This window comes from Strigops habroptila, chromosome 9 (assembly GCF_004027225.2).
Source record: "Strigops habroptila isolate Jane chromosome 9, bStrHab1.2.pri, whole genome shotgun sequence".
NCBI lineage: Eukaryota > Metazoa > Chordata > Aves > Psittaciformes > Psittacidae > Strigops > Strigops habroptila.
The window spans coordinates 14296049-14360890 of record NC_044285.2 but is presented as its reverse complement, the minus strand read 5'-3'; the positions used below and the strand labels follow the sequence as shown (position 1 = coordinate 14360890).

General features: G+C 41.2%; 2 protein-coding genes and 3 long non-coding RNA genes across 8 annotated transcripts; 4 read left to right on the top strand and 1 right to left on the bottom strand.

Moving 5' to 3' along the window:
* The first annotated feature begins 20967 nt into the window (after window positions 1-20967).
* MNS1 (meiosis specific nuclear structural 1) lies at window positions 20968-38142 on the top strand. 3 transcript variants are annotated; one of them, XM_030496864.1, is made up of 10 exons: window positions 20968-21420; window positions 25616-25747; window positions 25951-26078; window positions 27032-27134; window positions 27972-28201; window positions 28932-29148; window positions 29228-29335; window positions 35010-35267; window positions 36154-36279; window positions 37858-38142. In XM_030496864.1, the coding sequence occupies exons 2-10, from the start codon at window positions 25655-25657 to the stop codon at window positions 37954-37956; spliced, it is 1362 nt and encodes a 453-aa protein (XP_030352724.1). In that variant the 5' UTR covers window positions 20968-21420; window positions 25616-25654; the 3' UTR covers window positions 37957-38142. The 3 variants fall into 3 exon arrangements, with proteins under 3 accessions (XP_030352724.1, XP_030352723.1, XP_030352722.1); XM_030496863.1 differs by lacking the exon at window positions 20968-21420 and adding an exon at window positions 25481-25534; XM_030496862.1 differs by lacking the exon at window positions 20968-21420 and having other exon boundaries at window positions 25481-25747.
* Window positions 38143-39026: 884 nt separating this feature from the next.
* Window positions 39027-63846, bottom strand: TEX9 (testis expressed 9). The gene is made up of 12 exons (XM_030496866.1): window positions 63423-63846; window positions 63243-63334; window positions 62271-62334; window positions 60673-60743; window positions 57221-57269; window positions 56131-56216; window positions 54432-54607; window positions 50953-51035; window positions 48408-48581; window positions 44018-44152; window positions 43396-43530; window positions 39027-39509 (listed from the first exon to the last, which is right to left on the bottom strand). Exons 1-12 carry the CDS (start codon window positions 63465-63467, stop codon window positions 39432-39434), a joined length of 1188 nt encoding a protein of 395 aa, XP_030352726.1. The 5' UTR covers window positions 63468-63846; the 3' UTR covers window positions 39027-39431.
* LOC115612542 lies at window positions 39506-42759 on the top strand. Its single transcript, XR_003993066.1, has 3 exons — window positions 39506-39892; window positions 41167-42121; window positions 42238-42759. It is a non-coding gene; the product is annotated as an uncharacterized LOC115612542 (long non-coding RNA).
* Window positions 47710-49173, top strand: LOC115612544. Its single transcript, XR_003993069.1, has 3 exons — window positions 47710-47966; window positions 48741-48899; window positions 49098-49173. It is a non-coding gene; the product is annotated as an uncharacterized LOC115612544 (long non-coding RNA).
* On the top strand, window positions 49861-55291 carry LOC115612543. 2 transcript variants are annotated; one of them, XR_003993068.1, is made up of 5 exons: window positions 49861-49954; window positions 51713-51811; window positions 52937-53087; window positions 54368-54482; window positions 55257-55291. It is a non-coding gene; the product is annotated as an uncharacterized LOC115612543 (long non-coding RNA). The 2 variants fall into 2 exon arrangements; XR_003993067.1 differs by lacking the exons at window positions 51713-51811; window positions 55257-55291 and having other exon boundaries at window positions 54368-54451.
* Window positions 63847-64842: the final 996 nt, after the last annotated feature.

The following is a 64842-nucleotide window of genomic DNA, read 5'->3' as shown; positions in this document are numbered from 1 at the left end:
TCACTGCAGCTAGGGCAGCTTGGTGTGCAGTAGCTATATTGATGACTGAGTTTGTAACCACTACAAGAAGGTATTGGCAAAATTGAAAATAGGAGTGATTGGACTACCTTCAGACTTTAAAAACCTCTTTGCAGAAGAGCAGACACAACAACTGTAAAGTATTCTGGTGCTCCTAAAATTGCATTCAAGAGTCTTCTTGTCAATGACACATGATAGGTTTATTAAGTATGCTATAGAATACTGTTTGAGAAAGTTGGTTTTATCTGCTACAGTTTTTCTCCTTAATTTTGGCTGTATGTATGCTACTGCAGCCTCAAAACATCTGGGTACAGCAATTTTTTTTCTTTTCTGCACCTGCGAGTGTAAGTACACACATAAACAAAAATGAAATTAAATCTTTCACAGAGCCAAAGAGAAAGGAAAAACCAACCAGCCATGAAGCTCAGGGGAGCAGTATGACAAGTGCTGAGCTGTAAACAAGCTTGAGAGGGATTTAATTCTTATGACAAGCGCCAGTGGTAGCATCTCACATGGACTCAGCATATGCACACATTTCAGAAGAGGAATCACAGAGGACTTAATGCAAATATAAAAAAGCTCAGAGCACATCAGCCTATACTGTTCCAAAAATAGCCTTATAAATCAGAATGAGCTAGGGTGGTAATTATCCTGATTTTTCAGAATTTTGCCACTTGTAAAAGGGTTTCTGGTTTATACTTATACTAAAATTCGACTTTATAACATATAAACTGAAAACTCTTTGGGGCAGGGATTGTGTCTCATATTTGTATGACAAGCACAAGAAGACCGCATTGGGTGATGTTTTCAGGGTGATAGTACAATATAAAGGCTGAGTAATAGCTGCTGTACTCAGTTTTAAACAAGCTTATTTTAGGTCTGAAGCTTTTTTGTTGTTGCTGTTTGTTAAGGAAAGAGAACTGAGATGTAATTTGGTATCCAAATTAAATTTTAAAAGCCTCTAATGCACACTTATTCCCTAATTACAGTCAGGTCCTTTCTCTTTCAAGATGCTCATAACTGCCTCATTTCTCTAGGAACGTTCTGAAAAGTACCAACTGCAAACCATACCCTGCAGCCTCTATTTAAGCAGATTTCTCCATGGCAGTTGATGGGTTAGTGCTGCAAGATGTGGCCAGTTTTCATATAACCTTCAGGCAGCTTTGAGATGAGTAGCATGCTCCCGGAGCTCCAACCACTACAAAGGTTTGACTCATTTAAGAAGCCAGAGCAGTACTTTGTTCACATTAGGTCTTCAATCCAGCAGCTTTCTTTTCTGCTTTCCTCAGGCTGCAATGAATGAATTTAAAGGTTAAATTTATTAGCAAAGGTTTAATAATCCCTGGAGGTATGGTTCTGGCTTGTCTGCAGGCTTAGCCAAATGCTGTTGTGTTGGGTTGTAGTTAGCTAAAAAACTGTTTTAAACTGGAGTTGAGATTTCATTGCAAAAGGAGGCAGTCTCTAGAAAAGGAGTATCTCTTGGACCCAATCTTTCTTGCTCATTTAAATGAGACAATTGGAAGGACATGTTATTTTACCAAAGTTCTACTATGTTTTAAACATGTTGAATTTTAAAAACAGTTTTCCAATACTTATATTTCTGGATTTAAATATGAGATTTTTGCATGTGTGCCCTTCATTTGTATGATGTAAATACTCAATTTCTTAGCTGTTTTCTGGATGTGTGCTTTGGACATCACCTGCACTGCAAATGGACCAGCATTTTCAGCTGGCATGAATAACCTTCAAAATAACAATTAACAGGCTTGGGTTTATGAGTGGAGTAGTTTTCCGCCTTTGGCGTGGAAAGCTAAAGCTTCTGTATCCCTCTCTCACAAACACAGTAACATCTTCTGTTTTAAAATTATTTCTTTTTAATTCTGATTTTTACTTCTATAATTTTTCTTTTAAGGACAAGTAGGCATAAAAGGAGCTAATTTTGTTTTCAGGTAAGTAATCTAATGGTTTTCAAAACTGTAAGTAAGCATTATTGTCTTCTGTAATTACTGATTTTAAATTACCTGGGTAGATCAATGTATGGGAGAAGAGCAGAAAAGATATGAATGCTTTTTTTACCAGGTGACTAGAAAGAAAAATTCTAGCTAATTCTTTATTACCAGAGCAGATAGAAACTCCCAGTCTGAACTCTCCACTATCTGTAGACGTTATGGGAATCATGTCTAAATACAGGTTCAAATACTGAAGTAAGTTGAACAAGCATTAAAATCCAAGCATCTCTGAATCTTGAAAGCCAAATCCCAATGTAGTTTGGATCCTGTAATGTTAATTTTCTTTTTGAATGTCGAGCGTAGTGCTGCATATTACAGAAAACCACATTTTATTTACCCAAAATTCTGGGACTTTAAAGAGCTCTTGTGTGAAGGTGAGACAACATGTTTCCCTCTCAAAATAATCTTTTACACAGATCATGGGCTAGTATCTGATTTAACAAAACAAGTTATAGTGATTCCATTTACACTGCAGCCCTTTGAAAGAAGCATTGTACCCCTGTCAGCAACTTGTTCTTTGCTTGTGGCAAAATATAATAAATTTAACTTTTCTGAAGAGCTTGTAGAAGAAATGATACATAATACTTTCAGACCTAAGGGGTCTTGCATTCAAGTCGACTGAACTGTTACTTTGCATACTTTATGGATTCCCGATTTTTAAATATCTTCAATCTTCCCATGAAGAGGCGGCCTGGGTTTATGCTACATATCTCATAGTAATTTTTAGAATTATAATGGATTCTCATGTTCTACTTGTCTTGCACAAGTAGATTGAAATAGAGGAGGGTTGTTTTATTGGTTATGGGCTCATCCATAAGCCCCAATGTCTTCCTGCAATAGCAGTTGGAAGGGTGGCACTAGGAGGACACCAGATACTGTGGGTGGCAGTAGAACTGCTCATTTTTATTGTCCTAGGATTATGATCTGTTGAAGAGTAAAAATTAATATAGACAATAGTCAAGACTGTGGTAGGCTGCTGTGCCTGTGGGGTTTCTATTAGTTTGGATATTTTTGTATAGGTAGTGATGCCTAGGTGTACGCTTTATGATTCTTTATGTCACCATTGCCCTTCTTGTTGGGGAGGGCAAGAAAGTCCCTACTCACACTAAGGTTTGATTAAAGACTAGTTATGTGAACACAGATACATAATAGCTAAGTCCTTAGGCCAATCAAAAGGCAACTGTATACCACGCTATACTATTCTTATAATGTCCCTATAATATAGGAACAGGCTGGTGGTTTTTAAGCTTCTATGCAGAATGTTTTGCTTAATTTTGTAACTTGATTAAACCAAAGTTATCTGTCTCTTTCAAAGGTAAAAGGCTGGATTTAGAAGAAGGGTAATGAGGTAACAAACAGTTAACTGTTGTTCTAGGCTTCTGTGTGCTTTGTGCCTGCCAAGCTCCCTCTGGCACCTCTCCACTTCCACTTCTGGAGCAGCTTGGGCAGCCAGTGGAAGAAGCAATTTCAAGCCCATCCTACCGCAGATGTCATAGTTTTGGTTCTAATAATCATAGTGAAAAGACTGCTGCTTTCATAGTAATGAGGAGAATTTCTATAAATAAGGCAAATAACTTTTTTAAGGAGAGTCTCCCTTTTTTCATAATTAACAGAAATTAAGTTGGTTGAATGTCGTTGTGTGCTCTGTTACTGAACCTAGCTCACTCCTCCAGTGCTGTAAATAAAAGCAAGTGAAAAGCAAGCTACAAGTTCACACAGCTTCTTCAAATAGCTTACAATTTAAATCTTGCTTGTGCTGCTCTTAAGACTGAGACAGTACTGTTAGCTCTCTGGTTGCATACATTGGTCTGAACATTCAGAAAGTTAAAAATACGTTTACTAGATTTCAAGTAGTAAAAGACAGAAATTCATTCTGCATGATGAAGACAGCATTCACCAGAACACAAAATTGTCCTAAAAACATTGGCTGAGTTTAAACCTTGCTCCATTAATTTCAACCCTCTGCGGATGCCTAGGCCGAATATAAGTAACCTGCAAGATTTGTTAAAGGCTTTACTCTTCTAATTCCCGCTGGGGTATTTTTATGTTGACAGTTGTTAAAATTCTCAAACTGGAGCTTCACATCGGTATTCTCTTCCTCACAGACACCTGTAATGGGATTCATCTGTTTTCTTTGTTATTCCCTCTGCTCATTTAAATGTAACATGCGTTTCTCTTCACACCACTGGCTTAACTTTTATATAAATTACTAAAATACACAGATAGACACACACATTTGTCCCAGAAGAACAGAGAAGTGTATTTTGGGGTTGGATTTAAAGCTGGCCAAAGATAAATACAGTACTATAATCCTCTTGCCTTTCTTTAAAACAGAAGAAGATTTTTATTATGCGCCCAGTAAGGTGTGGCCTTTTGAAGCTCCTCCTGAGATTTCCATCTTCCTTATCCCTCATCACTGAGAAACATTCCAGGAATGGAGGAACTAATTCCATTTATACTTTTAGTGTCTTACTACCAGTTACAGGCCCCTCTTCTGCTCCTGCAGTCCATCTCTTCTGATTTGTATCAGCTGGAATCATGGCTTTGCTATTTTTTTTTTTCCAGGGAGGGGTTAGTGAGATATCGGGTGGGGTGGGTATTGCATTCCTTCAGGGATTGATCATTTCCAGGGTCTTTGTTCTGCAAATGATGTTAACGGCATGCAATAATGGGTGTTTTAACCTGATGTCTGATTGAGATTCCTATTGAACCTATCTTGTCTGCCTTGATTCACCTACAGTGCAGGCAATTCAGGATGCCAGCCTTGTATTTGCACTTGAGTTAACTCAAAAATAGCTTGGGTACAATGGCTGGTAAAGCTGAGGGAGGGTGGCTGAACAGTCTGAGACAGAGCTGTTAAACCATACAAAGTTTGCTGCTGCCACAACTATGCTCCTTGGGACACCTTACTCGGCCAATTTGGTGAGTCTCCACTGTACTGTGGTCCCAACAGGGATCTTTGCAGAATAGATCTAGCACACCAATTAAAAGTATGATATCAGCTGAGATGTAATCATTATGAATCTAATCTGCAGAAGACACATGCTGCAGTGCTGGTCAAATTAAATTCTAGTAGGAAGTCAGGCTTGTATGTATCTTATTTAATTCCCTTCCTCAGTGAGCAGGGAGCAAAAGAATAACTTAATATAGATGAGTCATTGTTATTTATCGCTCTGCAAATATTCTTTCCATACCAGCAGTGTTGCCCATGTAGCTGGAAGAAAGGCCTTCTGATGTGATGACTCTGGGTATCATATTTGCTTTTACAGCCTGTATATGAGGGTGGCAGGCTGTCATCAGTCTAAGGTGGCTTTTGGGGGTAAAGTGATACTTCAGCACTTAAATGAAGCTGTGGTCCTTGTAGCTGTTGACCAGGATGGGGGTTAGACTTTAGTAATTGGTCTAATGATCTTGTGAGGAAAAGCACTAATGCAAATAAAAGACGTAAAATACTTAATTTGAACAAAATCAGTTCTAGTCTGTCCTGCCTTTGGATTTCAGCTACTTGGGGAACTAGAAATAACATGCTGCTATTTTAACTGTGCAACTTTGGCCTTTTAACTCCAACCCTTGCTGTCATTTTTCACTTCTACTGCTGCACACAGAAGCCCAACCCAGATTTATAATTTTGGTATATATGGCATAAATATGGTTGGGGTTTTTTGTTACCTAGCTAACAAAAAAAAAAAAAAAAAATCCTGCAAAATTTTGCAGTGGGAGGTTGGAGAAATTAAAGTATTTAATGGATTAAAGTCAGAAATTTGGAGAATAAGTAACTTTCTAAAATTAGCCTTAAGTGAAAATCAGATTAAGCAAAGCATATACAGCACTCTTAGAGCTAGGAACAAAGTATTTCCTTAATTTCATTCCAGTGTTTTCATTTACAGGCCTTTCCTGAGCAAGTGATTGAAGTGTAATACTCAACATACACAGGGAGAAGCATCAGTCAGATAGAACAGTATTTTGGAACAGTACAGAGCAATTCAGTGTTACCATACCATAAAAAAAAGCCCCTACAACATACTTTGTATGAAGAATAAAGGTATGTTTTGACTCTTGTTGGTATTTTCAGTGGTATAAAAATCCTGTTTCCATATTTGAATAGGAAGATTTTTGATATCTCATACAAAGCCTTTTCCTGTCGTACCTTAAAAGCAAAGAGAGTGTACAGTTTCTAATAATAAAAATCTTTGCTCTAAGAAACATGCTAGTATAAAGATGTTACCTGTGCATCAAGCGTAAAGAATAATGTTGTCTTGTTATAGTGTGTCAAAATATTCTTTAATGAGGAAAGGTATATAAAATGTACAAAGCAGGATGAACCAGCTATTAATACCTTCATTACTGTCTGTCAAAAAATGACAGTCCTATCAGCAAATGAATGAGCTAGAAGGAGTAAATGGACAGCTTATAGAAATTGCTTTCACAGTGATCTCTGAACACAGAAGATGCAGTTTTAAGCCATCACATTTCAATGCAGTCGTTTTGGCAATAACAACATATGGATGTCTTAGGTGTCAAAAACCTTCTACTCTTTATATTCCACAGTTAGGCTTTGGAATATTTTTTAGTTTTAAATACCTTTTGTGAAATGCCAGTGCATTCTACCTTTTAAAAATTATTTAGCCACTAGCATTATTCTCAACTGTAGAATTCAACCTACTAATTACACTTCTAACAAGCATAGTTGTTGGGGTTTTGGCCTTTCAGAATTAACAGACCTCTTTGTCTTGCTCAAGGCATACCAGAGCATAATACTATGAACAAAATGATGACCTGACCATTGGATCCACGACATGCTGCTGGGGCATATTATTTTCGAGGCTCATTCCAATAATAAATTACAGTTTTAATGATGGTTCTGCTAACATATGGCAAATAGAAAACACTTTTCATGGATTAAGCAATATAGCTTCCATTAAACCTCTGCAAAGTCTAAAGACCAGTAAATTGTTAACCACCTAAGCATTCATTTGTTGTACTTTCTGTTGAATTATTTAACACCATCCTCCTTCCTGCTTTAAGGTATAATCTGCATTAGAAATACTATTACTAATCAGGTTACAAAGTCTTAAATCATATATAGTGTTCCTGCTATTTCAAAAGGGTACGTGATGTTTACCTGAGAAGCCGTGAAAGGCGGCTATATTGCTCATAAATTAATTGATGAATATTTATATACCAGATGGTTTTCCAAGTGCTAGCCAAAACTGATGGTGTTTAAACCAGAGCAATTGACAAAGATTGGAGTAAGAAACTCGTGAAAACATCTATGGAGGTGTAGTACATTCTTTACTTCTAACAGCCAAATTATTTATGGATTTGGAAGTACAGCTTGCCTACTGCTGATACATTCTTGAGCTTCACATTCTTGATCATGCATCTGATCCTGTAGTTAGCCTGTGCTTTTAAGAGAATGCTTACTGCTGTACATAGCACAAGATTAGCAAATGCTGAAAGTATGATGACTCCAGTAACATGAATATCTATCCACAGCATCCTTTGGAACTAAGAGTCTGACTCGGTGTCTCATTTTGCTGTGCACACTTTGAAAGGCAAAATCTTTGTTTACTGATTAAGCATTAAAGTCTGAGACATGGGGGAGGAGGGAGCAGGGGAAAAGTGATGGTTTGTTTTAAAAGGTGCATTCCAGCCTTTACTTAGTTTATGCCTATTTTATACAGTTTAAATTAGATAAATTTCAGTACATTTGTTGTGATGTATTTGTCCAAGCAATCTGTCAGTGATCTAGTAGCATTTGCCTACAGATTGAATTTTGGTGCCATCATCTGTTGACAGTCTATAATTGCAACCTGGGCAGGTTGAGATCCTAAAACATCTAAGATTACATTTTTAGTATTGCTTGTTTCACATATAACTTCAATTCTTGCACTCACAGAAGAACCTTTATATATATAGATGCTGATTTAAAGAAAAAAAAAATAAAGGGAGCCCCCCACCCCGAGAAAAAAGTCTATGTAGTGGAGCAGCCATTGGGCTGGATGTCTTCTGTGAATACTAGTGCAGACTACGCAGAAATTTTACAGGGAAATAAAGGCAGTGTGAACTCTAGAACAGCATCTGTAAAGCTGATTTTATGTAGCTATTTTACGTCAACACCTACAAATGCTCCTGAGATTTTGCAGCAAGAACGTGTGCTGTAGTTGTAATTCTGTTTGGAAACTTCTGCTCTTTGTTTTGGTAGAGTTTGACCTGCATAAAGAACACTATTTGAAAGTAGTAAACAGTGACTTAATTCTGCAGCTCTAGAAACTGGAGCTAAAACTCCCATTCACTTTCATGGGAATAAAGTATCCTGCTGGTATTCTGCGTTCTCTTCAATACTAGCATCTGCAGAAAGAAGAATGATTGGTTTCATTGCTTCACCAAAATGGTGTATTTAAATTCAGCAGATCACCCACAGACAAAAAGATTTAACGTGAGTCTTACTTGCTGGTAGTAGATGCCTACACTGTTATCAGGCTTTTCTAGCTGTGAGGTATTGTAGTATTAAGGTTTGTTTCCACATTTGTAGCTCATTATCACTGCATGGAAAAACTCTCCATTCCCAGCCTCAGCCTCCATTTAACAATTTCAATCAGATCCAGCAAAAGAAATAAGTATGATGATGTTGGAGAGATGTCTGGAGTAAGAGTCACATTTTTGAGAATGAAGAACAAGACTTGGCTGCACATCAGGGCTATGTGCCTGATGTTTGTGGATGAAAGTCATTGTCCAAACATGTCTGTGTCTGAATTTCTTTTTCCATTAAAAGCCAGTGGAGAGAGATGCTGATGTGCTCACACCCTGAGGTAGATCTTGATACCCGGCAGGCATACCTGCTTCTATCCATTGGCATTAACAGGACTTCAAACTCAACTGGAGATGCTGCAGTCTAAACTTTGCTAAGATGGATCCCATACAGTATATCCACACTGTCGCCAGGCTTCCATTGCAGAGAAAAAAGTTCCATGATGAATATCTACAAAAGAATTACTTAGAAAATCCCAGAGCCCTGAAGCCCTGAACAACATGCTGGAAACTGGCTCAGCTCTGAGCAGGGGGTCGGACCAGATGACCGCCAGAGTCCCATCCACCTACAACTTGTGCTTTTAGGTGTAAAGCAGGTTCCCCCTCTCAAGGGTGAGAATCAAGGGGGAAAACTTTCTCTTGTAATGTGTGTGGGATTTCTGTGTGTTATGGGTGATCCTTGGCAACCAAATAGATATACATAACATTTCTAACTCAATGACAGATTTGTGCTGCAGAGTGAGCTGCCCAGGTGAACTCAAAACTTGTCACTGATTTTTGCACTCTCTTAATCTTCCTGCTTCTTCTGTGCTTCATTAAAGTCAGTCTCTGCTGGATGGACTGTCACTCCAGCTAGGCCCGTCCTGCTGTTTGCACTCTCTAGGGATCACCCTTCATCCTGATAAATGGTCTATTAGGAGAGCACGTGTCAGAGAGAAACCCTCCGTGAAGCTAAATAGATTAGAGTCTCTTCCCTCTGAACAGTCTCAGTGGAATGGAGGAGGCATGATCATTAAAGCGGATTTAGAATGAGAAGGCACTTTTTCCTCAGGACAGGAAATTGCTCTGAGTTTAGAAAGGTACAGATTAGTTCTAGTAAATGTATGAAGGGAAAGCTCCCAGCATGAGCACTTGCCGCCAGAATGGGTTCAGTGTGATGGTCTGGAAGTTGGTCAACTTTCTTGTGGAGCCCACTTTGGAGCTGAGTAGGTACAGCTCTTCTCGGTGGAGGTTTTGTAATACCTTTCTGTAACTGCAGCAATTGCTAGCATGGAAGAGCAGTGCTAAAAAAGCAGTTAAGATTCTTGCAGTGCAGTTTCACAGCTGTGTTAGTGGGACCAGCATAATGACTAACAAACCTCCAGCAAAGGGAGGGAATGTTCTTGCAGACATCCTGCCCCCCTAGCTGTGGCATCGTAAGTCATTGGTGCACTGTCCTTGACCCTCTAAACACATCACGGTAACAGTAAGGTCAAAAAATCCCTTACAAATGGAAAACCTGCCCTTGAAAACCCTCTATTTACAAGTGTGACTTAGTGCGAGGTATCACACCCCCAAATGCCTCCAGTTCATCATCTGGTGCTGCCTTTCCCTGGGGCAGGTTTCCTCAGGTGGAACATGGGGAGGGGAGCCTGGGTTGCTCCCGTTTGTTTCTTTGTGGAGTTCAGGAAGTGCTATGGAGAGGACAATGAGCTCAGTTGTTTCTGAGGCTGGTGGACGTTCAGCAGAGGTTGGCTCTGTCCCCCTCCAGACCCTCAGAAGCAGCTTTGAGCTCCCAAGGTTGCTCCTGCCTTTTTTTTAAATCTTTATTTCTTTTTTGTTTTTAATAACTTTTTTTCCTTCAGTGTATGACATCTTCCCTTTCTCTGCATCACTGACTGGGGATGAAGGGAAAACTGATTCAGAGCTTTTCCCCACAACTACGTGTCCTGAACAGCCATTTCCACTGGCAGCAGAAGTCTCCATTTCTCTGGTCTTGAGCTTATTCCCGGTTTTGGGGATGTTTGAGGTGTTGCAGGGGTGCTTGTGGGAAAGGGAAAGCCTATGCAAAGAGTAGGCATATGAGACCTTGGTGCTGCTTTTTTTGTTGTGTGCTGGGAATAACATGAAAAGCTCTGATTTTCACCCTTGTTGGAGCCAGTCCAACAGAAATATCTCGGCTCTGTTGGCACCGAAGAGGGTGGCAGGTCCCCATTGGTGTCATTTGTACCAAAACGGGGAGGGAATGCTGCCAGAAGACTCTCTTGTGTGAAGAGTGGCTATCGCCCAGGGAGAGGATAGGAAAGATTATGCTGAGAAGCTATTTTAAATGAATTAATGGAAGATAAATTCACATTTTCTGGTAGAGCATCTTTCACAAAACGAAATCAAATAAAATAGCATAAAAGTAATAAACATCAAATTCAACATTAGCTTTAATGTAGTGCTAAGCAAATATTGTAGACTTTTTAATAATAGTAATAAAAAGCTACAAGTATCATGACAATATGCATGCTGTAAACTCATGTAATCGCATGCAGTTATTGTTCCTAATGTGCATCTTGGTTTTTGCAGCAGTAATATATTCTCTGTCTGCCTGGGAAGATTTGGTAGACAATGACTGCAGTGATGGTACAAAAATTGAAAGGGGTGATGTGGGGGAAAGGGAGTTCTGGAAGACCCTTTTCAGCTCTTTCTTTTGTTGTTATTTATTTAAATGCAAATCCTTCAGAAAAAAAAAAAAAAATCCAAAATCTGATAAATATTCAGTAGCTTTGGTGGATTTGGGAATGTGAGGCTGAAGTTCCAGAAATGGTGAGTCACACAGATGCTTGTCCAGGGAAACAAGGCACTTCTCATTTTTGGAAGCTAAAGGAAGAGCAGAGTATAGCAAAGCTTTAAATTAAGCCAAAGCCTATAGTGTGTATTAGTGTCTTTTAACTGTACTTCAAAAGTCATCTTTTAAAATAAACTATGTAGAAAAATACTCACTTTTGTCATCTTCAGGAAAACCTAAGCAGTACTGAATTCAGACAGCTATGATCAGTGCAGCCTTCTGCCTTCAGATCTGTAAATGACAAGTGCCCGTAAGGGCATGCCATGCTATGGTTAGAAAAGCAGTTTGTTGCACAGCCCAGGCCTAGGTCATCCTGCACAACTGTAGTCATGAGTGTGGTATCTAGATATGTCATTCTGCTGTGAATGCTCTGGTGTGTGTCGGTGGACGCAGCCCTCCCCAGGGTGAGATCCTCTCTCAGGGCTGGACGTGGTCTGATGCGAACAGGTGCAGAAGCTCATTTTCCGTTTCTGTTTCTTGGGAAGTCAGTGTCTGCGCTGTGTGGCTTTCAATCCCTCGGCAAAGCGCAGCAACAGTGTGACTGCTCCATGTGACTCCTGTGAGGATAGTACTGAACCTTCCTGCAGCTCTGGGGGGCCTGGGGACAACCCCTCCTTTCCTCTGCCATTTCTGAAGAGGTTATGAGAGAGAGTCAGCTCCTCCAGCTGAACAACATGATGGCATGCTCTATGGCATGCTATAAATATGTTAATTCTTTAATTTATTAAGGTTAAAACATACTTGGCCTATTTAAAAAATGTCACTTTTTCCAGGGTATCAACAATAAAAATGATACCTGCGAGATACCTACAGAAAAGCTTGGAAGCATGTCATCAATGTCATGTTATTTCATGGCTTTATGTTTAAGCATCTTAATTACAGCATCAGCTTACACTTTGAAGATTACCAATGAGTTCAAGACTTTGTTTAAATGAAATCTACATTGCATAAAAAAAATTCACAGTAAACATCTTTGGATGTAGGTAGAGATGACAAAACATGTGGTTCAACATTTATTGTGTATTGGTATTGTTATTCTTGTCTTTTTTAAATGTTTCTACCATACTTCATTATGAGTTCATTACAAGGGCCTTGCCTTTACAGGGTGACATGAATAAGCTTATGCTTACCATCATTATTATTATAGCATTTGCTTGTAAGATCTGCCTATTTTATTGCTGAATTAAAGATTTTTAGGAATATTTAGAAAATAAATGTCAACAGCTGTCTAGGATTTTTTTCTGGTTTTACACAGATCAGTTTAAACTAAACTGTTCAAATCAGATAAAATACAGCTTAGTAGAGGCTATCTATAGAATCACAGAATGGTTTGGGTTGGAAAAGACCTTAAGATGATCTAGTTCCAACCCCCTGCCATGGGCAGGGACACCTCACACTAAACCATGTCACCCAAGGCTCTTCCAACCTGGCCTTGAACACCGCCAGGGATGGAGCATCCACAACTTCCTGGGGCAATCCATTCCAGTGCCTCTATAACCTTCACAGTCATTTAGCAGTGACTAGGACTGCCATAAGTTAATATTTATGGAGATCTGCATACATTCTGGAATGAAAAACATCTTTTATTGCTTCTTGAGGAACACGAGACAAATTCTTTATCTGATGTAATTGAGGGCATGGAAGGTGGATCTTCTACATCTAAGAGTACTGGGTATTTAGGATTATATGTTATTTAAGGTATATCTTACTTTATAGTCTCAACTTCCACATTCCTCTTTGAAACCACATTGTGGTTGGTTTGTTTTCTTGCTTTCAGTTGAGGCCAAGCTGCTACAAGGACTGAAGCTTGTGAAGGACTTGTGCAGGGGGCTCCCTTCTACACCTTAAATCTGCACTTGTTGGACACCATTCTCATCCCAAACTGTGTGAAAAGTAACAGAATGCTTTCCATGATTTGCTAATCCAGCTCAGGAGCCAGGAAAGGTGAGTATTAGCTGACAAGCTGCCTGGAAGGCAAAGAGAATCCGTTTTTCAAATATTGAAATAGTGAAATACTGAATTTTTTTAGGAAAAAAGGGTTTGCCTCTTCCCCCCCACCCCAACTAGATCTGAAATAAAAATTTATAGTCCTTCAGGAAACTGGCACGTTGCGTCATGAGGAGGTAAGAATTAATTGTTCCTTTCAAGTCACTTGTTAAAAGAGGAAAATATTTAGAAAGTGAATCTTGCAGTCTAGAAAACAGTAATCTTGTTTTATGTAGCTGCCAGTGAGGAGTCTGGTGTCAAAATGCAGTGCTACTTGTAAGTAGTAATCAATAAACATGAATTATTTAGGAGACACAGGATTAAAAACGAGCAAGTACTAAAGCAGAATTAATCCACTGTGTAAGCACTAAGGGATGTATATGAATTCATAGCAAATTCATAGTGATATCCATTTGGAATCTCAGTTTGCATGCATAGAAACAATGTGTGAATATTTCACTGTCTAAATGTAAATAAATTATATATAAATTTTAACTAAACTGTGTGAACTAACTGTTAAGGGTCAAGTAGCTTAAGCTAAAACAGTACATAATGCAGTATATAAAAGCAGACATGCCTGGCCAGGTGGTGTGAGAGTAAGAAGTGACTGAATTTCAAATAAGTAACAAGAACCTGGAAATCATGTGCAGAGGGATTCAACCGACCACCACGTTGTAAAACAACCTGGAAGGAAGAGACAGTTCAGGAGTGACTGCTTCCCCTGTGCAACTCGTATTTCCCTGTGCAACTGAGTAGAGAGGTTTTAACACCATACCAAGGTGGAGGAAAAAAACCCCAACAACCTGTAGTAGAAATAGCAACACACAAGAGACAGAATGATTTGGGCAATTTACTCTGCTAGACATCAAATACTTCTTTGAGGCTATAAGTGATCATTTAGAAATTATCTCAGATCAAGCACCCATAGCCAAACAAAACCGAGCAGAGAGGAGTCTCTGTTGAAGGGACAATGAGAAAGTCTCATTTAACACAGACACTCTGTCATTCACACTTTTTGCTTATTCTGTCTGCAGAAGTGAGGTCCCAACAGAGCTCTTAGATGCTGGAGAAGCCTGATGAGAGATGTCATTCCAGACCCACCAACAGAGAAGTCACCCAGAGAGAGGAAGAGGAGTAATAGTCGTTACATGTAAATGAGGTGAGGCAATGCCTGAAAAAATGCTTCACAACAAGAGGGAAAAATGAGGTCAGGAATTAGGAGTGCCCAAAAGAGCACTTTGGAGAGCAAGCGCCTGTGGGATGCTAAGAAAATGCCAAGCAGGTAACGGAGACCAGAAAGAAGGTAGAGAGAATCCTTCTAAGAATAATAAAATGAACTTCTTAACCTACAGTTCTATTTCTGTAGTACATGTCTGAGTATATATGGGGACAGGAAATGGTTATCTATAAGATAAAACAAAAAGTGATATTGGGAGGGTCAGGGTTGGTTTGTTTCTGGTTTTTTGGTTGGTTCAGGGTGCTGTTTTATTGGTTGTGTTTGTTGGTTTTTGGTTTTGGGTTTAAGCAAAAAGTGACATGCATGAAACAGGAGTGAGGTCATGACCCTGTTTAAGCCAGTGGCAAAATCCCTTTGACTTCAAGTCAAAGGCTTTTTACTTGCAGTTTCTGGCCACTCCTCACCATGTCACCTTAGCACTACCTCAGTGTTAGACGTCAGTACCAGGCCTTAAGTTGTGTGCAAAGTTATGTACACACATATGCATGTGCTGTACGTTCACACGGAAGTGTACATGGCTGTCTCCCATTTTATTGTTAGAAAAACGTAGGCACAGAGAGCTGGGGACAGGTTTAAGGCTCCTGACTTGCAGCACAGCTTTTCGTGGCAGGTAGCATGGTTCTTTCTGCTCTGGGTGTCCCCGAGAGCCCAACCTGCCCTAGAGACCTCCTGGGAAAACGGGGTATCATTTGTTCCTAGAAAACTTATCACTCAGAGCATGAGACCTGTAGTGCTTTATGGTTTGCAAGGAGCAGAGAGGCTGATGAGAATGGCAGTCATGCATCTGGGGAGGTTTGACTCCTGGTACTGCAGTGATAGCCTTCAGTAGGTAGTGATGTACACAGGTGCAGTACAGGTATAAACGTACTAATCTGCATGATGCTCCTCTGGTCTAAGTATGACAAGCATTGTTGCAGGCATGCAAAAAGGCAGCAGGATAAAACAGTTTTCTGAATGCTATGTGGCAAATTACAGATAAATCCAGAATTCAGGCACACTTAATCCTCAGTCTGTGTCCTACTAATTGCTCGAAGTCTCTTTGCTGTTGTCACATACAAAAAGTAATTACACATTTGAAAATGTTCCCTCACTAGTTGCTTGGAGAGCTATTAAAGAACCCACATGCAAGGGATGAACAAAACAAGACTGTAAGTTTCTCACTGTTTAATAGAAATGCAGGAATGGCAAACTCCCTCATCACATGCAGGATTAGTGCTCCGAATCCCAGGAGAAATACTTTCCTAGCAGTGTTTAAAGTAGAATTGACAAATCTGAGGATTATCAATCCACAAACTGTAAGAAAATTAATCTGACTATTGGCAGCCCTTCAGTGTTTGGAAGTTCCATTGCTTTCAGGGCCTGCAAGATTAGCCCCCAGTTTACAAAGGAAACGCCTTACCTGACAGGCTTTTGAGTAATGTCCCTCTTTGAAGAAATAATTCAAACCACCAGTTCATTCTAGAGCTTTATAAGAGACCTTCATCCCTGTGCTGCATTTATTGGTTTCCTTGTGCATGGAGTGAATTAGTGCCGTGCTTCAGCTAGATTTCATGATCGTGTTAACCAGTCAGTAGTAAAATCCATTCATGCCAACTCTTTGAAATATCAACCTGTTGTGGATGCAATGTCATGTTTCATGGGAGCTGGTTACGTTATGAGTGAGCAAATGTTTACATAGGAGGCTATTCAGCTCTTCTTTGAAACTGAACTTTTGGACAAGCAGGAGGAGGTAAAAAGGGAAAAAAGTCCTGAAAAACCTCTGGATGGGTGGAAGTTTCAGCAAATTTCTGTTTAATTAGCTGTATTATCTGCCTGAAAGGCAAATACATCCTGTACCTTTGTTCTGCCATTACCCTGCTGGAGTCAATCAATTTAACAAAGTTGTTACGACTGGTATGACTCTCGCCACTGGGCACTGAGCATTGCAAAGGCAAAGAAAGCACATTACTGCTTCGCCTGCCTGCCTGCTTCTAACCCTGACCCACCACCACCTTGCACTTGTATGTAGGGGTTTTGCTGAATAGACAAAGCATGTGCTTATTCTAGCTCCCCTAAAGCTTAAATGTATAAACTTTAAAGTTCCTTCTGCTGTTATTTCCTTAGCTTCCTCTCCTGTGTCCTGTCCTGTAATCTAGTGTAAAAGGAGCACGTTGATACTGCTTTCAAACATATGCATTATCTAAAAGGCAAGCCCACGTAAAATGTTTTCCAAATGAACTTGGTTAGAGTTTCAAAAGTTTAGATGGATGGGCAGTGGGAATTTCCAGTATAACCAACAGTAGGAGGAAAAAAGTAGAAACTGCTTATCTTCACATATCCTACAACTTTCTGCAGGACACCAGCTTCAGGTGATGTGCCCTTACTAAAGCACCAAAAATGTTTCTAGACTCACTGCAGTGAAAGCAAAGTTGTTCGACAGTGGTGTCATCTATTAGAACAGCAATATGATTACTGATTCTTACATGAGTAAGAGGTTAAGTTAAAGATCTTGAAAGGGAGAACTTATTTAGCTAAAAGGGACAAGGGGGGGGAAGGGAAGGACTGAAGAAAGTTGTATACAAAGAAGCTATTTAATGCAGATTTGCCATAAGGCAAGATAATAATGCTTGAACGTTATGAACTGCAGAAACTCCATGAACACATTATATTTTAAACACTTAATCTGTTTTACAAACTATGTACATTCTTCTGCTAAATAAGATGAATTGGGATTCAAGAAGCAGCGCATCCTGACAAATCTCCTCCTAAAGGCATCCATTAATATAAATCAACAGTAGCAATTTTGTTTGATCATTTATTTGCAAGAATCATTAAGGTTTATTAGCATAATTATTCCCTGTGGGACTTCATGTCACATAAATGAAAAATGGCATTATCAATATTTAAAAGATAAGTGCGTAATGTTCAGAGTACTTAAACAGCACTCTGCAGGTGGTGTCCAGCTGTAGCAAATTAGATTAGGTTTGATTTCTAAATTGTAGAAATATAATTTCAGTGCAACTGTTTATTTCAAAACTACATTTGCTCATTGTGCAAGGTATAAACGCACAGCAGAACTCTGTAGTTACTTGTTACAGCACATGTGTGTACATTGTTTTCTGATTTCAAGTAAGCAACTTGTCTCAAGATATGAAATGGGAAGCCAATGTTGCTTATTGGTGGAAGTCCTTTTATAATCATGTCTTTTCTACGTTTTACAGTTCTATATGATGACCTGAAGTTTTCACAGTGAAACAAGAGGACTTTCTCTCTCATCCTCCTGTCTTCTTCCAAGCAAAATAGTAGTTAGTGTCATTAGATCTCCTCCTCCATGGATCACAGAATCATCTAGGTTGGAAAAGACCTTTAAGATCATCACACCCAACCTTTACCCCAGGACTGCCAAGTCCACCACTAAACCATGTCACTAAGACCCTCATCTACATGGTTTTTGAACACTTCCAGGGATGGCAATTCCACCACTTCCCTGTTCGAATGCCTGATCACCCTTTCAGTGGAGAAATTTTTCCTAATATCCAATCTAAACTTCCCCTGTCACAGCTTGAGGCTGTTACATCTTGTCCTATCACTTGTTACTTGGGAGAAGAGACCAGCCACCTCCTGGCTCCAACCTCCTTTCAGGTAGTTGTAGAGAGCGATAAGGTCCCCCCCAAGCATCCTTTTCTCCAGACTAAACAACCCCAGTTCCCTCGGCCACTCCTCATAAGACTTGGGCTTGGAGGGAGACATAGAGAAGGGCCCCGCTTTCCTGCAGTACCTCAGACCAAAACCAGCTGGTGCCTCTATACCAACTCTGTGATCATCTCAGTACTAACAATGAGCTTGGCTTACACAAGTACTTTCTGAAGCAGATGCAGGGACTGAGGCATAGCAGGACATTTGGGCAAGATTGTGCCAGTCCCACTCCCGAGCGGGCAGCTGTGTGCAGCATGGCATGGGCCCCATGCTCTCAGCCTGTACACACTTTCAGGTTTCTGAAGGATGCCAAGGAGGTCAGAGTTAGGAAGAGAGTATATGGGAATATAATGACGACAATCTGAGGGAGGTCAGATGAGTGAACTGCCTGCTTGTCATCTGCTTCCCTGGTTCCCCTTGCTGCTGCTAGATCAAGTGCTGAGTGGCAGGTGTGAGCAGGAGCACACACTGCTTTGGGGAACAGTTGCCAAAGGTTCCTGCACAGATGAGTACCATCCGGGCACTGCTTGAAGTGAAAGCCTTTGACTGAGGGAAAGGACTAGTGAGAATCCAGCTGTGAGGTGGATGAGTAAACACAGCTTTTGGGGCTGAGTGAGCTCCACTTTTGGGCCATGGATCGTGGTGTGCAGAGCAGCATGGTGCAAGGCAGGGAGCGTGGCACTGAGCCTGCTGCCACTGAAAAAGGCCTCATGACCCCTCTGTACAGCTGCTGACAGTGCTGTGATCCCCCCAGCTATGCAGTGCCCTACATCCGTGTGCCTTTTGGACACACCTGACATGCAGAGTCCCAGCACACAAATCATGCTGAGAAGTGAGAGACTGGGAGCACCTGGCAGACAGAAATCTGTGGGCTTTGTCTGGTCCACAGCAATACAGAGGCAATTCAGCACTTCACTGGTGAGTATTTTTTTGAACACAAAATTACTGTTTTATCAGCAGTGAAATATATCAGTAACCACTGTGCGCTCTTCTGCTCTCTAAAGTCTCTTGAATAAAACATCAGGGATTTCACTAAACATGCCCCAGGACTCCTGCAGACACATCCACATGTGGGGCAGGGAAGCAGAGCCTTTGCCAGCCTGGGGCTCATCATGAGGCTCTGCCGAGGCTGATGGGCAGGATGAAGTGCCAGTGTAAGAGACGCACACAGGCAGCAGAATTACTTTCACATTGCTCTCAGCTTTTTCTGGGACTGATGTTTGTTTTCTATAATTGCCCTTCAGTTGCCCTTTCTGTTGGTTGGCTTAAGGTTATGGTTATGGATTAGTTTGTTAAATACTTTGTTGTTTGCAAATGGCATCTTTCTTCCTAGTTTTCCACTCCTTGTTAAGCTCCCCTTTGGAGTTCCTCAGCTTTGTAATTATTCACAAATGTTAAACTGAACTCTCTGGAATTAATTGTGTTTGGTGGTATCTGGCAGGAATGAAAGGGGTTCTGCTTTCTTTTAAGTATGTTTCTTGGTGCTTTCTTTTGCACTCAAGTTAGAATATATACTTACACCTGGAGCTGGTGCTTCCAAGGGAGTAGGCAGTCCAGGAAGCATACGCCATCTCACCCTTTAGTTGGTGCTTACTTTTCTATGGGTGCTGCTATATGGAGAAAAGTAGTAAAGCTTAGTACTCAACAGTTCTTTCTCAGTATCTCCTTTGCCCTTAGAAATTATGAATCTTCTGTCCAAAGGTGTATGTTCTCATGGCACTGCATACAAAATAGTGAAATGGAATCCATGACGTGGTCAAGTGCTTAAATGACAGACAAAATCAGCTGAGGCGATGATGATCACTAGGTTGAGGCAGTGACGGGTTTCCGCTGAGATGCTCCCTCTGCCATTCAGTTGGGCACTTTGGCAGATGAGCTCATTGCAGGCTGGTTACTCAAATGCCTCCTTTAAACCCTGCACAGGAAAGACAAGGATAGGATAGAGATGGAAAAATGTAAGTCTGGTATTTAATCTTTGTGCTTCAAAATGAAAAGCTACAGATGGAGCTCGTTACCTTGAGGGGCACTTTGTGACAAATAATTAAATCAGAGCTCACATGTAAAATTCTGATTAAACAGAACTTTTTCAAAAAGCTTTTACAAACAGAACCTTCCTACCCATAAACATTTAATTCTCACCTAAAAATTATCACTGTTAATTCTTTAAAAAAAAAACTCAGTCCTTTTGCTTGAACTTATGTTCTCTATTCTTTTTCACAGGGGATAGGAGTTTGGTTAAGATAGATAAGTGGACAAAGATCTCACTGCACAAACCAGAGGTGTCGTTGTAGCAGTGGTTTTACAACATTCTTTACATAGAAGAACTATATTTGCTCTGCCTAGAATATTTGCTTAAGGAAAAAGAAAGAAAGAAAAAAAGATTACAGGTGAAGCAGAAAGCCTGGTAATTGCAACTTGTATTCTCCCGAGTGTTTGCTACTTGGATTAAAAACAGCATGGTGGACATGGCTCTCTAATTGTTCTTTAATCACGCTAGCAAATGAATGAATGCTAGCAAAGTCGTGCCAAACGCACAGGACAAATGCCCTGTTCCGTAACCCAAACAGATCTACTAGCCAGGCAGCCAGCTGGCAAAAAAGCTCAGACTTTGCTGTGTGCTATAAAAGCTCATTTCCCAGCTCACTGAATGGATGTTGGATGATGTACAAAACCTGGCTGATGTTCATGGTGTAACTGCTGCCTTTTTTCAGGTTAGTTATAAGAAGCAATTGAACTGCAATATAAAGTAGGGAAATAAGAAGAAACTACAGAATACACAGGACACTTTGAACCTACTAAATAATGTAAACAGTATTGGTTGATGGGAGAGATGCAGAAAGCCACCAACTTGGTATTGGTTGGAGTAATAGGAATGGGACAGAAACTGCAGAGAAACAGAGGAACCCGAAGAAAAAAAGAAACAAAGAGTCAGAGAGCCTCAGGCAGTCTCCTATCTTGACCCTGAACAAATCCTGAAGGCTGAACGCTGGCTGGAGAGAAAGCCTTGAAAATGAGTGACAAAATAGTGTCCTAATTCCCTGCTTCTGTTTTACAGCATCAAATGAGTTTGGGCTGCATGTTTCAAGAAGCACTTCGTTTTCTGGCATTGCTAATGTGGGAAACAAAGAATTGACAAGGATTGTGTACAGGTAAGAGATAGTGGGATGAAAAATGATTTTGTCAACACATAAGCCTGGAAGGGACTGTCTCATCCTCCTGCCTACAAGGAACCTGGTGTAGCTGCCCTACACTGCAATGTTTATTTTTGAAGATGCTCTCCACAAATTACTTAAGGACTCTGTTTTGGTGTTATCCCACCCTTTGAACTAGAATAACAATTATTTCATGTCCCACCAGCAAAAATACCTTCTGTAAGAAACAGTGGAGAGTAAGGTCACTGTGGTGTAAAATTCATCTGTGGTTTTTGGAACTTAGGTATTCAGTTGTTAAAAACTGTGTGTTTCCTCAGAGGAGCAGGTGGGTGTTTATAAACCTGAGTGCATCAGTAATAAATATTATCAGGAAACACTGAGAATGCTGTTTACACAGGAACACATGCTATACAAAGCTGTGGATATAAATGCATTCCAGTAGTTTGTCATGTCAGCCTTCACACGCATAGCTCGCAGCTTTTACTTTTGACCAGAAGGACTGAGCAGAGGTGAAAGACCAAGAACCAAAGAACATGGTGGCCCTAAAAAGACTGATTTCTGTCCATGCCCTTTGCACAAACATCCTTTCTGGCCAGAGACTCTCTGTTTATTCTTCACTCTTTGAGAACTCAGTACTACAGCTAAATATTCATTAAACCATGTTTTTCTCATTAGGAACAGCTGTATTTTTGTTTAACGCATTTGAAGCACTATTTTTGTCCCTTGTAATATTTTTGTTTACAGTCCATAATGTCATAAGTAAAAGATCGCTGCTGCTGCTGCTGCCATGGGACATGCTTTTCCCTGCTACTGCAGGATAATTAAAAAAAACAAGTTAGTGCTAAGATTTTCTTGACAGCGATAGCCCCTTAGCTGCTAAATCTGCTATCCCATCCATCACCGATCTCAAGCAAAGCAAGCATTAGTTTCTCTGTGGCTTATCTAGGTCTTTAGTAGATCAATAGCACAGCTCAGATGTTTCAGACTCTTCCCTGTTAATTCACATTTATCTTTTCACCCAAAGAAGGTAAATTACCTCACAGAGAAGCTGTGTTATCCCCAATAGTGGTTTATAATGTTGCAAAATCAGCATGACCCACATATCTTATCTCAGCTGGAATGCATTTGTCACTGTCTCATGTTATGATCATCCAGCAAAATGCCCTAGAAAAGAGGTAAACCTGCAAAATGGCTTCACCATTTTCATTTAATGACCTTTTCTGCTGTGTGCTCCTGCATCACCTTCTATTTAAACTGCTGAAGTAAAGGGAACTTTCTTTTTCCCTTTAATGCTCCATTTAATCACTTTTATCATTAGCAAAAATTTTCATGCCTCGGCAGCCTTCACTTCTGCTCTCATGAGTTGATCAGTATGTGGTGATACTTGAGTCTGAGAACTGAATCATTTATCAATATCCTACGTTAACGCTGAGAAAGGACTGCTGAGTTTAATTCTACATTTGTACAGTTGGCTGCTGGTTACCTGAAGCTTGTCAGGACCTGGGAGTGCTTAATGCTGTTAGGAAAAAGGAATGAGAAGCAGGTCACCGACCAGGAAGCTGTAACCATGCTGCTGCCAGAAGAAATGCTCTATGAAGCGAGAGTTTGATAGCAATTATGCAGCTGGGACTCATTCCTTTCCAAACTATAGTAAAGTAGATATTTCATTATCTGTTATTCTAAAAACTTCATAAATTATGGAAAGAAAGCTTAAATATAAACACACCTGACTTCTAAGGAGTCTGATCCAGCTGGTCGCAAAAACTACATTCTTATTCAGGTACGCTGAGCAACTCTGGACTGAACTCTGTTCTGCAAGTGTTAAGTTCTCAGGTCTTTAACCAAGAAATTAGCTGGTACCACCAAGGAGGTCTGCTTTTTGACATGAAGAAAAGGTAGGTCTGTTTTCAACACAGTGCTCGACTTCCCAAATCAGAACGTACGAGGGAGGCCCCTACCTGCAGCAGCGACTTGCTGTGACCGCGCAGCTGGGAGGAGTAGCAAAAGCAGATGCTTGCCCCTCAGGTGGAGGTGGATCATGCAATGGAGGTGACCTTGGTGAGGAGAACAGGACGTGCTCGGAGGGCAGGGAACAGAAGCGCTTGCCAGGTGCAGGTGCACAATTCATGTGCCCGCACCCCCCAGGTCTGCAGATAACCTGAGCAGGGAGGCGCAGCCTGGGGACCGCAGAGCAGCCCCGCGTGCTGTGGGGAGAGCACCAGGAATCAAGTGGGCTCCTGCCGGGAGGCACAGCGGGAGTCTGAGCGGCCAATGGTCACAAATGGGAAATGGGGAAGTTCTGGCTGGATGTAAGGAGTTAAAAAGTAGACGTTAAGACAAAAAAGCTTTAGGACAGGAGCCTGTAGCTGCTGGGGGAGCTCTCAAGAAGAGATGGGACCAGCAGCTGTGTTTGAATTGGAGGAAATTACTGGTTTCCATCTTTTAAGTATTTAATGTAACAAAAGGAACAGGGCAAGGATATATTGGGTGCTTCTGTGGAGCTTCTGGAGTGTTTTCCCCTCCCTGTTCTCACCATGAGCACTGTAGGTGCTGAAAGGTTACCTACCTTTCTTTGGAAATCTGCACACGCAGTACTGAACTGTCCCTGTGCCTTAATTTATGTTTGGGAAAACAATCAGGGCATTAAAGGTGGGGAGTTTCTGAGCACAAATTGCCATAAGGTATTGAGGATAAAGTAATTCTCTGGTTGCTTTTTTTCTTTTTCTTTGCATTTTAAACCCATTGCAGCTCAGATATATGGGAAATAAAAGAACAACGAGGCACCAAGGCTTGGAACCTCGCAATATTTTCCCTTTGGGATCTTACTGGATATTATCGCTGTGTTTTGTCCCTTCTGTGAAGGATACACTGCTCCCAAATTCTCTTTACATGCAAATATAAGCCACCTCTTAGTATTAAAAATAACCGGTCTTGTTAGTCTCTGATGTATGTGTGTTTTTCCAAGCATTTTTACTCCCACCTTTGTTTGAGAGCCTTGCTGTCCTGGAGACCAAATCAAGGTATACTTATGCTCTCATTTTAGAGCATTGCTGTTCCCATTGAGGACATCATGTGAGCAAGGATGAGATTTTTTGCATCTGAAGGTTATTTGCTGTTATTTCCAGAGTGGGGGGGTCTTCATCTGGTTACTTAGTTTGGTAAGAAAAAAAACTCCATTTATTTCCAGTGAGTCATGGAGCTCTTCACTGAGGAGAAGGGACAGAGAAAGCATCTTTTGCACCTTTATCCCTCCACTCCACGGCACCTCCAAACCTTGAGCACTGGAAGTCAGTGCTGGCACAGTGCAGTTAAAAACTTCCTGTTGGGATTGTTGGGGGATACTGGTAGGGAAAGTTTATGAGATTTTTCTGCCCCATCTCTATCTGTATGATTTTAGTTTAAGATGTGATCTCCTGTAGTTTACTCCCCACACCGCACTGTGGGAAAAACCTTTTTCCCATGAAAAAGGCAAAAAAAGCACCAAAGTTTCAGAAAGAATTCCGCTCATTTGGGAGATTTTGTAAAAAAGAATGAATTTAAAATAATGACTGGTCTTATCCCATAAATATCTAGATATGGGCATATCTAGCACAGAAGTGATAGAAACACACAGACTTAGTTTTACCCAGGTCTTAAAGGTGATGTTCTTTTAAACTTTATTCGTTTTAATTAATTTTATGAAGTAGATGACATTAATTAATCCTAAATACTGCCTGGACCACGCTGAAGTGTCTTTAGTTTCACGTAACTAGGCCGAGAGGCGAACACGGGTGTGAAGGGCGGCACAAGTGGCCGGGCAGGTTCGGGGTTGATTCCCTCTGGGGCAGGCGCAGTCCCGGAGCCCCCGGTGCGCGGTGCCAGGTGTCCGGCACCACGCGTTCAGCGCCGCCGCCCCAGACCCACCCTCCGCCGGGCCCTGGCTGCCGGCTCCCCCCGCCTCAGCGGTTCCCGCCGGGCCGGCCGCGGCGCTCCCCGCCGCCGCCCGCTCCCAGTCACGTGCCAGGGCCGGCTCGCCCTTTCCACCAATCGGCGCGGCGGGCTTCTCCCGGAAGTCAAAGCTGTCCCCTGCTCGTTGCCATGACAGCGGCGGCGCTGGCGGGCGGGCGCCATGGTGGGTGAGGGGAGCGCGGAGCCGGACCCGGCGCTGCTCCGCTCCGGTCCAGGGGCACCCACTCGCTGTTCTCTCCCGCAGGCGTTCGTGGAGCGGGATGCGGGGCAGGTGGAGGCCGCGATGGACGCGGAGGAGCGGAGCGGGCGGCGGCGGGCCGTCAGGCTGTGGGCGGCGCTGGAGCGGGAGCGGCAGATGGAGGAGGCCGTGCGGCAGGTGAGGGGAGCTGGGTGCGGGGGCCGGGGCTGGGCGGCCCGGCCCGGCGGGGGGCACGGCGGTGGTGCCCCTGCGCTGGCAGCGCTTCGCCCGGCGCACCCTGCAGAAGCTTCAGAAGCCGCGTCCCGGTGCGCGGCGCCGCGGTTCGCCCGCTTCCTGCTGCGGGGCGAGAGGCCTTACGGGGCACTGTTTGCTCTGGTCAGGCCGAAGAGAACAAAGCCCGGCGGGAGCTGCAGCTGGAGCAGGAGGAGAGGCTGGCGGCCGAGCTGGCGAGGTTGAACCACGAGAAGCTTAAAGATGAGAGGATGAGGCAACAAATCAGACAGAACAGGTAACGCTGTACAGGTCTCAGTACTTTATTTAACTAGCCGCTGCTGTAAATCAGTTCCGACGCTGAAAAGCGTGCTTATGGAAGTATTCTGCCTGTCGTGTACCTCCTGCTTGCTTTTTATTTCTCTTGATTGCATTTTGGCTGAGCCTTAGATGCAGTGAGATTGTAGGACAGGATCTTCTCAAGCAAGAGAGGCAGTTCCAGTATGCTCCAATCAGACACGTAACTTACTTTTTAGAATAGGCTTTAACTTTCTAAATCTGTGCAGCAGAGAAGATCATAACTGGAAAAAAACATGGGAAAAGGCTGTGGCCAGAGCGGTGGCTCAGGTGTGAGAGCTGTCAGAGAAGGGCGGTGGATGCGACTATGGGACAGAGGAGGGCTGGGAGGTGTGACGGGAGGTGTGACAAGGCTGTGCCCTCAGTGGCGGCAAGACGCCTTGGGTGAAAGTTGTAGGAGAATCAAAAACGAACTTGAGGTGGGAGGAAAAGTTATTTTAAGAGTGAGGTGTGACAAGAAGTTATTTCTGGGCAAATTTTGTCAATAAGGGAAAAACTCTCCACAAAAGTTTTGCTTTGAATGTATGTTTATGTATATATTTACAGTTACCTTATGGCAATTTGTGCTCAGAAACTCCCCACCTTTAATGCCCTGATTGTTTTCCCAAACACATCTCTGTAAGCACGCGTGTTCATATATGCGTGCGTGTATTTATGTAGTTAGATGTGACGTATGCACAACTATTGACAGCATAGGCAGAAATACAGATAACTCTTGTTTTAAAACAGGTTTTCTTTTTCTGCTTTTACTAGAGCAGTATTTTTCATGTAAAATCAGGGTTTTCCCTGAAAAATACTTTTTAAAGTTGTGTTTAAGCAGTGATGGAAATTCTGTTTTTTCCCATAGGTGCTTCCTTTTAACAGGATAAATGTCTGATCTCTTTATGTCCCCAGTCTTGAACTTCGGGAGCTGGACAAGAAGCTGAAATTCGCCTACATGAACAAGGAGCGAGCTGCGCAGATCGCCGAGAAGGCAGCTCTGCACTATGAGAACATGGTAATGAGCTGCACCAGGGTGCTGGGACTTGTTGTAGGGATCGTGCTGAGCACCTTTCCTTTGCCACTGAGCTTCTATCTACAACAGCATTCGGTGGGGGCATTCGGGGTGTGCTGAAAACAGGGGTTGTGATATGAAGGACCAATTATGTGTCAGTAACGAGCTATAGAAAAGGTTTGCTTTCCTGTTGCAATCAAAGCAGCAGAATAAAGCTGTGTGAGTGGACAGTTTTTATTTTACTGGCTTTGTAATACTTATCCAAGTTAAAATTGTGACACACTGTGTAGAGCAAGTGCTTATTGTAGTGAATCCTTACCTCAGAAGCAGATTGTTGAACATGATGTTACTGTTACTACACATCTATCTGAACAACTTCAGAGAGAACTGTGAACTTGTATTTATGTGTAGAACAACACTGGTGATCGGGCAGATGATTCTGGTTCCACAAATGTTTTATACAAAATTCACTTCATGCAAATTGCTCTAAAGACAACAGTTGACTTAGGATGTTCTGTGGCATTAACCCACATTCCAGTCGTTAAGCTGATGCTAGGTTTGCTCATGCTGAATGCTCTGCTTGGTCTTCATTCAACACGCAGCTTCCTTAAACTATTGTTAGTTCCTCTCAAGTTGTTTAGATATTGAGGGTTCTCTTCAAGGGTTCTGCTTGCTGAATTAAGCTATTAGGCATGTTCAGGCACTGCATTTACAGGCTGAGGTGGAAAACATTCCTTTTTTTGTAGTGCAACGTAATTCTTTTTTATACTGTGTATGTTTTCATTACCAGTGGTATTAGTGGGAGTAAAAAGGAATCTTGCATTGCTTTTCTCCCTATAGATACGTGAGGGTGAAATAGCTCAAAAGATGAAGGAAGAGCACGAAAGGGCAATGAGAGAAGAAAGTACTGCAGAACTGAGGCGAAAGGAGGAGAAAATAACCTATCACAGAGAACTGGAGAAACAGGTTGAGGAACAAGAGAGGAAGAAGCAGGATGCTTATGAAGAGTTTCTAAGAGAGAAACTCGTGATTGATGAAATTTTAAGAAAGATCTATGAGGAAGACCGAATGTTAGTTACTTTGAATTTTTATTATTTATTAATTTGAAACAAACCAATTCATGTACTTCTGTATAGAGAACTAAATCGTATACATTTATTTCATAGGCTAAGGCCCATTTTAGTTTTCCTTGGTCACATTTTACTAACAAGAGACTGACTTGGTGGATTTTGCTGTATAAACATCAGAATGTTCCAGCCAGTCTCACATCCTTGTTCCCCAAACACAAAATCCAGCTGATTTCCAGGTGTGTTTCCATTGGGCCCATTGTGCTGGAAACTGCTGCGTCACCAATTTCTGCCTCGCCTCCTGTCCCTGCCTCTTTGTGAGAGGTGTTGTGTGCCTGTCTTACGGACAGGGAGAGGAAAGGAGGTTCCTGAGGGCAGGGTGGGTAGTGTCTGTGTGCTGGGGAAGCGTTTAGTATAGATAAAAGTGTAGGAGATGCTGGCGCCGTTAGGCTACTGGGCTCCTTCCTCTTTCTGATTTGACAGAGTGGGTATGAAATGCAGCAGTACTGAGTACCCGTGTGTGCAGTGTGTCCTCCTGAAGGCAGGGGTTAGACATGAGATTCCTTTTTTGGGGCAATTCATAAATACGTATGTTCAATTTAGGTATCTAAATGGGTATGGAGAATCTTTAAATCTTAGTCTCTGTAATGTTGTTAGCGATGAGCTAACAACAAAGTGTGTTTAACATGACTTTGCACCATGTTAAATAAACATTTTTTTCCATCTTCTACAGGGAAAAACAACTGAAGTTAGATAAAATGAGAGAAACTCAGGCACATATTGAAGAATACAAAAAAGATCAAGCTATCTGGGCAAGAAGGAAACAGGAAGAGATGGAAGAAGAAAATCGGAAAATTATGGAGTTTGCCAACATTCGGCAGCGAAGAGAAGAAGACTGGATTGCTAAAGTTCAAGATGCTGAGGAGAGAAAACAAAGAGTTCAAAGCATGGTACCAAAATTGAAATTGTAGAAATAAGATTCTTGTACATCCTTGTCTTTCATTTAGAAATCTTTCCTTCTTGTGACAGATTGCCCAGAATCTGGAAAGAGAACAACAGAAGCGTGAAGAACAAGAACAAATCCTCCAAGAGCTGTATCTGGAAGAACAAGTGGAGGCAGAAAGGAAGAAGGAGATGGTAAGTGCTGGCAGGTAGATGAAGTAAAACCTGTGCAGTGGGGAAGAAAGGGAATATTTCACTTTCATTGGGCTTGTCCTGGGTTCAGCTATAGCAGTCATTTTTCTCCTGCTTAGTAGCTGGTGCAGTGCTGTGTTTTTTAACTTTCAGCCTGGGAACAACGCTGATAACACCGATGTTTTTAGTTGTTGCTAAGTAATGTTTATTCCAACCAAGGACTTTCTCAGTCTCATGCTTTGCCAGGGAGGAGGGGAAGCCGGGCGGAAGCAGAGACAGGACACCTGACCTAAACTAGCCAAAGGGGTATTCCATACCACAGCACGTCATGCCCAGTATATAAACCGGGGGGAGTTACCCGGAAGGCCCTGATCACTGCTCGGGTCGGGCTGGGTATCGGTCGGCGGGTGGTGAGCAATTGTATCCTCTCCCCTTGTTATTTCACTAATCGTTATTATCATTGGTGGTAGCAGTAGTGGTTCTGTGTTATACCTTAGTTGCGGGACTGCTCTTATCTCAACCCGTGGGAGTTACATTCTTCCCATTCTCCTCCCCATCCCTCCGGGAGCGGGGGGAGGAAGAAGGTGGGGGAGGGGGGGGAGTGAGCGAGCGGCTGTGTGGTTCTGAGTTACCGGCTGGGCTCAAACCATGACAGTTCTTTTTGGCGCCCTACTGCTCGAGAAAGAAAATATACGAGGTACACGCCACGGGCCACCCTATGGTTTTACCTGCGGGATCATGGAGAAGACATGAGAAAGTGGGATGGAAAACCTACTTCAGCTCTGGAGCAACGGGTGCGTGAACTGAAGAGAAGAACAATGGTCAAGGATGATCCTCCCAGGAAAGCTGCTGCTCCAGTCTCTGGCGAGCAGTTTCCCAGATGGAGCGAAAGAGCTGATTTTACTCCAGCTCCTGTGATAAGGAATACTAATCCCTTTCTACAAGACAGAAGTGGAGAATTTTGTGATCACTATTAGAGGGGCCCTGCCTCCAGCCAGGTGGAGGAGAGGGATAATCGGGTTTACTGGACTGTGTGGATCAGATGGCCTGGCACATCAGTCCCACAGAAGTATAAGGCTCTAGTAGATACCGGTGCACAGTGTACTCTGATGCCATCAAGGTATCAAGGGGTGAAACCCATTTCTATTTCTGGAGTGACAGGAGGATCCCAAGCGTTAACTATGCTGGAAGCTGAAATCAGCCTGACTGGGAGGAAGTGGCAAAAGCACCCCATTGTAACTGGTCCAGGGGCTCCATGCATCCTTGGCATAGACTATCTCAGGAGAGGGTATTTCAAAGACCCAAAAGGGTATAGATGGGCTTTTGGTATCGCTGCCTTGGAGACAGAGGAAATTAAGCAGCTGTCCACCTTACCCGGTCTCTCAGAGGATCCTTCTGTTGTGGGGTTGCTGAAGGTCGAAGAACAACAAGTGCCAATTGCGACCACAACAGTGCACCGGCGGCAATATCGCACCAACCGAGACTCCTTGATTCCCATCCATAAGCTGATCCGCAGACTGGAGAGCCAAGGAGTGATCAGCAGGACCCGCTCACCCTTTAATAGCCCCATATGGCCAGTGCAAAAGTCTAATGGAGAGTGGAGATTAACAGTAGACTATCGTGGCCTGAACGAAGTCACACCACCATTGAGTGCTGCCGTACCGGACATGTTAGAACTTCAGTATGAACTGGAGTCAAAGGCAGCCAAGTGGTATGCCACAATTGACATTGCCAATGCATTTTTCTCAATCCCTTTGGCAGCAGAATGCAGGCCACAGTTTGCTTTCACTTGGAGGGGCGTCCAGTACACTTGGAACCGACTGCCCCAGGGGTGGAAACACAGCCCTATCATCTGCCATGGATTGATCCAGACTGCACTGGAACAGGGGCAAGCTCCAGAACACCTGCAATACATTGATGACATTATCGTGTGGGGTGACACAGCGGAAGAAGTTTTTGAGAAAGGGAGGAAAATAATCCAAATCCTGCTGAAGGCCGGTTTTGCCATAAAACGGAATAAGGTCAAGGGACCTGCACAGGAGATTCAATTTTTGGGAATAAAATGGCAAGATGGACGCCGCCAGATCCCCACAGACGTGATCAACAAGATAACAGCAATGTCTCCACCAACTAACAAGAAAGAAACACAAGCTTTCTTAGGTGTCGTGGGGTTCTGGAGAATGCACATCCCAAATTACAGTCTGATTGTAAGCCCTCTCTACCACGTGACCCGGAAGAAGAATGATTTCAAATGGGGCCCTGAGCAACAACAAGCCTTTGAACAAATTAAACGAGAAATAGTTCATGCAGTAGCCCTTGGACCAGTCCGGGCCGGGCCAGATGTGAAAAATGTGCTCTATACCGCAGCTGGGGAGAATGGTCCTACCTGGAGCCTCTGGCAGAAAGCTCCAGGGGAGACTCGAGGTCGACCCCTTGGCTTTTGGAGTCGGGTATATAAAGGATCCGAGGCCAGCTACACTCCCACTGAAAAAGAGATACTGGCAGCCTATGAAGGGGTTCGAGCTGCCTCAGAAGTGATTGGAACTGAAGCGCAGCTCCTCCTGGCACCCCGGTTGCCTGTGCTGGGCTGGATGTTCAAAGGCAGGGTCTCCTCTACACATCATGCAACTGATGCTACATGGAGTAAGTGGGCCGCACTAATTACACAACGAGCTCGAATAGGAAATCCCAGTCGTCCAGGAATTCTAGAAGTCATCATGGACTGGCCAGAGGGCAAAGATTTTGGGATGTCACCAGAAGAGGAGGTGACGCGTGCTGAAGAGGCCCCACCATATAATGAACTGTCAGAGAGTGAAAAGCAATATGCCTTGTTTACTGATGGGTCCTGCCGTATTGTGGGAAAGCATCGGAGATGGAAGGCAGCTGTGTGGAGTCCCCTGCGACAAGTTGCAGAAACTGCTGAGGGAGAGGGTGAATCGAGTCAGTTTGCAGAGGTGAAAGCCATCCAGCTGGCCTTGGACATTGCTGAACGAGAAAAATGGCCAGTACTTTATCTCTATACTGACTCATGGATGGTGGCAAATGCCCTGTGGGGGTGGTTGCAGCAATGGAAGCAGAGCAACTGGCAACGCAGAAGTAAACCCATCTGGGCTGCTGCATTGTGGCAAGATATCGCTGCTCGGGTGCAGAACCTGGTGGTGAAGGTACGCCACGTAGATGCTCATGTACCCAAGAGTCGGGCCACTGAGGAACACCAGAATAACCAGCAAGTGGATAAAGCTGCTAAGATTAAAGTGGCTCAGATGGACTTGGATTGGCAACATAAGGGTGAATTATTTTTAGCCCGGTGGGCCCATGACACCTCAGGCCATCAAGGCAGAGATGCAACATATAGATGGGCTCGTGATCGAGGGGTGGACTTAACGATGGACACTATTGCCCAGGTTATTCACGAATGTGAAACATGTGCTGCAATTAAGCAAGCCAAGCGGTTAAAGCCTCTCTGGTATGGAGGACGATGGCTGAAGTACAAATATGGGGAGGCCTGGCAGATTGACTATATCACACTCCCACCAACCCACCAGGGCAAGCGCTATGTGCTTACCATGGTGGAAGCAACCACCGGCTGGCTGGAAACATACGCTGTGTCCCATGCCACTGCCCGGAACACTATCCTGGGCCTTGAGAAACAAGTCTTGTGGCGACACGGCACCCCAGAGAGAATTGAGTCAGACAATGGGACTCATTTCCGGAACAACCTCATAGACACTTGGGCCAAAGAGCATGGCATTGAGTGGGTATACCACATCCCCTACCATGCACCAGCCTCTGGGAAAATCGAACGGTACAATGGGCTGTTAAAAACTACACTGAGAGCAATGGGTGGTGGGACTTTCAAACACTGGGATACACATTTACCAAAAGCCACCTGGTTGGTCAACAGTAGGGGATCTGCCAACAGGGCTGGCCCAGCCCAACCAGAACTTTTACGTACTGTAGAGGGGGATAAAGTTCCTGTGGTCCACATAAAGAATTTGTTGGGGAAGACAGTCTGGGTTATTCCTGCTTCAGGTAAAGGCAAACCCACTCGTGGGGTTGCTTTTGCTCAGGGACCTGGATATACTTGGTGGGTAATGCGGGAAGATGGGGAAGTCCGATGTGTACCTCAAGGGGATTTGATTTTGGGGGAAAACAGCCAATGAATTCAATTGTACGCTGTTGCCTGCTCTATAACACTTTTATAGCCCACCAGCTAGATATCTTCAGGTCACCAGCCATTGACCCTGACTTCCCTCCGATCATCACCTCAACAAAGAATGAATTTTGAGGAAACCAGACGAGCTCAGCAGTGACCAGATGAGTTTGGCGGTATCATCAGCAGGCAACAACCCAACACTATGTACCGTCCCTCCTGCCCTGAAAGACTATTACAAGAGATGGAGCCTGACATCATGGACTGGATGAGTTCAGCAATTTTACAGGGATTGGTCCATGGACTAGGGAACGATATCTTTCTCTGTGTGTGGGTGTGGGTGTATATATATGTGTATATATGGGACAGGGGTGATGGTGTGCTGAGAGATGTGGGATCTGAGCATGACGTGAATGGTATGGAATAAGGGGTGGATACTGTCCTGGGTTCAGCTATAGCAGTCATTTTTCTCCTGCTTAGTAGCTGGTGCAGTGCTGTGTTTTTTAACTTTCAGCCTGGGAACAATGCTGATAACACCGATGTTTTTAGTTCTTGCTAAGTAATGTTTATTCCAACCAAGGACTTTCTCAGTCTCATGCTTTGCCAGGGAGGAGGGGAAGCCGGGCGGAAGCAGAGACAGGACACCTGACCCAAACTAGCCAAAGGGGTATTCCATACCACAGCACGTCATGCCCAGTATATAAACCGGGGGGAGTTACCCGGAAGGCCCTGATCACTGCTCGGGTCGGGCTGGGTATCGGTCGGCGGGTGGTGAGCAATTGTATCCTCTCCCCTTGTTATTTCACTAATCGTTATTATCATTGGTGGTAGCAGTAGTGGTTCTGTGTTATACCTTAGTTGCGGGACTGCTCTTATCTCAACCCGTGGGAGTTACATTCTTCCCATTCTCCTCCCCATCCCTCCGGGAGCGGGGGGAGGAAGAAGGTGGGCGGGGGGGGGGAGTGAGCGAGCGGCTGTGTGGTTCTGAGTTACCGGCTGGGCTCAAACCACGACAGGGCTTCTGCAGATACCTGGATATTGTCGTACTTGTCAGATACCATGTTTTTTAATACATCGTATGTGTGTTAATCTGTATCTGCATAAACTGTTAAGGGAAAATGCAAGTGGAGAGAAGATGATTGCAGCTCTGCTGTAATTCCTCCAGAACATTCAGGCTAATGGAACTGGTCTGGGTGGAACTTCGATAAAATAAAAATAGTGGTTATGCAGGAAAATATGTAGTTTATGGAACACTTGTAGCTATGGGCAGACTAGTCTAAACTGACCAGGTACAAAAATGTAAAGAGAGAATGAAACCTTTGAATCACTGATCTAGAAGATATGTAATAAAGTGAATGCAGGGGCAGTATTTTACATCCCTTCATTTCTTCACATCTTTGTGATGGAGCGGTGCTCCTTCAGCCTTTGGACGTGTCACTGGAATTGTGATGCTTTAAGAACACTGAGTGAGAGTTTCCCAAAGTATGTTCAGTAACGCAGGCTTTGCTTACGTTTCCTTTACAGGAGGAAATAGAAAAGAGACTAAGGCAGCGCCTAGACTTACGGCAAGCATATGAAGAGCAATTGGCTCTGAAGGCGGCCATGCGACAAGCTGTGCAAGAAGAGGAACAAGCCTTCAGACAACAGATGTTGGCCAAGTTTGCGGAGGATGATCGCCTTGACCAGATGAATGCTCAGAAACGAAGAATGAAACAGCTTGAACACAGAAGGGCAGTGGAAAAACTTATTCAAGACCGTCGCCAACAGTTTGTGGCTGATAAAGTAAGAGTTTTCACTTTCGCCTTTGGTTGGAGCCAAAGGGTTTCAGTATGAGAACACTCCTGTTATCTGAAGCGACAGGGCTGTTGTTACTAGGGAAAGCTGACAGGGGACTTGCAGAGAAATGTGCAGGGGAAGCAGGCTTTTGTTTTGGTTTGCTGACGAGCAAAAAGTCTTCTTCGAGCTAACATTTTTGTAGTTCAAGTTAACAACATCCCTAGAGCCCTGAATACCTGACGTGCTCTGCAGATCACTCCTCAGGAGCCACGGTGTCAGTGGCACAACTGGTGCACTGCACTGATAATGATGCATGAGAAGGGGCAGTCCCAGCCTTGGCTTTAGATTAAGTCTCTCAAGTTATCATCTGAGGAGGAAAAGCGTAAACTGAAAACAAGTCACGGAATCCTCTGCTGTGGCTTTTGGACCCGTTTGTAGGGTATAAGCCATGTGTGCAGTGTGAATTGCAATTTCTAGTCATCAGCATGAGACTACATGCCTGTTTCTCCTTTTCTTGGATTAGCACAGTAGGGCAGGAACAGCCTAACTTGTCTGAGAGCCAGGAAGGAACCAAAACTTAACTACCTCGGAAAGGGCTTCCAGTAGGAGCCCACATGCTTACCCAGCAGACCAGCCCTGTGTCTTGCCATTCAGTCTTCTCTCACATTTCTTTGTAGTTACCAAGCCCGTATTGTTTAAACTGTGCTTTGTGGTTTTTTACATACACTTTTCTACCCCTTTCAAGTGAATGTCCTGTGACCAGGAGTTGGTAAGTGGAAGTTCAGAATTTACTCCACTAAAAAACTTTCCTCTTTATGCTGTGGTGGATGTTGGTAGAAGCAAATGTTCAGAGAGCTGAAACTGCACCGTTATGAGAACTTTTTTATTGTAGGAGCGGGAACTTGAAGAAAGACAGTTAGAGGCGAAGAGAGAAGAGAAGTTCCGGGCAATTGTTGAAGAAGAGAGACAGAAACTCTTGAAGGAGCACGCGTCTAAATTACTGGGTTATCTTCCTCCAGTAAGTGGATTGTATTTTCAGTGCTTTAAATATTTGTCCTGTCAAGCAGTTTAAGGTGAAGTTGCAGAGCTGTGTGAATTCCTGGAGTCAGTCCTTTATTGTGTCAGCTCTCCTGAGCTCACCCTTTCCTTTTTCTTTTTCCTGTCTTTTTGATTTGGGAAGCGATTTACCAAAATACTCTTCCTGTACGAGGGGCTTTGGGTTCTACTGCAATGCTGATGCCTTGTACAGAGCTTGCTGAAAGCTCCTACAGTGTTTTGCATGTGCAATTTCTGGAATATGGCATGCAAGTTCTAGAGCAGGGCTCTGCTAGCTGGAAAGGGTCTGCTGTACCTTAAACCCCATCTCCACCACACTTCTCGGTTGGGGTCTGGGGAGCGATTTCTTACAGTGTTGGCTTCTCCTCTGACTCTCCTGTTCCCACAGGAACAAGGCCTTGGCTCTGCCGCATTTCAAAGCTCGCTGTATCCATCCATGTGTTTTTCAGAGTTAAAAAGATGGAAGCAGTTACTGTAATAGGAACAAACTGCAATTTATTTTGTGCTACACTTCGCAATCAGAAGGATCACCTGGTTGGACACGAACAGGGAGCTGCTGTAGGGATGTAGAAATGCATTTACATTTCTCACTCTTTAAAGAAGTTCTTCAATGCTGGAAAGCATTGTACATGTAGTAGAGTGTAATTTTTATTCAAATATTGATACACTGATTGGGTCATGAATTCTTAAAATTTGGAGTGAATTATTTTCTAATGTAGATTTAGTAAATAATTGGCAATGTTCTGGTATAGTTTTCTGGTTTGAATTTGTTGCTGTAGGAAGTCTTGGTGATGTCAGTGTCCAGGGCTCATACCTGCTCCATGATATTGATCTTCTGCTTTGTTCTTTCCTCTGCTTCGATGCTCTGTCTGAGTAATCCTGTAGTCGTACATCATGTTACTTCACTCAAAATGGTTAAATAGAAAAGTGCTAATTCTAAAGTCTCCAATATAAATGCAATTTGTAATTTATTTTTTTCCTGAAGTGTAAAAATACACATTTTTAGCCCTAAATTTAATTTAGAATTAGTTAGAGATTCTGATTTCCAGGTTCCCTTGCTTCCCTTCCCCAAAACATAGTTTCTGATGAAGTTGTTCAGCATCAGTTGATTTCCAGAATAATGTCTTTGTGTGGGCTAGTTCAGCACAACTGAAGGTGGAGACAGAGCCCTGCCCCAGCCAGCGCCTCTCTTCAGGGCAGCTGCTTGATTTCACTGACCTGTGCTGTGCGCACTATGACCACTGCCATTAGGAGAGAACGCAGATGGATGTTGTCTTTTGTGCACTGCTCATGCAGGAATCTTTACGGGGTTCTTGCCGTGGTTTGTGTGAAGAACAAAAGAGGCAGTTCTAGGTCAGCACCCAGCACCCCCGTTTGAATTCAAATTCATGTGTAAAGTTTTGTGACAGTTTTCAGGGCTGTTTGTTTTAAAGGTGACACCGGAACCAGGATACAAGCAACGACACTCCCTTCCCTAGAAAATTTCAGAGATCTCGCTGTGTTTTACCTTCCAACGTGTGTTTGTTTCCCCTTACTGCAGGGAATACTCAGAGATGAGGGTGACATCAACATGCTTGGAGAGGATTTCAGACTGGCGTATCAGAAGAGAAGAGGCAATGCACTTCCACAAGAGAGCTGAAACTTCCCCCATCTCATCTCCCGGTTTGCCACTAGGTGTCACCGGATTTCTAGTGAAAACTTCCATTTGCTGTGAACAGTGAGGAACTCCTTTTTAACATCATAACAAGTCTCCATTTTAAGACTGGAGCTCTCAACTGATGAGCATTTAGCTTTGCATTTATCATCAATAAACTATTACAGAGTGCTCAATTAGTCTCAATTAGTCAGTGCTGTAGCAATGTTAAAAATGTTTTCTGCAGCAACTCTGCAGAAACCTAAGCTAGTGCCAATTCACATGTTACAAGATTCTATTAATGCACTATTTCTGTTTGTAACTTACAGATTTATCTACACTGGCATTATGCTATTAAAGTACTAATCTAGATGTAGCTACATCTCATCTCAGAGGGGTATGTCTGAGTTAGCTGTTGCACTGTTAGGTCCCGTTACTTTGCTGGTAGGATCTGAGCAGAGACATTTTTCCATTTTGAGGTCAGAAGCACCGTTTATACCCTTCTTTCAGTGCATAAACCTGTTTATCTGGCATGTTCCTGTTCAGTTACTCTGAGGGAGGAATCTATTAAAATAGCTGAGGCTTGGCCAAGGCTCATTCAAGCAGCACCAGCTTTTATTGCTCCTGTGCATTAACGTACACGATATGCTCTGCTCACCTACACCTAAATTTTTTCTAGTTCTTAATTATAATGATGACATAATGAAATCTTTTGCTTGCAGAGCACCTGTGAACACGGGGCCATCGCTCCTGACTGCATCCCAAAGCAGCGGTGCTTGGCCAGGGAGAGATTTAATATTTTCACCTTGACCCAAGTGTCAGTTTTACAGAATAGGACGGTAGCAGGTTCTGCAGCCTGTCTGGGGAGCGAGGGGCAAGTCTCATGGGTGGTTTTGCCAGCCAGGGTGCAAGATGTAACAGCTAAAACAAGTTATGGTCATTTCTATAAAAGAGCTGGTGGTGCTTAAATTAGATGCCAGAGCAACCAGCTCTGAGGGGAGATCTGTTACAGAGAACAGACAAGGCCAATTTTCCAACCACGTGTTTCAAAAAGGACGTGACATTTTCTTCTCAACTGGATCACCGGGTAATTTATTTCTGTTCCAACAAGGAATTTTCTGAGACTAAACCCTGACTTCTTTGGACAGAATATTACCTTAGATAAGGTACAGTTTAAAATGCTAAAACAAAGCAAACTGATAACAAAGTTCACATGTTGGAATATTCCTTGCACAGTCTGTGCTTTGCCACTCATTACAGAATGGACAGTTTGACCCGAGACTTCAGCAGAGGTTTGTATTTCATGTGATAATACAACACAAGCTCTCAGGCTTATAGAAATTAATTTAAACATAAGCAAAATCAACAAAATCAATTCACTGGGATATACAGGTAGTAACTATTAACAAGCATTCCTGTATGGTGCCAAAATACTGTACCATCCAACTTGTACTTCAAACAGAAGTTGTGTTTTTATGGAATCAATAATTTCCCCACTCAAGAGCTTTCATGAATTCCTCTTCAGTAAAAGAAAGCATCTTAGCAGCTTCAATGTGCATCTTAAAAAGAAAGAAAGAAAATAAACTTAGGAGCAGAAGGTAGGACAGTGTGAGTGACCGATACAAATCCTGTCTAACTGGGACAGCTGAAAGGGGCCTCAAATCGATCATTCCTTTTGCTTTTGTACTGTGGTTTGGGTGGATGTTCCCCTGTTCCAGCTGAAGCTGCTACTCGTATTTTTCCTGCAAAAATTTGTAGTGTAGAAGATAATGTGATCAATTTTGTGCTAAACATTGCACCTGCAGCTCTAGTAAAACAGGACCAATAGCTTTTCCTAGTTCCTTATATTGCTTCACAAATACCTCTTTTTTTAGTGAGGCATGGAGATTCCTGAAAATCCGCCAGCTCCTGTGACCTCTGAAGAACATGTGTAAGAAAACTGGTATATGCTCTTTCAAGCTGATTGACACACAGCTGCACTTTAAAGCTATTACAATTCAAACATATCATTAAGATTCAGCGTGCTAATATGCATGATTTAATGTTAAATGAGGATTTTAACAAAATAACACCATTAAAAATTAACAATCAGCATAAAACAAAGAGTAACTGTACTGCACCTTAACAAGAAATGCCTGGAACTGATCACTGGTGGCCGTGTTGCCACATATCACACCATACATCTGTGGTCCATTATGGCACATACACGCACCCCCCACACACATGTACATATGTACATGTTTAAAAGTCATTCAGTAGTCTGTATTTCTATTCCTACTACACAGAATATAGCTCATTAAAAGCAACACTGAAAAGAACAAACAGGACTTTTAAACTCAGAACAAATCTATTTCCTGTTCAAATAATGCAATTGGTTGGAAAAATGTCACCAAGATCATTGTTGTTTGATGAGAAAACAAGTACTAAACAGTCAGTGTATTTGCACAGAACTGCCAATCAAAAAGGCACAGCAGTTGGGAAGCCCTGAAAGCTCCCTGGGCTCCATCCAGCTGATGTCACAGCAGAGGCCACACATCCTTAGCACCACACTGCAGTATCAGCATTCAAAGTGGAAAGGAAACTGTCCCAGCTAAATAGTTTTTACTGCAAATTTTAATAAAATGGTTATGTTCTAAAGAATAGGAAACAATTCATGTCTCCAAAGAGTCTGTTGTGTTGGGGTTTGGGGTGGATTTTTGACATACATAGTCTAATATATAGACCTATTGTCAGTTCAAAAGGACAACAATGAGTATTGCTGTTCCCAGGGGCAGTGTAACACCCTCCAGCTCTGTAAAGCTCAAACTAGCTTCACTTAATCCTTTTTAAAACCAAGACTTCCTATTAAATTCCCAAGACAAGCACAGAGTGGTCTGCAGAGACCACCTGGAACACTCGCAGCTCCCTGCTGCCAGCTGCTCCTCATCCTGCCACTGATACTTAACACCTTTTGGGGATTTTTCCCTCTTGCCATTCTTCACATCCTCACCTTCACGCTAGCTGTATCTGCCATGTGCATCTGAATCTGCCTCTCAAACACTGCACAAAAGGCCCAAATCAGGTTTTCCTCATTAATTCAACAAAAGGTTTATGTGAAGCAGACTTGAAGTTCTCTGGGTAGTTGCACAGGTGGAGCACATGGGAGCTTTGGCCACCCCTCCCCTGTGCCTCCTGCCAGAAGCTACAGGAGGCAGAGTTAGCACCATTCTCTTTCAGGTTCTTCAGTCATAGCCTGGTCTGAAAGGGCAACTAACAACATCCTTCTTCTGTGAGTAAATAACAATTTCTGTAAGAAAAGGTAAGTGGCTTCTTCTACTTTCTGCTGTTCTGATACAGTATTCGTAATTTTTTTTCATTAAATATATTTAATGAAGTTTTGTGACATTGATCTGAGACTATAGTTTTGGTTCATGGTCAAATTCTGCTCTTTGACACCCAGTTCAATGAATTCATGTTCTATAGGATGATGAGCTACCTTATGTATAGAGTAGATTTTGAGGGAATTCTCAAAATACACACAAAGAGCTAGAAGGGCTGGCCAAAAGCTAAGCTAGCACTATTTCTGTTAGATTAATCCCCAAGGTCTCCTCTTCATCCTGTTCCTGCCAGAAAAGTTCCACTGGAAATGCAGGTACAGCCCTTGTTTCTCTTGTTCCAGTTACCTCCCCTCCTTCATCCTGTGTTGGAGAGGCGTTCCAGGTTCAAGGGTGTATTTCCATATTGCAGTTCCCAGTTCTTAAGATAAGTGTGTGTATTTTGTTACATTAAGTTGCTGCTTCATACAGAACTATTCTTCCTTGGTGGGGGCTCAACAGCTTCTAGAGTGTTTACAAAATGTCTGGTGATCACTGCAGTGCTCAAAGGGTAAATAAAATGTTCAGGTTTCTTATCGCAGAGGCTGGCCATTCTAAGGTGCTTCTGCTCAACAAGTCACCAGACATTGCTGTATTAACTCTCCCAACAGCTTTGTTTTGAGAGTGCAGAAAGAAGAGCAAACTCCACCCCAAAATGAATCTTATTAGATTCAACAGAGTAAGCAATTAGCAGTGAACCACTCTGTGGTGTTCAGATCCTGTGCAGTCAGTTGTGAAGCCCCTATCTCTGCGTGTGTCTTGTGCAGCCTCAGAGGGAAAAGCTGACAGAAATGACAGCATGCAATCCAAAGTACTGGGTAAGTGAAAGGTGTGATGGAACTAGTAAGGCCTAAATGCATCAGTAAGTGGAAAACTGATTTGGGCAACATGTATAGTATGCACTCCCCTCACTTTCTTTCATGTAAACTCATAGGTTCTTTCAATTTGTATCATCAAAGCACGTTTGACAGGTCTATCTCAAAATGTATTTTGAGAAATACAAGGTATTTAGCCACTCTGTAGCGTCCCAGGTTTCTCTTTCCAAGTAAAACACCCGTCCTTTTTGGGACATCAGTATAGCTTTATTGAATACGATAGTAAATCCCTTTTTAGATATATTCTGTCTGAAGTGTTAATCCACTTTTTGCTGAAACACCTTTTCTATGAAAGCCGTATCGCTGATTGTTCAGCATGAATTGTCAGCAAGTATTCTACTACCTGTCTTCTTTTTAATTGCAGCTTCAGCTGGTAAACTGAAAGGCAGTCACCCCTGCCCTCCCTTTTATGCTCTGAGGGAGAGGGATGGAGGGAGATATGAATGGAGACTCAAACGCCTTTCAAAATAAGGCTAGCTGCAAGTGCAGGGTGGATGGGAACAGCCATGTAGATGTTACTACATCCTTTGTGATTCAAAGTATGCATGATATTCCAGGAATTACAAAAGGAGATCAACTCCCCTAGTAAATTCACACCTAGGATAAGTACTCTCTACTCTTGCCTTTTTCTTTTTCTTTCTTTTTTTGTCTGACACACAAAGAGATCTGCACCTGGGCAGAGTTGTACGTGTGCAGAACACCTCAGAATATAAATAAACAGTGTTGATAGAGAAGGACACGCTTTGAGCACCCGGGAAGAATGTAGGTCTAAAATGTAATGGCTCTCTCCTGAGAGGGCACGCTGTTAGAGCTGCTGCTACAACTAATATGCTGGGGGGGGTTGGGGGGTGGGACTAAAAAGAAAATCTCAATTGCTAAAATTGGTTCTACTGACACAGCAGCAAAGGAAGCTGCTGGTATTACCTGAACAGTATTCGTTCTTGAACAAATAGATACTCTTGTTCCTAAAGCTTGTCAGTAGTAATCCCTCATCATGAAAGCATATGCTCCAGTGGAATGGGGTCAATTCAAAAGAAGACCAGCCTCTGCTATAAAGCAAAATGTTAGCAATATGCACTAAAAAAAAGTGAGGCAGCTGCTGCCTCGCATTGAAACCTCCCATTCTTGGGGCTTCAGTTCACATGGCTACCTTATCTGACAACAGACACATTTAGCTAGAGACTGTTAACTGAAATAGAACAGTACCTGGTCCTTACCTTTTGTCTCTTTAAGATATCAATTAACTTTAACTGCTTTTTAAAACCCGTCATTAGCTCTTCTTTTTGCTTCTGCAGTTTCTTTTTCTCTGCTTTTAATTCTTCAATAGTTTTGAGTTCTTGGTTAGCTGCATCCTACCACGGGAAGGAAAGGAGAAAATCATAATTTGTAGAAGTGGTTCTTTAACCAATGAAATTGGCATTACATAACAAAATGACAAACAGTAGCCACAGGTGATATTCCTGAAGGGAAATGGGATTAATCGAAATATTTCCACATCAAAACTTAAAAAAATGTAATCTCAAAGATAAAGCTGTGGTTTGCCTGTGTATGTATCAGGTGTATATGGGTACTTCTCCCTTTTTCTGAGCACATCTAATTTTCACACAAATAGGGAAAATCAGAAAGATGGTAACTTTATTCTGGACATTTCTTCCTCCTGCATAGGTTGCAGTAGCATTGGCTGAGAGAACTTATCAAGCCCTTTGGTGACTTGCTCTAAGCTAATTTCAGGACCGTCTGTAAGAAATACAATGCTTCCAAAGCTGATTGAGCCTTTTGTCTCTTTGTAGCATTACCCAGCAATTACAGATCAGAACTTGTTTTCCTAAGCCACTGTACCTTGTTACTTTGCTTCAGTTTATTCAGCTCCACTTTATACTTTTCTGCTTCTTCCAGGGCCCTGTTTAAGCGAACCTCTGTTGCACTCTGGCTGGTTGCGGCCTGCTTTTGTACACGCTTTAGATTCTCCAATTCCTATTTAAGAAACAAAGAATCAAAACAAACATTATGAATAATGTTATTTTACTGAATCTCATATAGACATCACATTTACAGCAAGGCTCACCCTTGAAAACTGAAGAGTCTGTGGGCTTCTTTGACCTGCAGATTGAATCTGTCTCCAAGACAATTAATTCCACCATGAAAACATCCCCTTCTCCTTTGAAATCTTGAAAAGGGATCTTTAAAATCTTTGTTTTAAACTTCTCTTAGAGTAATTGTGGAGCTGATCGTGTAAAACCACAGGATTGACTGAAAAACCTGTATGCTCAGTCAGAAAAAACCCATTGGTACGTGCCCTCTGTGGCAGGCTCTGGAAGGGTGGCTAGTACCCCCAGCTGCTCCCACCTACCTGTTCCTTTTACCTCTTTTCCCCAGAGATCACTACATGCAACTACCAATGAAAAGTCAGAACAGCCTCCTGAAGGTGGCTAAGGGTAGGAACTATTTCATCTAGCAGAAAACAGCTCATCAAGTGATTACGGCAATAATCAGAACCGTTCCCTCTTGTCTCTGATGATAGTATTTCATAGTGCTGTATGTGGCGAAATGAGAAGAAGAGACCAAGTTGAGGAACAGAATAATGAGATTAAAGATCAGGGAATATAGATAAAAGACAAAGTAAAAGAAATAAACAACTCTGGCAGAAAGAGAACATCTTGTCATTTGTGAAAAAGAAACAAGACTTTTTGTAAAGACTATCAAAGTTTTAGCAATAAGCACAGACTCTTTTAAGCAAATGGGGTTAGAGAGTGGGCTTGTTGTTAACCTTTTACCCTCAGACTGCCTTATTTCTGAGTAATTGTTGTATTTCCTCAATTTCACAGCACCTCTTGTGGTGGTTACTTATGATATCCACATTACTTATCCAAGAAAGATGTCCTAATTGACAAGTGTACGCAGTAAAGACATTATGGTAAAGTTATGATGGGAACAGGTATTTTTGGGAAGCTCACAATCTTCTCCAAAATGGATGAAGAAAACAGGAGAATAAGATGCATCTCACTGACCCTCCAAAATCCTGTTGGTGAATGTGCCTCCTCTAAAAGTCCACAAAACCAGATGTTGCTTCAAGGTTTTTATGTTGTCGCTAACCTGTCCCTCTGACTGATCACAAACCAGATGGGAAGAGCCCGGTCAGTAGAGCAGCAGAGCCCCCCCTGCAGCACCTGCATCATCAGGGAATGCAAATCCATTTGCTGGAGACTGACCCAAAGCAAGCAAGCTGCACAGCCTGCAAACCGATCTGTCTTGTATCAAGATGATGAACTGTAAATAGAGTCAATTAAATCTTTTGTGCTATGTACTTTATTTTGTATTAATATGAAAAGCTTTGGTATGCAGCCTTCCAAGCATTTAATGACCAAAACCACAGTCTGTATGCAATGCAAATTACATATCAGCTAATCATATCACTTAATGAAAGAATTCTAGTCAATCTTTTAGGGCCTTTTGACATTTACTGTCATACATAATACCTTATCAAGGATATTTTTTGCAAGTCATCTAGTGAGGATGTTTTCAATCTTAAAAATGCCTGAAATAAGTATTTTACTTTGTAAGTAGCCAACGTTTCTGCCAATTCTTCAATACTTTAAGTAAAAGCTGGATTAATTTTCTCATATAATATTTCTCTACTTGGTGGGGGGAAGCACGCTACTGGGTTTTAAAACTGCATCCCATTTCCATCTCTGGATTGTCTCCCCTATTCTGGCACGGTGGAGGCACTTAAATATCGGTAGGGATTGTGATACCAGGGAGCTTGTCCACAAGTAACCCACCCAGCAGCCCTGCCTTCCTCCCAGTGGCAAGCATATACAGCACTTCTATCTTTAGAAAGCTCAGCAACACCTGTCCACCCCCAAAAACATTTGAGAGATGATGTTTGCTTAACGTCAAGCCCTCCTTCCAAGGCAAATTATAAAACCCTTGCATGAAGCCTTAAAAGGAGTAAAAGAACAACCTTGGTGTTTCCCTGATCTTTATCTAACACTATAGCAGATTGAATTAACAAATGAGAGAGAATATAGAGGAAAGAATGTTCTTGTAGACAGGCAGTGAAAAAAGACAGAAAAGGTGATGTCATTTTTTAGATCAATGAGATGGGGAAAAAAGAAGATGTGGGAAAGAAGAGCGTGGAAGATTTGTGGAGCATCAGCACTCAACTGCTGCCTGAGGTGGGTGTTCCAGCAGAAATATTCAGAGACCAATCACCAAAAGAATGAGGTGTAAAAATAAACTAATTACCACGTTTTAGGTAATTTGTGAAAACTAGGTGAGCATCTTTGCCTAGGCACATAAAGTAGCTGGGGGACTAATGAAATTGCAGAAATTGTGGAAAATGTGAGGGAGCTTGGGAAAGCATGTGTCACAATCGGAATCTTCTATCGCTTCTGTTGCAACAGAAATCGCAATAAAAGCCCAAAAATCTGAGATTACGTTTGTGCTATCTCAACTATACTTCCTCTATACTGAAAGAAAGTATGAGTTTGGGAGTCTACGGGCACAGCAGTACAAATTCAGGCCCATGTTCACAGGAAATTATCTTTAAACGTATGTCTAGAATTAATCTACAGCTACATTAATTATATGGTGTTGAATAATACTTCAGAACTAAAGAATAAAACAGTTTTCAGATTGCCAAATCCACAGGAGATTTAAGCAGTTTCTGCAAAATTATTTTTAAATGCATGGTTTTGGTAGATAGATATTTTTTATATCAGAAAAAAAATATGTAAAATAACTTCTGAATTAGCAGAGAACCATTCCTTACATATACTTGCCTTTTTTTGCCTTCTTAGTATTTTAAAGAAGTACCACTATTTGTCATGATTGTGTCTGATCAGTAACCTTGAGAAATTCTAGAAAACACAACCTATTAGTAACAACTGAAGCAACTGAGGATGGTTAATCCAGAGCAAAGTGACCATATTTTGGATATAGCAGCTGTATAGCAGACATGAATAAACTTTTCAACGCACCAGACATCTAAATATTGGGATAAACTTTCTAACTGTGGCTGTGAATAAGAACCAGCATAGACTGTCTAAGGAAATTATGGAAATTGCCATCAAGGAAGGCTTTAAGTGTAGGTTAAACAAACTTATCTCCAGGAGGGTTTGGATATAATCTGTCCTGTCTTGGTTTAAGAGAATGGCCTAAATGACTTTGTAAATCTCTCAGTCCTATTTACTGTGAGTTGATGAACAGTATGAGTACTTCTATTGAATATTTTTTCCTGACAGAATCAACCATCAGGGTACTTATTTGAGGGAACTTAAAACCTCCAAGTATCTGCACAAAAGAACTGCACAAAAGAATGCACAAACAGTTTAAAAATGCTAGAACTACAAAACTTAGATTGTAAGTTAAAATGCTAGAACTACAAAGCTTAAGATGAAAGCATGCCTATACAAATGTATAACATGATTTAATGGAAGAATAATGAGACTAATAATATGATCTAATGGAAGTATACTGTGTACTGTTTTCTCCAGTTTTTTAAGTGAAACATTCTCCTGGTTATCCTACATGTGCTACACAATACTATATGTATTACAGGATTGTGAAGTCAACTTCTCCCACTCTGAGTAATTAAACCACATGCTGCTCTTAGATGAAGTTCCAAACAAGCTAAGCTGTGTATGCAGCTATCTGCTACAACTAGGAATGTATACAATTCTGCATATGTGGCCTGCAGCAGGAGACAGGTTAATTTTGATTATTTCATTTTCAAGACCAAAGACACATCCTTTCCTCTACCTGCTGAAGACACTAATGTAAGCCACAGGTGAGTTTTTGGTTTGTTTTTTTGAAGTTCACCAGGTTCTGCAGTTTACAATAAAACTCTTACTATCGGAAGTAATTTTTGAGAGTTATAATTAAAACCAGAAAAATAAAATTTCCCTGTATCTTTCAAGATTCCTTTGTGAATGTGACAGCAGTTTCTGAAATAGTTGTTTTGTCTCTTGCAGGTCTTTTACACAAGAACTTAATTATTTTAAAATACAGAAATATATATGATCGTAGAAGCAGAAGAAAAGCAATTTGCAAAATACATTATTTCTTCCTTTAAAAAAGTGATTAGACCATTTAAAATTACAATTTCTAAAACTATTATCAGAGGTTGAAACACTAATGGGATCAGTGGATACGTATCTATCAAGCCAGGACAATGTGATGCAGTATTTTTCCCGTTTTGTGAGATAAATGAGACTAACATCTGCAGTACCTTTTCTAGCGCCGTGACTTCTTGTTGTAACCCTTCACTTTTTCTGCTTGCTTCTTGAGACAACGCTTTGTACTTCTCACTCTGCGAACGTTGTGCACTGATGGCTCGTTGCAGTCGGGCGTTTTCTTCTTCGGTTTCTTTAAGCCGAGACTTTAAATTCCTATTTTCATCATCCTGTTTGACAGTAATTAAGAGAAACCCCAACTTGATTATTGCAAGGAAACAGCAGGATAATGCAATAGTAACATTCTGTGAATAAAAGACAATAAAAATACATGTATTGTACATATGGAGATCACTATTTTAAAAATCATTTTATTTTAAAACTTTCAGATCCTTCATGATGGATTTCACAACAATTTCAAAGAGACAAAGGAACTATGAGAAACTAAGAAAACAAAACACCGATTTACCAGGACAATAATTCAAAAGATTGGAACACTTTCCTCATTTAATTTTCTGCAGTCTTTTACTTGGAACTGTCTTATAGCAGTACGTAAAACATTTAATTTCTCATAGTTCAAAGGTTTTGAGAACTAACTATGAAAACGTTCTAGAATAGTATGAACAACAGAGGCACACAGATATTTTGTGACACTTTTGTGAGAATAGCTAAACGCACACATCAGGAAAAATTCTGGGAAAAAGAACAGAATATAATTACTGATAAATCAATCCATTATGTTTAAGGAGATTATCTGGTTTTGACTTAAAAGCAAGCTAACGATCCAGGATACATCAAGTATTCAAATTCAAGATTCTCTTAACATCAAGCGAATCCTGTATTAGATTCATGACCTACTGGCAATTACATCCCACATTAAGCATTATAATTTTAATGCATTTTTCTTTTCTAACCTTTTAAACATTATAAGTGAATATTAATGTAAGTTATTTCAGAGATACATTATGCCCTTCATTTCTTTAAGAGAAAGAAATCAAGGCACACAGAGAAATGGAATTTCCATGAAAACAGATCTTCCTCTCCTGTTCTCCCAACAACTAGGAATACATGCTTCTCACCTGGGAAATATATGTGCTTTACCCTAAGTTTCACGTGCCCACACGCACCTCAGAAACTCCTAGTTCTTTAGACTTAAAACAGATTTACTGCTTCCTTAGAGCAATTGGACTGTGAATTGGAACAAAACCAGAATCTACCTCAAGCCTTTGTGTATATGAAATTTTTGTGACCTTCTGAATGTAATTATTTTCAGACCAGAGAAAATAGAACCCAGAATGATATGTTCAGATACAGAGTGCTATGGGACCAGGGCAAGAATAAGTACCAGGTCATCTTCTGTCACCTGCTATAGTAACAGAATTCTGTGCTATTTTTGGAGTGAAATTATGAAGTTCAATAGCTACTGACAAAATTACATTTGATTTGAAAATGAAAATGTTTTTAAAATCTAATAACAACTTTCTCCTGATCACAGCCTCAAAGTATTGAGATGCAGAAGCACCTGTATTGATACAAGTGAAATAAAGGACAAAGTACAGATATAAAATATCAAAATCTAATTCCTTCCAAAGATTTCCTCCAGGTACCTATCTCACAAAACTTATTTAATATCATCCTGCTCCTTAACTCCAAATGAAAAGCTTGAGAGAAAAAATATAGGTGGTTTGCCATATGTTCTGAATGTGATCATCACATTTGGGCCTGAGGAATAGGTGTAAAAAAGCATTTTGAAGTTGAGAGACTACAACTAAGAACGATCTAACTGTGGAAAATGGAAAGGTAGTTCAAAAATCTTCCTTGATTACAAATACATGAAAAAGAGGTGATCCCTCTGGCAGACACAAACTATTTAAGGTTTTACAGTTCAAGAGATGTTTAAGCATTACCTGAAAACATACTGCCAGACAGCGCAGATCATAAAACTCACTTGTATACACTAACAGTAAAATATCAGTGTAACTTCACAATGACTTAACGTCAGCCTGATCTGTCCAAATATGTAATTCCAAATACAATCCCCTGCATCAAGTACAATCTGAAAAACGGAGAAAGCCCAATTTCTGTTTTGATTACAGTTTTCCACTTGAACTGGATCACAGATCAGCTGTTTCCACATTGGTTCTACTAAGGACACCCAAAGCATGTGACTAAATTTCTCAAGCTTTTTTATTTCTCATTCTGCCCTAAACATCCCTCTCTTCCCATCATCCAGCTCCAGTCACAATTCCTCTCTGTGTACCAAAATCCATATTTGACTGCTAGCATATCTTTCTCCTTTTTCTCAGGCTCTGGTAACACTCTCCATCCCAGCAGTGATGGCTAAGGCACTCTCTAACACCAGTGTTCCTACAGCTGGGGCATATCTTTGTTCCCGCTGGTTCTTTCCTGCCTGCAAGCTTTTAGCCCAAGATCACAAAGATACAGAAATTACTATCCTTGATTCTAAATTCTTAGGAAATTTAAAAAAAAATAGAATCTTAGCTCTTCATACTTGAAAAGCAAAGGCTGAGGGAATTCCATTGTGATTATTTGTTAAAGGGGAGCTTACTCCGTTTCTACAGACAAGAAAACAGCTCTTACCTTCTTCCTGCATTCACACGCTACACTAGCCAGCTCTTCTTGCATAACACGTAATGTTGCCTTAAGAAATCTTATTTGAGCTTCTGTGAACATAAAAAGTTGCATTTAACATCCACAAGTATTCATTATTCAATGCAGTAAAGAAGCAAGACTGATGTAAGAACTCACTTGCATCTTGTCTTTAAAAACATGCTACATTGGTTTTAATTATTAAGAGAAGGAGGCAAATAAAAAGTCAGATTTCTAAATAAATATTTCAAGTTTCTCACTCTTAGGCAAAGCTTTGTATAGATTTTTCTTTTAATAACTGAACTCAGTATCTTTAAAATATAAAAGACTCATAATTCTCAGAACTGAAACTTACTGGAAACTTTTGGTGTACTATGCTATACATTACAGCATTCCTTGAGATTGAAGTCAAGAAAACTATATTGTAGGGTATATCTACACTGCAATCAATGTGTAGTTGCAATTTGTGTAGTTACACCTGAAGTAGTTTTATACTGTTCACAAGAAATTAAATGTAGGCTGCAAAACCCTCCTAACAGGTAAACACCTCCCAGAGAGTAAACTATGCTTCTTTAAAGTACACTGCTAACATTATTCAATTAATAGTCTAAAATAAAATTAATCAGATGTTTTTCCAAATTAAGTACTTTCTTGCTCTTGGGCAGCTGAGAAATGTACTACCGTCATGACAAAACAAGCTGTGTGCGAACAGTTATGTTCTTTTACTCTGTATTCCCCACCCTTTCCCCAGATCACTCACAAGGAACTCCCCCTGAACTTGCACAGGCACAAAGCATGGAAACAGCAGGAGTGATCAAGTTGAGCAACATAGGAATAACCATTATTCACAGTACATACAAGGGGAAAAGAATCAAGTGGAGGATCATCAGGAGCTGCATGTGCTCACTGGCTGAAATTAAAAGAATTTTAATTTCCCTTAACTGCCAATTGCAGCTTAAGTTGTAACTCTGCAGAGGCCAATTTTAAGTAGAATTTAGGAAAACTCCACCAAAAAACCAAGATACAGACCAACTTTTTTCCTCCTGTTACATCCTTGCTAGCTTCTAGTACAAGTAGCTGTCTGGAGATGGCAACCATATTGAAGCCACCAAGTTTAGTACTCTTTCCTGTACTTCTATTCAGTTGTTTGTTTTTCTTCATAAAACATATTGTAGTTTGGCATTCACAATATCCTGTGGCAATGAGTTGGCTAATTTAATTATGCATTGTGTGAAAGAAAAACAGTTTGTATAGCTTGCTTTAAATCTAATTTAATGTGGCATTTACTAGTGTTTGCATTACAAAAAGACAGCTTTCCCTTTCCCATTACTGTTTTCATTATGGAATATTTCATATTGCCCTCATTTGTTTTGTTTTCAAATTGAAGATTCAAATTCAAGTTGTTCCATGCTTTTAACTGCTACTATATATATTCTTTCCTGTATCTTTCCTAGTTCTAGATCCTGGGTTTGAGATGGGCTGTGCAGAACTGTGTGTCATACTCAAGATGGGGTAGTATCAAATATAGAATAGCGTAATTCTAACAGTGCAGTATTTTGTTCTCCGTTATCTTCTGAAGGATTTCTAACAATCAGTTTGCCTTTTCCACTGTTAAGCATTAAGTTTATGCTTTTGGAGATGTCTTAATTGGTAATAACAAAGTCCAGCTCAGAAGGAGGTGTAATTGGAGTTGGTTTTTCAGCATTGCTTTGCACTCTTTAATGCTGAATATAAACCTGCATTCTATCACCTCACTCAGTACTGAGATTTCTCTATAACACTTCAGTGTCAGTTTTAACTAGCCTAAGTTATTGTTTCATATACAAATTTCTCTACCAGCTGTACTTTTTTCCCAGATTATTTTCCTGTATATTGAACAATGTAACCTCCATGCAGAGCACTCCAGGGCTATACCACTACCTGCAAAACCTGGTTGTATCTTTTTACCATTTTGTTTCCTCTTTTACTCTATTAGTCCACAGACAACTTCTCTTCCATCTTAGACAGCTCTGTGCCATTAAGAGCACTTAGCAGTAAGCCTTGTTGAAAATCCAAGAGCACAGCTAGAACCAGATCAGCTTTAGGAGGTGGCTATGATCCAAACCAAGTTTGAATTCTCACAAGAGGTAAAGATAATTAAACAATTAGTTTCCTAATGGGTTGCTTTTAATCATCTGATGACGCTGATAAGGGGAGGGGTATCACTTAATAGGATGGTCTTAGTTTATGAAGTAACTAACAGTTTAGGGAATAGTGGGTAGGAAAAGGTATTTGAGAGATTCTGATGTTCTGTATGAATGGTTGTTTTGCATTCCTGAGATAATCTGAAGATTAACATGAAGTGTGACAATACAGTCAGGTATGTTGTTCATATGTGTGTGGGTATATTAGATAAAAGTAGAGCTTCATGTTCAGCCTTCTACGTGTCTGTGTGTTTCTATCACTGCTTCTTACTGCAGAGTTGAGTTATAATCCACAAAAACAGGCCCTGAGAAAACTGATGTGTAAAATCCTATGTTGGCAGAAAAATGGCTGCACTGTGACAACCTCTGATCATGAAATAAAGATATGGAACTTAAGTCCAAGATGAGCACTGCAAGAAGCTCAGGGAAAGGACAATGCTATCAAACCTTAACAGCACATTGGCCTAAAAACTCTACCACAGGCACATGAGCCCAAGGAATCACTTTACTGAGAAATTCCAACTAAGGGATCAGGCTGCTCTGTTACAAAGGCCTATTTAATTCTCTACATTTACTTCAAACTGTTGGATTAAAAGAGGAGGTTGGGGGCATTTTGTACTACTGCAGTGAATCTCTGACTTCATGCTTGCTTTAGCATTGTAAGAAACTACATAAACTTACTTTTATTACACCTGAGCCAAAAAGACAGATGTGCATCATTACTTTAGCTTCACTGGCAAATGCTGCAATCCCCTTTCCTACTCTATTTCTAGGACAAACATAAATACACCATGTGGAGTGGGAAAGTATCTGGAGAATTCTCATTCAAGCACTGTAACTGAAGCACTGCTTCATTTAAGCCACTTACTAAGATCCACAGCCCCGATCTGAGGAAAGGTTTTTTCCTCTAAGGGCAGAATCTGCAAAGGATGGAAGTTCATCTTTTTGAAAATAGAAGCTTACTATCACGTATTTCTATTCCCCCAGTAAAATGAATCAAATGTTATGCACAAATTTGACATATGTAATCACTCAAATATCTTCCTACAAAGGTAGAAATCAAGATAAAAATTCACTTTTTCACATGATTATTCATACGTGACCTGATCTTTCTCTAGGATTACATAAAGAAGAAAAACCTTCTCTTTCCTTTGCCTTTAACTTAAGAGCTTTAGAACTTTTCCTCTAATTTCTACAGAAACTCTTCCCTTTTTTTTCTGCAGGAGAACCCATTTCTAACAGGAAGGAAGGAAGAATAAAACTACTTAACCACAGGAGGAAACCTACCTGCTCCAATTTCATTTCCACTTGGAATAGTATCATCATCTAGACAATCTGGTAAGCCTCCTTTCTCTAGTTTTTCTTCAATTTTGCTTAATGTTTTTGCTAAAGAAAAATCTGTGCAATCCTCCATTACTGCAACAGCATCAGCACTTTGTACTTCCAGGTTTCTTACTTTTGAACTAAAAAAAAGCAGACCTTAGATTTTAAATGTATAGTAATAATTTTAACATTTACAAAAATACAGTGTATTTGCTATTTTTAAGAATATGCAAAGTTATTTACCTAATGCAACTTCATTGCTTGCATTCATATGAAAGACACATTGATGGCAATTTCTCATTTTCTTTATTAAGATTCCTTTACTGTATTCCACATAAACCATTACAGTGTTCTACATATTATAATGTAGAGGGCAGAGAAGCCAGTACTCTCTTCTACTGAGAAGATTCTGGCATGATCTTCTCATCCAACAACTTCATAACTAAATCAGAGTAAAAGTAAGAAACAGGAATGTTCTCTTGGCTTTAGCTACTGTCCCTCACCTTAAATTCTGCTATTTTCCCCCACCCCCCACATGTTAACTTGGAGAACTCTGTCCTTTCTAGCTATACTCCTACCTTACCACAATTTCTGTATCATTATGCCTGGCTTAGGAAACGTCACTGGTGCTGGAAGCAGCATAACAAAGTTTTTATAAAATCAAAACACAAGGTGTGTGACACAACTGCTACACAGGGTAGCTCCTCATCTTTCTTTTATAAAAAGATGAAGTAGTTCCCACAGGAGTTGAAGCTTCCAAATTCTTATTCCAATATATCCTTACCCCAGTGCAGCTGCCAATCTCCTAGCTGCTAACTTTCTCCCACAACCTTGGGTTCACCCTGCAGGCCCTGCAGCTGCGCAATTCCACTTCTAAATCTCTAGTGGTGCCAGCATGACAGCCTCCCCTGAACTGCCTAAGAGAGATCCAGAGGGTCCACAAGTGACTTCCAAGTCCTGAAAGACAACCTTGGCCTGTGTCAATTACATGTTCTGCCACCTTGCAGCTAATTTTCATCCTGTTTTGGCATTTGTCCATATCTTGTGGCAATTTTAATTTGCTCCCAGGATTTTATGCATTTCCCTACTCTCTTCTTTTGTCCAGCTCTCCATTTCTTGCTTCTACAACCTTGAATTTGCTATTGACAGAGCTGAAGCTTTTCAGCTTGAAACTCCTGAAAGCTGTAGTACTATTACTGACTCTTTCTTGTCCTGTGAACCCAAGATTCACCAAAATAGAGGAGACACTCAAGAGCCTTATTTCCCATCACAAGTCTGATCATAAATCAGTCTGCATCACCTAAGTGTGCTCTCTCAGGTTGATTCAGATTATGTATTTCCCACATGTATGCTCATTAGGCATCCTTTCACTTGAGGAGTTAAAAGAGTTTAACTGTCAGCCTTGAGAATGCTTGAGCAGAAAAGCAACAGTTTAATTGTTGTAATATTAATCACACATGTTCCCTAATAATTTTTGGTATGTTCTCTGCAAGCAACCAGAAATAGCTACACCGTGGAGCTCACTGAGCAGGACCAAAAGTTTGATACATTTATTTACACAAGTATATATAAATATAAAAGCATACATGAATAAAAATAACCTGATAGACAAAAATAGCAACTAAAATTTTATTACAATCAAAAAGAGGCGTATAATATATACCTTGAAGTTGTTCTTTTCCCCTTACTTCCAGAGTTCGGTCTGTTCTGAGCCATGGGCATGAAAGCACGTTTCTTCTGGTTTGCTGGCTACAAATTTTTTCAGAAAGTAGTGATTTGGGGTTTTTTTAATTAATTAGGAATTACTTTTTTTCCTTTTTTTTCCAGTGTCTTGTGTGTTATTTTTGTTTGTGTTCTTCACATATTTAGACTCAAGGATACTTTTCAAACTTTCAGCAGCACAATTTTTCAGTTTTATTTGCACTCATCTTCCATCTTGCTACTTTTATGACCATAGGCCCAAATTATAATACAGCCAACAGTCATTTGTTTGTGGGAGGGTTTGCACATGTACTCATAATAAATTCAGGTATAAGCAAGGCTCTTGGCCATCAAGATATTAACTACTGGGCTGTCACAAGAGTGCATTTCTTTCAGAACTTCATACTTTCATACCTTCAAAACCATGCCATTTTTGTGCATTTTTTATTTTCATCTTACAAATTCCCTTTAGAAGGAAGATCGAACAATATTTTTGCTCCTTTTGCCCAAACAAATATTCTACTGTATTCTGATAAATGAGGACAGTATTTTGGAAGTTTTAGCTCACCTCCTAAAAGATTCAGTGTATTGTAACTGGAGACCATTGAGTTTGCTTCTATTCTCGGTCTCCTTTTCCCATTCTGTTTCCCTTCCTGTACTCAGTTATTTTGACTACTTGTTTATTATTACACCTAGAAGACAGTAGCACTGCCTTTAGTATTATACTGGTGGGGGAGGAAAGAGGAGAAAGGAAGAAATTAATTATGTTTTAATAGTTTGCACTTAATTTGATGTTCCAAACACTGAACACTTCTGTGAATGCTTTACAGAAGAGGAAACTCAGAACACAAAAATGAAATGTAAGTCCACTTAAGCACCAGTGGCACTGAGAAACCCTGGTAACACAGTTCCTGTAGCACTGTTTTGAACATCATTTCCTTTTGGCTTCCCACTCATGTAAGTCCCCAGTGTAAAACAGCCTCAAAACCAAAAGTAATATGTGGAAATCATACTAGAAGAGAAATTAACTAGGATAGTTTTAACTTTGATACCTTAATGTGTGAGTGTGTAAGAGAAGAAACTTGAGGACAGAGTGGATCTCTGCAGAAAAAAAATTAAAATAATTAAAAATTCACTGAACGTGTATAACAAAATAAACATTTTACAATAAAAATTGACACACACGCACCCCCCACCAGAATTAGGAGAATAACATTTTATATGTCTAAAATAAATACAGCTAAGATAGGAACATATACTAAGTTCAATCATAAATTCAGTTTCATTCTCTGCCTTTCCATTCTACCTTATTTGCTATCTAAATCACCTGGTGAGTCTAGGGTGTCTAATACAGCAGTTTGCTTAGGTGCCACAATCCGAATCTCTTACGATTCAGGTGACTGCTGCTTATCTGCTTATTTGGCTGAAAACCATGCTACTTAGAACTTCAGGTTAAATGATTATTTTTCTGCTGGAAAAAAAGCAGAAAGTTTTAGCATGCTTTCAGTTTTGCTTTCAGAATGAATTATGTGCATCTGTGTTATTGCACTGACAGGCTACCTTTTTGCTACCCTTTATAATTTTTTACTTCAATTAAAATGCTGTCTTATAAAAGATTTGGAATAAAATTTAAATTTAGGCACATCAAGCCACCTCAATTTTTTTCCCCAGCTGATTTGAGCAAATGTTTAGATATTGCCTTTAAAAATTTCACAGACATTCGTTCATCAACAAGAATTATCTGCATAAAGCTCCACATTTTATTAAAAAACCCAAACAAACAAACCAAAAAACCCAACCCCCCCAAAACCCAAACAAAAACCCCAACCAACCAGCAACAAGAAGAACAAAAACACAACTGGAGAAATCATCTGTGTGTGGCTGGCAACAGACTCAAGAATAGGATGATTAGTTTTTGTCTATTTACCCTATTTTCCTCATGCTTCCTTCCTATTGGCTAGCATTAGGAGCATGCAGAAGGTGAGGATCTGCTGCCATAGAAATAGCAGTTTTATGTTATTCTGAAAAATATGAAAATACAATGCTCTCTGTACTCAAGAAAACAATAATGTTCTTTCCACCAATAGACTAATCTGTTCCTACTATAGCTGTTGTCTCAGGGCCTTCTTTAAAAAACAGGAACAAAAAAAACCCTTATTCACTAAATTCCTCAAACTTGTTTAACCTTAACGATTTATTTCCACTTCCCCACACATGACAACCCATTTTTAAAACCTCGTAATACAGTTCTGTCGTTGTGTGGTAAGTGAAATGAATGTGTAAATCCTGAGAAGGTATATAAATAAGTAGCTGGAGTATTGTGGCAACACTGAAACAGAAGCTAATGTTTAACAATTCCATCTCTGCATGTAAACAGGAGATGCATGTGCATGAGCAAACCCTTTGTGTTTGCTAATCCTATTCAAAGCCTATAGCATGCTTGTCCATGCGCACAGTTCCCATCGCCATGAGCCTGGCAGTGCTCTGAGGAGGGAAAGTGTAAACAAAAGCTGATGTCAGTGTGGTGTCACTGGAGCTGCTTTGTCTCTACATAATTCAAGTTTCTCTGAAAAAAACAATGCAATAAAAATTCCAGAACCACTTATTTTAAAATATACACTGACTTTGAGAGTAACTTATATTTGTTGCCCTTTTTTCACTTTGCTTAATGATAATTTTTTTCTCTAAACCTGTCTTTTTTTTTCCCCTCTTGTACTACATCTTTCTTTGCTTCAGTTTCTCCCCTTCTTTCCAGTTGCCTTAATGTTCATTCTCTGTAATGAAATCAATGGAAATTTCAAATGCATGTTTCAGAAATCTCTCAAATGCTTCCTTTAGACTTATGGTCTGTCTGCTTGCACAATTTTGGGGAAAAAAAAAAATCTAAATTAAATATTAAATACTTGGAACTAATCTAATTGAATGGCCTCAATGTTCACTCATGGATAATCAGTGTGCCTAATTCCTAGCACACATTTCTATTTTTTTTTCACTACAGTATGGGATTTCAATTCTTCTGTCACATAAATATCTGCCAGCACACTGAGTGTGGTTGTTTTAAGGTATTTTAATTTTTTAAAATTAAAAAATGTTGTTTTAAGGTGTTTTAAGAAGTTTTTAATTTATGTAGGTAATTGGTAGATCAGCTGCTTCTCTGACATGCAAACTGCCAATATTTGTTTTTAATTTTTCCAGCACTCCCATTTATTTCAAACGCATACCATCAAAGCTATTAACCCCCTTTGTGGGGCTGAACCTTCCAATCACATTACTTCACAAACTAACCCTATAACTTACCTCTAGTTTGAAGTTCTTAAAAATCTTCTACTGTTCAAAATCCATCTAACAGAACGTAAAACTAAAGCAAGATCCAGAATTTGGTTGCAAAGGATCATGATACTGGTAACACATGGAGTTTCTTTTTTTTCCCCCTCTACAACTGACAAATATGGCTTTTAAATAGCTCAGGAATAATTTTAACTACAGCAGCAAACTTTTGATGGTATAGCCAGGCTTCTATCACAGACTCGCTGTCACACTTTTTGTGTACTGAAAGCCCCTTTTACCTCTATAAAGAAACCCTCACTTTTGGTTTTGCTTTTGCTCTGCACATAAGTAATTATTTCATCATCTCTAGCAGACTTTCATATATACTATTTTAAGTTTCCCAACTGCTTTACTTTTGAAGCATCTTGTAGTCTTGCCCTGTATCTTTGTTATCTAGCTTAATGGCATCGTAAATTTAGGAACCTAACAGATCAGATCCTTGATAAACTGTGTATTAGTCCATCTTAAATTCACCCACTTCCAGTGCTGTCAATATACAAACCCTTGAACAACTAAGTAAATAATAATGCCCCTGACCAGCTAAGTAAACACAGCTATGTATCCACTCCAGCGCTAACGGGTTTGAACTTAACAGGCCAAAACCCACAGCTGTACGTACATTCATATAGGCCAAAGGTGTTGGACTCAGAAGTGTAATGATATCCAAGTTCCAGAGGGTGGCAGCTGAATGTTTGTCTGTCTTTGGTTTTTCTGTGTGTTGGGGTGGGGGTGGGAGTGGATTTTTTTGTTTGTTTCTATGTTTGGGTTTCTTTAATCAAGCACTTCCTATCCCAGGAACACTTAGGCCAAGTTAAATGTGAACCACTATCTATTTATTCGCTTTGTCAGCTGAACTGGTTACAAAACATCTACTGCTGTCTAGTGTTTTGTACTGCGAATAAACCTGTTGCCTTACCTTGCTTTTTTACAGCTATCAGCACTACTTAGCATCCTAGATAGAACATTTCCTCAAAATGAAGACTTCCTTGAAATAACAAGGAACAACATTTACTTAGCATAAATTGTTTCAAATAATAGGAAATGATTAGACTCCACCAATCCAGTATGCTGCAAAGACAGATTAAACAGGAGCATGACCAGGGTGCAAGGCAGGGTGTGCAGGGTGTGCAGGATCAGATTCCCCATGAATTATATGCAGCAGTTGTATAGCACATACCTCTGTTTGTCATCTTCAGATAACACAGTCTGTACTGACACTGGTCTAGACAGTATCTCCTGTTGGCCTTTCTTTATTTAAAAAAAAAAAAAAAAAAAAAAGAAACAAAGAAAAAGAAAAGGTCAGGTTTTGGGGAATATAATTCATTAAAGATTAATTACATATTAGTAAATCACAGAACACAACAACAGTCCACTACGGAAAAGAGTGGAAACTATAGTCTAGTGTATAAAAGAACTTCTCAAACATAGGAAAGGATGGGGAAAAGTTGAAATGTCATTGCTATATCCCATCGTTTATTCCAGCTCCACAATATGCAATTGCCTTTTGCCTGTAAAACTTTGCGCAATTTAGCATCATCTGAGATGCTGTTACCCTCCCTCCTTTTTCTCTGAAATACAGGAAGTAGCAAATGCACAGCAGGTAGAACAATTTTTCAATTTTCCATATTGTATAAGCCTTGGAAATGAATCTTTATTCTTTCAATACGACTATAATCGGACACTGATATTGCTGTACTTTAGAGAACAAGTCAGTCTGAATGTTCAGATAGCTTCTATGCTACTAAGTTACAGCTAGAATGCATAATCCAGAACAAAATGCAGTTGTCCTGTTTGGTGTTTTGGGTTTTGGGGGAGTTGTTTAGTTTGGGGCTTTTTTGTTTCATTTTTAATTTAGAGTATTTTTCTTCTGTTGTTAAACGTATATCTGTGCAATCTGTCAGTGCCATGTGGTATACTAAGTGTCCTAAGAATATTTGATCTTCTGCTGTATTTGGAGAAAGAAAAAAAACAAACAAAAAAAAGTAGTTTTGTTGTTGCTGTTTTTTAAAGAAAAGAGACTAGATGCTATTTTGGCCGCTTCATCTGCTTCTGTTCAAATGCCAAGCAGTTAGCCCCAGCTTGTCACTGCTCAGGAGAAGAATATGTTTTCACAGGACATAAAAAGGAAGTTTCAGTAGTAGGAAAGGCGCCTACAAGTATAGCTTTCTTGAAGACTTAGTAATTTGCTTTTTAAGCCTTATTTATTTGAGTGCATTTACAATGAATATATCAACTATGTAGAATACCTTCTCCAAACTGTTTTGGGAATAAACCATACCTCCCCCATTCCCTTTTTTTAATTTGTCCAAATTTCCTATAAAGCCTTGACTCTATCTGGTATACAGCCACATCAGTGTTAAAAGATAATACAGACAAAGACAGGAAATCTTTCTGTTTTAAGAAAGTTTTCTTCTTACTAACTAAATTTTTTCTATTTATGCTGCTTGTTCTTTGTATTTCTTTCAGCTTTTTTTTTTTTTAATATTTAAGACATAAAACCAGATACTCTTCCGAAACAGCTAAATTTTTTATGTGGTTTTATGTACATATCTGCACAAATGCTGTATGCATCTACGTGGATATCTATCTACCTGATGGAACTATATAAAAATTGGTTTTGGATGTGTTCTTAGTAGAAGTTTACAATCTGGGGGGGGAGGGAAGGCGATTAAAAGCTTTTAGTTGTCTAAATAATTAAATAATTTCTTTTGAAAACTGGACCCTGCGTACATGTGAATCAAGGCTGAATCATATAACTCTGCATAATCTACTCACCATTACTTCTTCAGCCTGACGCACCAGTTTTTCTGTTTTTGCTTCTAATTCCGCATTCAGTCGCCTGAAAGAGTAAGAATGTTCGTCACTGAGGTTTTGAAAGATTTAAAAGAAAAAAATGTAAGCATGAGGGTACCAATACCTGAACTACGTGAAATTTTAGTAACTTCTACAAAGAAACACCAAAATACCCTTGAGGGTATGAACAAAGCGATGTTTCAACAATTTCCTGGATTTCTGTCAAACAATAGTAATATATCACCTATACCACTAACCAGTAAGGTTTAGACTATAATTCTGAGAGGTAAAGAGTTTTGGCAATGTCATTGCTTAATACGTATTTTACAGCTTCATTTCTTCCATGCTTTGTTTTTAACACAGTCCTTACGTATACTTAGCAGCAGGGGTTGGGACAGGAATCATGCACAACTACATTTCTTGATCACATAATTAAGATGTGTCGCTATACATATGTACAGGTTACAATAAGCTTGTGTTCTTGCATGCTTCACTTCACAGCCTTTCCCGCAGTGTGAGTCACTGAGACATGGCTCCCTGTGCACCCTGAGAACAGGTAACAGCAAGTGCTTCTACATCACTTTCACTGCATTTGTCACACGCTTTAGAGCTTTTGAGCTTTATTTTTTTAACAGGCGTAAGTACTTATACGTTCATAATTTAAAAGTAATGTCAGTGTTTTAAATGCAGAAGTCTAGTGTCCAACGCTGTGGGATGGAAGCGAGGCCTAGCGCCGCGCACAGCCCACCCTTGAGGCGCCTGTGCGAGGCGGCAGCAGAGAGGGGGCACCGCGGCGGGCACAGTTAGACACTGCTTGTGCTACTCTGCTCTACGCTTCGGCGGAGTTAATTGAGGGGTTCAGGTACAAGGGGTTAACCGTAACCCCGCTAGGACAGGGAGCGGGACGCGGCTGAGGTGACAGGGCCTGGCCGCCGCCCCCGGCCGCCTCCTTACTTGTACTCCTGCTCCCTGGCCAGCAGGTCGCTGCTCAGCACGCCGGTCCCCGCGGCGGCGGGCGGCATGGGGCCGCCGGGCGCTCTCGGCACCTGCAGCGAGGACGCGTTCATGTGCGGGGCGGGCACGGCGCGGCCACGCCGCCCCGCTCACCTCCCCGTGCCCGCCCCGCCGCCTTACCCCGGGCAGGCCCCCGCCTCGCCGGACCCCGCCGCCCGCCGCCATTTTGTTCGCGCGGAGGCTGCGGCGTGGCGTCTCCCTCGCCAGGGCAACCGGGTGCGGCCGGGGGTGGCGGCTCGCTCGGTCCCTCCTCCGATCCCCCCCGCCGCGGCCCGTGCTCCCGGCCAGGCCTCCCCCGGCGCTGCTGGGTTCGGGGCAGGGATGGGGCAGCCGCTCGCTGCCAGGCGGTGGGAGGCTGAAGCGCTGCGTCCCCCTTTGCCTCGCAGGGTTTGGTGCCAGGGGGAGCCCACGGCAGGAGCCCTGTGACAGCGGTTGCGGTCCGGGGCAGGGGGGCAGGAGCTCTGAGAAGGGGCCCGGGCTCAGCTGGCTCCCGGCATGGCGCTGGGCTGCCGTGGGCTCAGGTGAGGGGGAAGTGATGAGGTCTGAGAAGGCATTACACTCACTGTTGTAATAAACATGTATTACAACTCTTCTGTTTGAGCTTTTTGGCCTGGCTGCATCCTGTCTCGCCAACATCCCTTCAGTGCATTAAACTTTTGCATTTGCAGCACTATGGCACCTATTTACTGCTTTTAATGCTGTGGTGTCTCTGTGTTTTCTGTTCCTAGTTTTCTGATTGTTGTCTGGTTTTCGCCTTGTCCTCTGGCATGCGTTTGAATGTCTCCATTATTTTTGCCCCTCACCCCTGCGCTGTTTGATTTTGCTGTGTTTCTCCTTCACAGTCACCCAGGAGCCCATTCCTTCTCTCATCTGTCACTTTCCCACTCACCTACTCATTCACTCCAGTTCCCATTGACAAGTTTCTAACAGATGCTGCCCCTCCATGCAACAGCAGCCCCACCATCCTGTGTCTGTATAGGTACCTGAGTATCTAGATAGCAAGAATAATACAGTTCTATACCCTGAGTTCCATGAAGTGTATATGATTTTAATGAAGAAATTTGCATAGGGGAAATCAGAAGGGCTTAGCTGACTGGAAGTAGGAGGTCTGTGTGTAGTCGAAGGATTTCTGCAGAAGTATAACTTGCAAAACAGAAGAAATGCTTGGAGGAGATTAACTTTGAGCACTGAGACATGCAGTGTAATGGGATAAGTGGAGGTGAAATGAAAGACAGGACAAATGTGATTGGTGGAAGGCAAAAAATAGAAATATCAATATAGAAAATGAAAGTGCTTAACAGTAACATTGATACAAAGGTATTGATACAAAGGAGGAAAAGAACAAGTCTATGAAAAAAGTTATGGACATTTTGAAAAAGTTGTCAACCAAGAAGTCAGTCCATTATAATTATTTTTTAACTTTTTTTTTTTTTTTACTGATAAGAATAGCAAGAGGTTAATGGTGGCCTTTCAAAAAGAAGATATGCAGAATTTAACTCAATCATTTACGCTTTAGATTTGAAGAAACAAGAAAGGGCAA

Excerpts from the sequence above, each read along its gene's own strand:
- MNS1 (XM_030496862.1), top strand. The coding sequence starts at position 25,532 with ATGGTGGGTGAGGGGAGCGCGGAGCCGGACCCGGCGCTGCTCCGCTCC. Across the intron at positions 27,135-27,971 it reads CTCTGCACTATGAGAACATG|ATACGTGAGGGTGAAATAGC; the intron begins GTAATGAGCTGC and ends TTCTCCCTATAG. Across the intron at positions 35,268-36,153 it reads AACAGTTTGTGGCTGATAAA|GAGCGGGAACTTGAAGAAAG; the intron begins GTAAGAGTTTTC and ends TTTTTATTGTAG.
- TEX9 (XM_030496866.1), bottom strand. The coding sequence starts at position 63,467 with ATGGCGGCGGGCGGCGGGGTCCGGCGAGGCGGGGGCCTGCCCGGG. Across the intron at positions 44,153-48,407 it reads AAGTCACGGCGCTAGAAAAG|GAATTGGAGAATCTAAAGCG; the intron begins GTACTGCAGATG and ends TTTCTTAAATAG. Across the intron at positions 43,531-44,017 it reads AACTGAAGCAAAGTAACAAG|GATGCAGCTAACCAAGAACT; the intron begins GTACAGTGGCTT and ends TTCCCGTGGTAG.